The sequence below is a fragment of the Azolla caroliniana genome, unplaced genomic scaffold, assembly GCF_043228905.1.
Source record: "Azolla caroliniana isolate FFs.n. ecotype wild unplaced genomic scaffold, voAzoCaro1.0.p SCAF_3, whole genome shotgun sequence".
Lineage (NCBI taxonomy): Eukaryota > Viridiplantae > Streptophyta > Polypodiopsida > Salviniales > Salviniaceae > Azolla > Azolla caroliniana.
The window spans coordinates 4516053-4588141 of NW_028230438.1; the positions used below are offsets into that span (position 1 = coordinate 4516053).

Below are 72089 nucleotides of genomic sequence, written 5' to 3' on the forward strand. Positions count from 1 at the left end.
AGATGGTGGTGGGGTCGAAGTTGAATAGCATGAGTGGGTGGGGAAATTTTTGTACTGAGTTCTATTGATTATGCAGGATTTTAGTGGACTTTGGCAAGATGCTGCAACATGCTAATCACCGAGATGGCTGAAGTTGACAGGAATTGCACGCTCCCTATACGCAACGCTCGGCCACAACCGAGCTTAGAATCATACACAGAAAACGGGAAATAATGAACGACACGAAGAAGAGACGAGTACGCAGGATGTTTACGTGGAAAACTCAAACTAAGGGAAAAACCACAGCAGCTCACAGGCTGCAAACTATCACTATGCTAGAATGTACAACAGTGAGTTCACGGAGGCAACGACCTCGCGCTCACAATCCTCGCCACAGGCGGCGGTTACAACAGAGGCAACGGCCTCTCTCTCTCTCTCTCTCTCTCTGTACACAGTTCCACGCTGTCTCTCTCCTTGCACCAACAAGAATAATCATAACTAAAAGTTTGCCCTAAGTCATATTTATACTAATATGACTTTTCGGCTATTTACAAATATAGCCATGATGGACTCTCATAAACATATTTACGAATATGTCTCTTCATCCGGTCTCGACCGGGTCTGCACCATCCAGCTCTCTGTAGTCAGGTACTCCTCATCCGGTTCTCGACCGGGTCTGCACCATCCGGCTCTCCGTAGCCGGGTACTCCTCATCCGATTCTCACCGGGTCTGCACCATCCGGCTCTCCATAGCCGGGGACTCCTCATCCGGTTCTCACTGGGTCTGCACCATCCGGCTCTCCGTAGCCGGGGACTCCTCATCCGGTTCTCACCAGGTTTGCACCATCCGGCTCTCCGTAGCCGGGGACTCCTCATCTGGTTCTCACCGGGTCTGCACCATCCGGCTCTCCATAGCCGGGGCCTCCTCATACGATTTCGACCTCGGCCGAGTTTGTTCATCAACACTGTTCTTCTCCCTTCCCATCCGGAGGGACCTGTCTCCCAACAGAAGTGGATTATATGAAGCATTTTTCTTGTTATGAGGATGAGTGAAGATGGTGGTGCCGTCGAAGCATACTATAGAGAGTGGGTGAGGAAAACTTTAGATTAACTGCTTGTGTTAATACAGAATGTTTATGGACAGTGCCAACTTATCAAACAATTATGTGGGTTAAAAAAAGACAAAGGCTTCACACGCTTATAACACTGGACAATGGAAGTATGCAAGCCACAATCTTTAAACCAAGGGGACATATAGTTTGCATTCAGTATGGAGGCCTTGACAATCTTCTCGAGGCATCAAACAAAGAGAAAAACAGAGAGTATTGGGATCTTGAATGGAACATCCCTTGAGGACTCTTGATCACCCAGAACGGGTGAAAGAAGATGGCTATTTACAGCCTGCAACATGTTATGGAGATTGAAGGTTCTTGATTGCATAACAAAAGGGTATAGATTGCATTTTACCTCGTTTGGTAGACCTTTGTGGAAGCTTTTTATAGAACAATTTTCAGATTGATTGTTTACTTTACTCTATGTTGGAGTCAACTTTTCATCAAAACTTTTGTTTTTTCAACCAACATCTTATAAAGATGTTTTGGGGAAATTTTTGTATGTTGTTATGACTTTTCTAAATACTAATGGAAGTATACTTTCTTTTGAAAAAAGAAGAAGTTGAAGATCTATTTAGTGTTGAATCATTCCGGTTCAACACCAGTCTTATGCCACCATGTAATATTGGTTTACGGTAATACAAATTCTTTTCACCTTGTCTTATTATTGTCTTCTCATTTGTTATTATCTTCTTTTCTTGGACATCGACATCTTCTTCGAAGCTTGGGTCATGACAGTTTGAACCAAAATCTACTAAAACAAAACTCTGAGTATCTAGCCAAATCTTCTTGTCACAATGGAGACAGTTAGAAAACAAGAGTATATGCATATTCTATCCAAACTTGACCTCCTAACAACAAAATTTGTCACATTAGAACACGAGAATCAAAAACTTCTTGGTGACATACAACATGTGAGTGTTGAAAAGGCACAACAACATGAGGAACTCTCAAAACGTGTCCAACAACTTGAAGTCGTTATGTTATCTCTTTGACAACAAACATATGTCGACATGCCTTAGATCAAAGCAAACATATGTTGCAACATTAGCCTCACCAGCTTTAGAACCAATGCAAGTTCCCAATCCTAATTCTTTTAATGGACCTACTCCAATGGAGATTGATGCGGCACATCGTCGAGGTCCTTTGTCTGAAGTCGAGAAACAACGACGTCGAGCAAATCAACTTTGCCTATATTGTGATGGTCCAAGACATATAGCAATACATTGTCCACATCAACCAAAGAGACAATTAAACCAAGTTAAGTGTTGTCGAGAATTTTGATTCATGTTCCCTAGTCAAAGTAAATAAACCAAGAACTCCTATCAATGGCCCTCAGTCCAACAGTTTTGATGTTCTAAGCCAATTGGATGGCTTGTTAAATGAGTAAGTCTAACCAAAATCGGAGCCATTTGGTTGGACCAACCAAAGCATATAGAACTTGTTCCTAGCTTAGGTTCCATTGCATCGAACTGAGTTAGTGAAGTTTTAACGCCATAAGTTCAACTCAGCCCATCAAGATGTCATGAAGTTCTTGCATCTGCGCTCTTGGATTCAGGAGCCAACTCATGTTTCATGGATCGGGATTTTGCCATAACACAATAAATTATACTATATTAGCTTCCTTGTCCAGCATCTGTAGTAGTAATCGATGGACGTTCTATTGCATCATGAGATATTACTGAAGAATCAGAGCCTATTTGTGTAGTTCTTGGTAATTTAGCTTGTGTAATATCTTTCAATATCATAAGTAGTCCTGAATGTCCAATTGTTCTTCGGTTGTCTTGGTTCGAACTTCATAATCCTAGGATTGATTGGAAGAAGCATGAAATCATAGATTCATGAGACAACAACAATTCAAAGCTCCTCACCACGTCAACCATTGCTATGGATGAAGGTTCTAGATTGGAAGACACCAAGCTCAGTTCATGATTTTCAATGTTTCTTGGGATTTGCAAATTTCTACCACAAGTTCATCAGGAGTTACTCAAAAGTTGTTTTGCCCCTCACAGAACTAACACAAAAAAACCAACCATTTGTATGGACATCAAGCATAGCAAATGCATCTGATTTTGCACTAGGAAGTGTTCTATCGCAAAATGCACATGATGAGAAATTGCATCCAGTTGCATTTCATTCAAGAAATTTTGAACCTACAGAAATCAATTATGAAATCCATGACAAAAAATTGTTGGCAATTTTTTTATTCTTTCGAACAATGGCGTCCCTTCTCAGAAGGCTCTCCCCACCAAATTGTTGTTTACAATGATCATAAAAACCTCACATACTTTCAAAATGCTCGGGTCCTAAATTGACCACAAGCTCGGTGGGCACAATTTCTGACATGGTTCAACTTTGTGATAACATATCGACCAGGAATACAACAAGGTAAAGTTTATGCCTTATCAAGACGCTCTTATTTTGCACCAAAATCGGGGGACCTAACTTATGACCATCAAGAACAAGTCCTTTTAAGTCCTAGTCGTCTACAATTAATGGTGACAAATGTTGCTGAGACAACTTTGGATTCAAAATTTCTTGATTTTATTCGCTCGAGCATTGCCTCAAATGATTTTGCAGAAGATATTTTAGATCACATTGTCCTAGATCGTGCTTCTTGTTCACGCTCCAAGTTTTCTCGCATGGATTATGGGAACTTCAGTTGGCATGATGGGTTGCTTTTTCAAAACAACCATACTTATACTCCCAATGGACCTTCTCGACTTGAAGTCTTGCATCACTACCATGATTCACCATTAGTTGGACATATCGGAGCTAGTTACCCAAAACTATTGGTGGCCTCAAGTTCGTCAATTTGTGATAGACTATGTTTCTACTTGTGATGTATGTTGTCGATCAAAGATGCCTCGACATCGGCCATATGGTTTGTTGCACCCATTGCCCATTCCAGATGGTCCATGGAAATCCATTTCTATCGATTTCATCACAAATCTCCCATCTTCCCAAGGCTATGATGCTATTCTTATAGTGGTGGATCCCTTTACAAAAATGACACATTTTCTTCCATGTAGAAAGACTTTTACTAGTCAAGAAATGACAAATCTTATTCTGCGAGAAATTTTCAAGCATCGTGGCCTTCCAGATGAAATCATTAGTGCTCGTGGACCAGAATTTATTGCAAAGTTTTGGACACACTTACTTGAGATCCTTAGAATTTCTCGTAAACTATCTTCAAGCTACCATCCTCAAACCGATGGTCAAACGGAATGCACAAATCAAACATTAGAACAATATCTCCATTGCTTTATCAACTATCCACAAGATGATTGGATAGATTTCTTACATATGGCAGAATTTGCTTACAATAATTCAATCCATTCTTCTACGGGATTCACTCCATTCTTTGCAAACACAAGATATCATCCTCGATGGATGATGCATTTCGTCTAGACCTGCCTTCACATATGCGTCTTCATCTAGTATTTCAAGTTTCATTGTTAGAACCATGGACATCAAGCTCTATCCCAAATCGGGTTATTCCACCACCACCTCCGGTTCAACTTGCTAAAGGACCCGAATATGAAGTAGAAGCTATTTTGGACTCCAAGATTGTCTGCAATAAGTTATATTATCTGATAGATTGGCTTGGATACACACCTGCCTATCGAACATGGGAACCTGCAACAAATGTCACTAATGCCTCTAAACTTATACAAGAGTTTCATCTTCGTTATCCCCATAAACCAAAACCTAGTTCATGCATTGCGACTCATGGAACTCGTCGTGAAAGGAGGGGATGATGTCACAAAATGTCAATATGAAGATATGAACTTGTGACCTTAAACAAGGATCTTACACTCTAACCATTACACCAACTTATTTTAATTAATAAGTATATTTTCATATTATTATTATTAAAGAATTATGGACCACTAGACATAGTAGATGACCTCCAAATGGCATGTATGCATGTATGCCACGTGGCACATAACATGTATGTCAAATGGCGATCATGTACAATCCGATGTATAGTATATAAGTCGAAGATCTGGTTAGTGTTGAACCATTCCGGTTCAACACCAGTCTTAAACCACCTTGTAATCTTGGTTTACGGTAATACAAATTCTTGTCATCTTGTCTTGTTATTGTCTTCTCGTTTGCTATTATCTTCTTTTCATGGACACTGACATCTTCTTTGAAACTTGGGTCGCGACACCCTTGCGCGATGATCTGGCCTTCTTCTTCAATGATGCATCCGAGGTGTGTGAACCGAACCTGCATCCCTTGATTGACAATCTGTCCAACTGATACCAAGTTCTTCATGATTGTCGGGACATGTAGAACGTTCATTAGTCTCCCCTTCTGTCCAACATGGCTTAGGAGGACACCCACCAACATGTTTGATGGGATGTGAGGTGTCGTCTCCGGTTTCGACAACCCCCGATTGTTCCTGTTTCTCCAAATATGAACCACTCTTCGTGGCTCGTCATGTGGTTTGACGCTCCGGAATCGACATACCACACCTCGTTCGGTTTCTAGGTGCTTGTCTTCATTGAATTTTCCTTGTGTTTCATCACAAAGGTTGGGCCCTTTCCGGTTCCTTCCGATCCTCCGGCATAGTGTGATCGTTGCCGATTTCCCTATTTGGGTTTGCCCAATCCGGATTTGTCCAAATCAGCCTTCTTTTTCTAGCACTCACGTTCCTTGTGGCCTTTCCGACCACAATACCAACATTCCGTGCCGGCTTTCCCTTGCCGGTTTTCGGCACTACCTTGACTCCCCTTGCTTGTGGAGGGTCCGGAATTGTTGTCGGCATGCCAATTATGCCTTTGATTCTACCCTTGTCGGCTGCCACCATTGCGTTCCGATCCACCTCGTCCTCCATGACCACGGGGTCGATCTGCCTCCATGTACAACATCTGGTTGTTAGATTGCATGCTCCTTGACGTTGTCGTGTGAATCTTCTCACACTATTTAAATAATAATAATAATAAAATAAGTACTTTATATTAGATTAATGGCATGTTATAGAAGATGGATGTTGAGAAGATAGGGAAAATAGAACTATTATTTATCCCACATAGATAGGAAACATAAGGCCCTGGCTATATAAGCACCTTGAGACCCTCATTTTCATTTGTGCTAAGAGCACTTTGGCCACTTTGTCTTCATGGATGATGCTAGCCAAGTTCCCAAAAACTGGAAACCGGCCGGTAAGCAATCCGGAACCGACCGATAAGCAAAACCAAAAACCGGTCGGGAAGCAAACCAAAACTGGCCGAGAATCAAACTAGGTCGGTAAGCAAAATCGGAAACCGGTCGGTAATTAAACCGAAACCAGCCGGTAAGCAAAATCGGAAATCGACTAGTAAGCAAACCGGAACCGGCGGCGATAATCGACGGCTGAACAGAACCGGCGACCGGACGAGGCTGCATGCAAACTGAACGGATAAAAGGATCATGTGGCTAATTAAAGTGAAGTGAAGAAAACTAAAGTAAAGGTCATGTGGACGGTCGCATGCAACTAAAAGAAAAAGCCATGCAACTAAAAATAGATGCAACTAAAAGAAAAAGCTAAGCAACTAAAAGTAGAGGCCATGCAACAAAAAGTGGACATGCATATGATCAATTGGGAACTCCATATAAAATTCCATCTTTTTTTTACACTCATTCTCTCTCCATACTATTTTTCTTTTCTTTCTTAACTCCCTTATCTTATCAAAGCCAAAAACCCTAATTTCCCTACGGAACCCATACGACTCATAAACCCTAATTTCCCTATGGAAGCCATAAGACTCAAAAAGCCTAATTTTCCCTACGGAAGATCTATCACTCATAATTCCAAATTTTTCCATACGGAAGCTATTCAACTCATAAACCATAATCTCTTATCAAAGCCAAAAAACCCTAATTTTCCATTGAATCCATATCTCAAATTCTTCTAATCTACTACTCTAGCAATCTCCATTAACTAAACTTTTTGTAATCCCAATCTTGGGATTGATTGTAATCTTTCTTTCTATTTATTAATGAAATTTGTCAATCTTTCTTATTTCCATTAATTGTTTAATATAAACATACGAATCTGATATCCTCTGGTCGGAGGCCCCGGGGTCCTGCCTCAAGTTCACATGTCCTCATCGTATTTTCACGTGTTGTGTAAATCTTCACACACTATGTAAAAAAATATTGAAATAAGTATTTTAGATTAGATTAGTAGCTTGTTATAGAAAAATGGATGTTTGAGAAGAAAGGGAAATTAGAACTATGATTTATCCCACATAGATAGGAAGTTTGACAACAATGGGAAAACTAGGACTATGATTTATTCCACATAGATAAGAAACTTAAGGCTCTGGCTATATAAGCACCTTGAGATCCCTCATTTTTCATTTGTGTTAAGAGCACTTTGTCCACTTTGTCTAGAAGGATGAATGTGGCTAAGTTCCCAAAACCGGCTGGCAATAAAATGGAATTGGCCAGTAATGGGAACCAAACCAAAACCGATTAGCAAGCAAACTGAAACCGAAACTGGCGGCAAGCTTATCGGACCCGGCCGGCAAGCAAATCCGGAAACCGGCCGGTAAGTAAACCAAAATCGACGGCGAAGCCGGCAAGGCAATGACAATCGGCGACCGAACGGAACCGACGACCGGACGAGGCTGGACGCAAACCAAACGGATAAAAGGATCATGTGGCTAATTAAAGTAAAGTGAAGAGAACTAAAGTAAAGGCCATGTGGACGCAAGCAACTAAAGTTGGAGTGCATGCAAAAAGTAAAGGTGATGTGGAAGGTGTGCAACAGAAAGGTGGAGATCATGCAACAAGCTAGAGTCAAGTGAAGAAAACTAAAGTAAACGCCATGTGGGACGCATGCAAGGGAAGGAGAGAAAAAAAAGGAAGAATCCATCAATCAAGAAGGGGGCTATCACTCATAATTCCTATTTTCCATACGGGGGAATGAAGATAACTCTCATAAACCCTAAATTCCCTACGGAAGCAATAACACTCAAAAACCCTAAAATTCCCTATGGAAGCCATAACACTCATAAATCATAATTTTCCATACAGGAGAAGGAAGTTATCTCTCAAGTAAACCCTAATTTCTTAATCAAAGCCATACAACTCAAAAACCCTAATTTTCCCTATGGAAGATCTATCACTCATAATTCCAAATTTTTCCATACGGAAGCCATTCAACTCATAAACCATAATCTCTTATCAAAGCCAAAAAACCCTAATTTTCTATCGAATCCATATCTCAAATTATTCTAATCTATTACTCTAGCCATCTCCATTAGCAAACTTTTTGTAATCCCAATCTTGGGATTAATTGTAGTCTTTCTTTCTACTTGTTAATGAAATTTGTTAATCTTTCTCATTTCGATTAATTCTTAGTACATAAATACACGAATTTGATATCCTCTAGTCAAAGGCCCTAGGGTCTTGCCTCAACGTTCACATATCCTTTTCGTATTTTCATGACAACACACCCAGGTGATTTTCTTCGACCAAGAGCATTGATTGCAGGTCGAAGAATGACAATGGCTTCTCTCCCTTGTGCAAATGGTCGTTCAAATCGGCCTGTACCTTTGAGCTAGAACACCAAGGCAGATCTGTATCATCTCGTCCTCATCCACCGTCACATTGATGGATCCCAAGCCATCATAGATCTCCTTGATTTTGGTGGTGTAGTCGGTCACCGTCATATCCTTTCATCAGATATTGTTGCGGTCTTGCCGGAGCTACAAGTTCGGGGCCATGGTACTCGCGGCAAAAATCTTTTTCAGATTTTCCCAGGCCTCCGTCGGCGTCTTCGCATCTCGAATGTAGCCCATCATCTGATCGTGCACATTGGACACAAAGCAATAGAGAACTCTACTCGTCGCCTATTCCCAAGCCGAAAAATCCTTGTGTGCTGAATCCAGTGCTACTTCGTTTACTCCTTCACATAGCTCTAGTAATCGTGCCCAAGCAGGTACTAGTGCATCTTGTAGGACCAAGATGTGTAGTTGCTCCGATCAGAGCTTTTCTATGGGAAGTGAGCTTCCCATTCCTCTGTCCATTTCCTCCTTGTCTGTTCTTACCATGGTTTAGGGTTTGTTTGTGTTGCAACTCCTGTCGGCATCAAAGGATTCTCAACCCTGACGCTCTAACACCATATAAAGATTAGCGTGCAAAAACTAAAAACAAATACAATTGGCTCAACCGGACAACAACAAAAACAACACAGAGAAAACAATGGAGAGAGAACACATAGTATGGGGGAGAAGATAGAGAGAGCAAAAGACTAAAACTCAATTCAAAATAATAACGCTCTGTACATACAAATAGCATTGGGCCCGGTTCGGTTCGGTTTCTTGGCCTTGAAACCAAACCAAACCATTTATTAATAATAAAAACCGAACCAAACTGTTTTAAAATTTATGAAGCCATTTAAACCGAACCATTAAACCAATTCGTTTAAAGAATAGGAGAAACCAAACCGTTTACGAAAAATTTAAAACCAAACCAAACCGGTTTATCATAAATCAAAACCAAACCATTTTTTATTGATATTAATCATCATACTTATTATAAATTTGTGTGAGAAAATCATCATAAATTTATTCATCATACTCATCATAAATTTTGTCATCATACTTATTATAATTGATCATCATAAATGAAAAGAAGACTCTACATATAATACATATAAAATTTAATAAATTAAAACAAGAGTTTAAAATTAAAAGTTGAAAGTTAGAGCCAATAGAGAATATTTTTGAGTATTTTTTAACCTATAAACCTTTAAACCGAACCACATAAACAGAAACTGATAAACCAGTAAATTCAAAACCAAACCGAAACCAATTAGTAACATTTGAAACCAAACCAAACCGTTTATTTATCTTTGAACCTATAAACCCTTAAGCCACGATTTTTCGGTTCGGTTCGGTTTGAGCCGAAACCGGGCCCATTACTACATACAAACATGCTCAGAGAGCACTTTTATACAAGTCCTTGAAAGGAGTGATAGAAGTACTAACACGTACTTCAATGCTCATAATTGAGCTACTAACACAAACTCCCAAAAATATGTCTATCTACTAGACTAGGATCGTAGGCCTCTAACGGTCTACCGGCTCACGCGGATCCGGCTCTCTGATCCGATCCGATCCGATCCGGGCCTACCCGATCGGTCTTCATCCTATCCCGCACTCGGCTTATTCAGTCGATCCTGCCCAAGTTGAGCTTGCTTGCTCAACAGTTAGGAAATGATCTATTTTTTGACACTTGCGGTATCTAATGGGAATGGGTGTTACAAATGGTCAATTGACTAAATGGATGTCTAGTAAGTTAAGGGATAAATTCATGTATTGGAAGTCACAATCTTGGTCATCTCATGTATGCTTGAAGGACGTACAATATATTATGGAACCCATGATATTATATTACTTGGCATTGTTGCCATGGACAAAGAAGGCTTTGCATTTTGTTTTGCAACCTCTTTGCTATTTGTTGTGAAGGAAGAGGGATAAGATGGGAATCACATGGGTTGCATGGATTGATCTAACAACCCCTAAGCGCTTTGGGGGAGTTGGAATATTGGACTTATCTATGCATATGATGGCTCTTAGATTTTCGTTATTACAAGACATGTGTTCAAACTCACGACCATGGATATATATTATTCAATATTTGATTGAGAAAAGGGTCTAACACATGGGAGGACAACGATTAAAGTTTCATGACAGATGTATCACACTTAAGATTCTTCGTTGTTCATGTGTTCAACACTTGGTTATCAAGAAGCACCCTTGTTATGTGTATGGAAACCATCATTTAGTAAAGAGCATTATAATTCATTGCAAAAAGAGTTATTTGTGTCTTTTCGGTTATTATTTTGGCCTAGAAAGGAGAGATTGAGCGTTCAATTTAATTGTTTGGGGGTCAAAGAGATGGGAGATACAGTTGAGGCTCCATCGTTACCATCAAATACAAAATCATTGCCCATAATATGGTGGGTGACCATACTCTATTGTGACGCCCATTGTAAGTAGTGTTTTTCACACACATTTATTAATATAATTGTGTGTCTTCACCGAGAGAGAGAGATTAATATCCAATAGGATCAAAATGAAACAATTTTATGCAAAGGTTGAAAGTGAGGAAGAAGACAATAATGATCACTCTGGAAAACCAAATTACTAGTACTTACCTATATGCAAGAAAATATAGATATTTGAAGCCTCGTTGGAAAACAGACCATGGGATTAGTGGATGATCATGAAAACAAATTTTGAAAATTTCAATTTGGTTATTGAAGGACTCAAAGGAAATTCTTACTTACGAAGACACAAAATGATTTCATATCCATGATAAAAAAAGATCAATCAAGGAGATGAATAGGCACAATTATAACTAGGAACATCAACTAGTAAATAGGTTGACACCAAACAAAATGTTCAAACATTCTATGTTACTTCGTTATTTCATTGGTAGTGTAAGAAAAATAAATAAAAAATTATTGAAGGAAAAAGGGTGGAATATGGTGCTTTGTTTAATGAAATGGTGGAAAATGTAAATATTGCATAAAAGAGACTTGAAACAACCAAAGGAAAAAAGTTGCGTTTTTTTAACATGAGATGTAAACATTCTTATTCAAATCATTCTTGGAAGATAATTAACAATAAAGAAAGTTTAAGCTTTCATTAATATATATTCTAATATAACTATATATTGCCTATTTTATCTTCATGATCAAACCTAGTTGTTATTGATGAATAACATGACAACAATGTATGAATATAACCAAGTTTGCGGTTTGGCACGAAGTTGATAGGTAGAATAGAAAGATTTGTGCTATCCAATGAAGAAAGAAGTGGATACCAATGAGGAGTGTCGTGTCAATAGCCATAGGAGCTAAAATGGACTTAATTGGCTTCTTTCCTTGATCAAGAACATCAAGTAAAAAAGTCTTTGAAATTAACAACTTGTTAGTGTTGTGAAGAAAATGAAGCTACTCCTATGTAATCATAATTCAATTACAATACTCTATTGTGGAAGTGTTGAATTAGAATATATTTAGGTTATCAAAACCTATGTTTTGATGGGTTCATTTGTTTCATGGAAGTTGTCTTTCAAGCATGCCAAAGTGGCATTGTAGCCCTATAATGTAAGAAAAATGTAGAGGCAAAAAACTATAGGTGCCTAAAGAAAACTTAGGAAATGTGAAAGAGCGTGAGGAGAATGTATGAATAAACCATACGAGTTCCTAAGATTTGCCTAAGAGGCCTATAAAAGAACAACCATCGCACCAACCCCGCCAACAATGACAAGAAAATGAACAACAATACAACTTTAACAAGTCAAAATCATTGCAGATCATAGTCCTAAAATCAAAACAATTATTATATAGTCCAAATAGGAGCTAAGAGCTACCTTATGAATGTCTACCAAATCAACCATCAACTGCACATGAAGTACAACCATGTACAAATTGATAGAATAGATGTTTCAACTATGTGGAATAAAGACATGAAAAACATTAAATGTCATCACTATTAGAATATACAAAAATGTATTTGAAGGGTATGTACTTAGGCCTTATGTTGTGTTGTGAACTTAAAGGGTAGCAATTACTCAATAGAAGGAATGAGTATTGATGACCATTTGTTGATTTTGATGCTGAGCTTTGCCTTTCTTTTCTTTCTGTATATTTGAGTGAGTTTGTTGCTTAATTCCCATGACCTCCAAATGAAGCTCCAAACCGTTTAAAAATGGTTTAAGTGCTCAATTTAGGCTTGAGCCATTGCCGGCTCCTTTTGGCAAACACTCTCTACCATACCTACTTACAAGCCAAACTGATAAGATGGTAACGTAAACGGCGAGCTTGAATTAGATAATGTAAACGACAAACCATGCTCAAACCGGTTAAGGAAGCTCAAGCCCAAACAATGTTGAACAGAACCTCCAAACCGTTTAGTTTAAGTGCTTGGTATAGGCTTGAGCCATTGCCGGCTCCTTTTGGCTAACAGTCTCTACCATACCTAATTATGAGCCAACTCGATAAGACAGTGACGTAAATGGCATCGTGATAAATGGAACAGGACGAAGGAATGTCGTGACAAGCAACGAAGAGGATCAAGGGGATTCCGAGCAGATCGATGAAGCCAGGGTTGGGTTCGGCATGCTCTTGGTCAATGGCTGTAATACAACAACATCAACAACACCACACAACCACGACCACCAATGACAATGCCACCATCAACAATATGAGTCCTTGCTTCTTTGAAACATCATCTTCAAGGATTTGTTGTGTCAAGTACTATAGTAAATGAAAATGGTTCATTCAATTCTATAACTATAACAATAACAATATCAAACACCATCGCCATCACCAACAACAAGAATAGAAGAAGAAGAAGAAGAGGAGGAGGAGAAGACGTGAGTGAGGGGTATTATTGTAGAATTTCGAAAACAGAGGGGTATTTTGATAATTTCCATCTCGGTCTGTATGTCTCTCTGTGTGTGTGTGTGTGTCTCTCTCTCTCTCTCTCTCTCTCTCTCACTCTGTTTCTCTGTGTCCATCTCTGTCTCTCTGTGTAGGCGCGTACATATTTCTTGCGTTCTCTTGTCTTCATCCTGTCGTTCTCCGGCCGATCGGATCCGGCCCATCGCCATGAGTGAAGTCTTTGACAACTACGAGCGGCAGTATTGCGAGCTATCCGCAAGTTTTACGGCAAAATGCCCCTCTCTCCCCCTTCTCCATGGAGGTATGAATCTCATTTATAAAAGCTTACAAATTTTATTCTGTTTATTGTTTCTCTATCTCTATATGCCTACACACATATATGATATTTATGTGTATATTTGTTTGTTTCCTTTTATTGCCTGGATCCTTCCACCTCTTATAGATTTAGATTTAGATCCAATCTTCTTGCTGATCATGTTAGATATGTTGAGAGTTCTTAGTCTATTCTAGTTATGATTGATAACTATGTTTACATCTTTTGCATGTTCCATTGTTTGTGAGGAGAAACAAAACTCGCTAAATTTATATTTATTTAATCATAAAAAATACTTGTTTGTTTTCTTTCTATTACATGAATACAATTTCCCTATAAACTTTGCAGTATCTTCTCATAATTCCTATTATTTCGTTGATATAAAGCAAACTTGTAAATAAACAATTCCCCAACATTGTTCTGAACTAAGTGTAATTTCTGAGGGATGCCCATGAAAGTGACTTGGTGATGTAATCATGTTTCGATAATTTTCCATTGATGTTCTCTCTCTCTCTCTCTCCGTGTCTGTTTGTGTAGCGCATTGGCCGGCAGATCTGTGTATATTTATATGCACTATATAAATATAGTGCATTGGCTTGTAGATCTGTTTCTGAAAACCTAGTGTTTTGAAAATTAATATGCAAAGCTTTAAAACTAAGAGAAAAGATAAAGAACAGGAGTAAAAAGACATTAATTCACATAGTAAACCCTCCTATTCTAATAAATTCTGTTTATATGAGATTGCATTATATGAACAACATCTTCTCACTCAAAGAAACAGACATCGGAATACGTCCCTGTTGACTGGTGCTGCTGTGATTATTCATCGTTTGGTTTTCTCTTATTAATTATGTGATTTTAGTGTGATACACTATAGGGAGGGTTTGTTCTTTTTATTTATACAAGTGATATAATGTGATTCTTTTCCCTGGTTTTGTGTTTTAAAGATTTGTGTTGTCTTGGCTGAAAGTCACATTTTTTCGTAACTTTCTGGTCTTGGTTGTAATCATATTAAGAAATACGTGCAGTGGACATTTGTACACTTTCAATTGCTTGGAATTCCCCTTGGGGAAAAAATGTTTAAAAATGATTGGGCAAGTAGGTAAAATAAATGTCCTGTTGTTTGGAGTTTTCCATGTTAGCATTTGAGCACAAATGTGCTCGTTTTTTTTAATGGATGGAGAATTCAAGTGAAGGTGAGCTAAGCTATGTTTTAGAAAATTATCAGTTTGAACATTCAAAAGATATTTATCATTTTGATAATGATCACCAAAATTTTTAGCCATGAAACATGGAGTTGAGGTTGATATGCTGCCCATGTATCTAAGAGCTCATTTTTCCTTTAGAGAATTCCCAACACATGGGATTTTTGTGTGTTGGAAACTCTTTCCGGTTGGCTCACATTTGTTTCAGAAATCAGAGTTCCAACAGCATAAATGTATTCCTGGGTATTCGTTAGTGTTGATGTCTGTAAAACTTGTGTAATATTTTTCTGGAGTTCCCAACTCTTGCTCTTGAAGATATGCCTTCCTATCCAGATTGAAGATGTATGTAGATTGAAGGTAGTGAGATCAAATAAATAAGGAGAATGAAGCATGGTTTCAAACTCTTCTAACAAATGCTTTACATGCATTATCTGAGTCACCAAGTGTGAAGATTTAAAGGAATCAAGGATGCAAAAAGAAAGGAAATGCTATCTGATGTAAGGAATACTAATTCTATGTAATTATCCCACCAATTTAACATGGTGCAGCATGGGATGCAGTTCATGCAGCGTATGCTAAATATGTATGGAAACTTATTTGGGCAGGCTTAAGCTCCCCACTTTTGTGAATTATGAGGTGTCATATGACCACAAATTACATTATATATAATATATATGACTCCAAAAAGGCAAATTGATATGATATTAATTTGGATCACTCTATTCTTCTCCACTGAGGTCAAGGCCATATAAGAGTTGTCTGTTTTCAATCTATACATTTGATACTTGTATTTGTCAAAACTCCCTTTTCCCATAACTTTTTATATTCCAAGCGATCGAAAGAGCTAATGGTGTCTGTGGAGAGAAACAATAGTGATATGATCTAGTAGTGCATCTATTCTATATACCCAAGCTGGGTGAGGGAGGAACTATTCATACATTTGAGGCATGAACATACTCATTGTGAGTTTCTCTTGTCATGCCAACAACTTTGATGAGATAATTTCTAAACATGGGTATTTTTTTGTTTGGAGGTCCTAAGTCTTCTAAGATTGGAAATATTGCCACCACTGGTCTTCCTAATATGTGTTGTGTTATAAACTTTTATAAAAAGCCACAGTGAGAGTTCCTACAACCATCATCTAATATACGATTGCAAGAGATGAATCATGAAAATGAGTGCATTATTACACAAGTGTTTTTAATTAAAATGATAGAGACACTTGCCGTGGCATCTAGGGCATGCTGTTCATGAGATGGTTGACAAAGTCTTTGATATTTGTGGTTGTAGTTAGACTCCTTACCCTGTAGTAAGATAAGAAATCAGTGTCAATACACATGTATTTTTATTTAGTTTTTTTATTAGTTTTGAATATTTGTTTCACATATGCATAGCCTAGATTATGAAGATATGTATGTATGCTCATGTATGTATCTGTACGCAGACAACTTACCATCTATTATTATGTACCTTAATTTTTTCTTGTCAGTAGCATTTTATGTAGAGGAGATGAGTGCTAATTTTTAACATATTCTTTTGTATAGAACAAAAGAAGGAAAAGCTGTCTGAGCTTAAGATTGGATTAGATGAAGCAGAGTCATTGGTTGGTTACCTATCTTTCTTTTTGAATCTTAGTATGTTTACAAGCATTTTGAAATTCAGACTGATATTTTTCTTCATTGCTGAAGATTAGAAAGATGGACCTTGAAGCCCGGAGCTTGCAACCCACACAGAAGGCTATTTTGCTAGCAAAATTGAGAGAATACAAGGCTGACCTAAATAACCTGAAAAAGGAGTTAAAAAAGGCCTCCTCTGAAACAGAAATGGCTAGGGAAGAACTTTTGGAAGGAGGGCACTTGGACCCTTTGAGGGTATGTAACTATTTTGCTTCTATAAATTGTGCCAAAAACATGGTGACTATCATATTTTTCACTGAAAAGGAACTTTCATACAAAAGACCTAGTCATGCACAGAAGAAAATTTAATGGCATATGCTTTTCCTGAATTACTTTTATATGAGGATTCTAGTTCTGTGCTCATTTGCCATTTTTATAACTTCAGGCGTCAAGTGCTCAAAGGGACAAACTCTTAATGTCAACAGAGAGGCTTAATCAATCTAGTGAAAAAATTAGAGAAAGCAAGAGGACTATTCTAGAAACCGAGGAGCTTGGTGTTTCCATATTGCAAGATCTCCATCAACAGAGACAAACACTCCTTCATGCACAAGATACGGTATGCCGATATATAGTTTTTCTGCTTTGCTACTCACTAAATGGAGATATTGTTGCTGGTTGATTTGTTCATGATTACATTTCAAGGTATTTAGTTTCAGAGAAGCTAGATTAGAAATACATTTTCATGCAGTAAGATCATTTTTATGGATGTCAAGGAAAAAAAATGTTTTACTTTCAGTATGCATAGCTTGAAGCAACTCATATTTGTAAACATGATTTGTGTCAGGGTCTCTGGTGTTAATGTATCTTACATTTATCTGTGACCCAGTTGACATTAATATATTGTTTTCTCTTTCTCTTTGATTGGTCTTGATTACTCATTATACCATATACTCAACCTGGTTATTGTCTGAAAGCTAGATTTAATCAGCTTTTTCTTTTCATATGAGCTTTGATGAGTTAACATGAACCTTAGTAACTTTTGTTATGCAACTCATATTTGTAGACGTGATTTGTGTCATGGTCTCTGATAGATGTTAATGTATCTTTCATTTACCTCTGACCCAGTTGACGTTAATATATTGTTTTTTCTTTTTCTCTTATTGATATCGATTATTCATTATAACATATAGCCAACCTGGTTATTGTTTGGAAGGTAGATGTAAATACCTTTTGTTAACATGAAACTTAGTAACGTGTGTTATGACTCATTGTGATCTTTAAGACCAAAATATCTTTCTTTTCATTTCTCTCGTTTCTGTTCATTTTGTAGCTGGACCATGGTGGTAAACAATATTTTGTATCAGAGTTTAAATCTCACAAATTCTACCAATTGACCAGATGACATTGTGGAATGTAGAGGAAACTTTGAGCATTCTCCATCCCTACACATTCACATGTCTAGATACATGGGTTATTCTGCATCTACTCTTTTGAAGTATATCAGATCAACCTGTCATGGTATCTCTATATCAATCATACCCTTATACCTTCAAGGCACCTGGCTACTGTAAGCAGTAATGCATCTACCCTTTGTGCTGTCCTGGATCTTCGGAAATGTATGATTATATGCCTTGTTTCTTCATATATAGACAATATAGAAATATAGTATTTGGATTCTCTTACCTACATGTGTATTGGGATAGTATTGATAAAATCTATCTTCTCCATTGCCGGAGGATATGGAAACCACATTAACTAGAGAGGATAATTGAAGAGATGTGTTGTTCACACCTACAATTCCAAGTGCCACTTGCAAGTTTTTGCTATATTGAAGTTCCTAAGACACTATATGTATAAAACCAAGGATGTAAGGAATTCTTTGAAGGATAGCTGTTATAGAAGCTAACAAAAAACAGCAATATATTTAATCAGTAGTCAATGTAGAAGATAGTGCTGGTGAATCACATGGGATCATCACAACTTTGGTTGAGGTGTCATCGATGCAATATAGTTGAAGTCTTAACCTCAGCCATTTCATCCGTTTGATGAAACTTTTCAGATGATTGAAGGAGATGCTAGCTACATTATGTTACTATTGACTTTAAAATTAAGAATTTGTTCTCGTAATATTTTGATTCTTTCTGATATATCTATATGATAATTTTTTGAGGATGTTGCTTTTGATATTGTAGCTTGGTGATGTGGATGACAACATTGGCAAGAGTAAGAAGATTTTAATATCCATGACACGGAGAATGAGTCGCAACAAATGGATTATGGGTGGACTTATTGGTGCGCTTGTTGTTGCAATTTTCATTGTTGCATATGAGAAACTTTCCTCGTAAGAAAATTGTTCTTATTTAAAGTTTTATGTATCATTATAATGGCCAATTGATATAACTTGTTAAGGTGTTTGTGTATCTAATTTTGAGTATAAGACAGAAGGGGATTTCTACTTATAATCATAAACCCATGGATGTATGTCTTCTAAGAAAACCTTAAATCTCCTTGTACAAATGATTGGTGTTCTTCATTATTTTTATGACATTGATGTCTGAAAGCTGTGGATGATCCATGATGTATAGGAAGGGAAATGATTCCTGCAACCATAGAATACGATGATTGTGTTTCATGGATTCCTAGGGTAGGTTTATCAATTATATTTCTATAGAGATTCCAAGTTTGAAACTGAAGTATCAAAGCCTTTCCATGTACTATTGGAAAAAAGAATTTGACATTTGTGCGGATATGTGATCACTTACCCAAGAGTGAACCAAGTTAAAATTGATGGATTGTTGAGCGCATATAATTCTCCAAATGTTTGGCAAGCTATGCTCATGTAAAATTTGGAGTAAATAATATCATGGGTTTTGTATTAAAACTAGTTAATGCATGTTTTACCAGGTTGCAAGAGTATATAACTCCTATTATCACATGCCCTATATCATTAAACTTACAAATGGCTACTGGTATGGAAACAACTAGATGGACGATGAAAATATTTTAAAATACCTTAAAAAGACTATTTCTGGACCATGCAGAAGTGAACAATGACATTTTTAGCATTCATTGGGACAATGATACACCTTTCTATAATAGGTCATCATTTGGAGAAAATGTGAATTGCATCATTTCAGAAGGACATTGTAAACAAATAGTGCGCTTGGAAGCATGATGTGGAAAGCTTCAAGTCTATGGATCAAGCAATATCCCCATGAATTTGGTTGAAATGCAATGGGTATAAATCCATGAGCTTACATTGCTAAAATTCTTGATAATATAAAATCATGGTAATTCCCACCTTGCAGATGTGGGATCACTTGGTCGATGTCATGGACACTTTGAAAAGAAGAGTTAAAAGTAGTAGTTTATACATGTGCTTTTTTCTATCTTTCAAAGTGTTGAAAAGTGGTCCAAACATCTTTTGTACACATGTCAAATGTTAGATTTGTTTATGCTGATGTTAATACCACTGTTTAGATATATCTTCTTAATGTTATATTATACATAACATAAACACAAGCAATTAGTGTTATCATGTGAACTATTTTACACCATGTTACGTCATGCCAAATGTGTTTTGAGTATGTTGTGTTAGTATTTCAATGTAATTTATCCTCCTATGTAAATGCACTTTTTATGCATACAATATTTGTTAAGGGCTTGGAATGATGACAAATAGTCGTATTACATAAAAAGTAGTATGTATCAATATATAGTATTTTATCGTAGGACTTATCTAACTCCCAAAATGTCAAAATTTTAACCATCCCTTGTGCATATTTCCTTTTTCCCATTTATCAAATTTGTTGGTGTTTTATTGGGGTATCTTGCTATCATCTTTAATCTCCAACCTTTGTGTCTTCGCAAAAATCAAACTATAAGACCCAAATTCAACCAAATTCTTATCATAAAAATGATAGCTATTCTATTAATAACCATTTCATGTGGTCAAAAGTCTATTGAACAAATAGTCATAATATTTGAGTAAGATTAATAAAGTGAGGAGTTTGCTCCCACTTTAATGCATGTTTAATCGTGGTCTACAGTGCACGTGGGCTTCCTCCTCCCACAATTGTCTTGTGGGGTTGAATTTGATTTCTCATAGCATCATTTTTATCATAGCTTCCTTGAATTATATTCAAACTTATGATTTGACGCCTCTATTGTCATGGACACACCAACCGTAGCCTCAGATAAAGCACAAATGATTGGGCTACGAGCGTGGAACTTAAGAAGCTAGAAACGACACAAGAGCATGAAGAAAGAGATGAAGAAGGAGACAAGATGGAATGGAACAAGAACACTAGATTGATGTGTCAATGCTTGGAGTTGAATCCCTTGAAAGGGACCAATGAGGTTACAAGTATTTATACAAGTTTTGAGATTGAATATCTCTAGAATATGCTCGAGAAATATCTCTAGAATATACTCATATAAAATATACCATAGAATATTTCTAGAATAGTTATACTAGATGAAGACTAGAATATATGCTAAATTATACAATAATAAAACATATTCAAGCTACAAGGTCTAACACAACACTATATACTAGGTGTGTTACAGGTTAGAGGATTGAGTCTAGAATGTGACATTATCTCCCCTCTTATGTCACCTTCTTAAACTGGTCATCGGTTTGTGGGGATATCGGTGATGAAAATAGTGGACATTTTGTAAATTCTGCTCTGGTTCCCACGTGGCGTTAGACAGGGGGTAACCCTTCCACAGGACAATGTATTGAAGGTGTGGAAATAGGAACACGAACACCAACGGGCATGAGCGACCATGTGCGGCCCTCACTGGGAACACGAATGGTGTGAGCGAATTGGAACATGAACAAGCGTGAGCAACCATGCACGGTCCTAACCAGGAATTGGAACAGGAACGGGTGTGAGCGATTATGTGCGGTCCTCACTGGGAACTAGAACAACAATGGGTGAAAGAGTGCAGGTGAAGTGGTCGACTCAACTTCTTCTATCATGAGAGGGTAAATAGTTGAGGTTGACCCAAAACATGGCACAAACGGTAGCACTAGTGAGAAACCGACCGCCGAAGTCTCTAGAATAGGTGTGGGAAAAGTCTCGTTACCATCACTCGCCGATGTCATGTTTGTAGCCACATTCGTTTGGACGTCGTGGTCTGTGGCTATCTCATCCCCGGTTACGCAAGCCTCGGTTATGCTTGCTACTTCCTCATCCTCGTCCTCGTCTCTGTTGCCTGCCTTGCCGCCGCCACCGCCACCGCCCGTCGCTCAAGGTCTCATGCCAGCACTCGGGTCAACTGCCGGAGCCTCTAGGATCGGTGTGGGTAAGGACCTGGCACCACCGCTCGTTGTGTCCATAGCCGCCTCCATCTGGACGTCGTTGTCCGCGGCTACCCCGCCTCCGATCGCGCAAGCCTCGATTACGCTTGTTGCCGTCTCTTCCATGTCGTCGTCTCGGTTGCCCGCCTTGCCGTCGCCATCGCTCGTCGCTCTAGGACTCACGTCGGCACTCGGGCCGACCGCCGGAGCCTCTAAGAGCGATGTGTGTAAGGTCGCGACATTGCCGCTCGTTATGTCCGTAGCCACCTCTATCCGGACGTCGTTGTGCGTGGCTACCCCGTCTCCGATCGCGAAAGCCTCGATTACGCTTGCCGCCTCCTCTTCTCGATCTCCTTGCCGTCATCTTGGTTGCCCGCCTTGCCACCGCCACCGTTCATCACTCTAGGTCTCACACCGGCTCTCGGGCCGGATGCCAGAGTCTCTAGAATCGGTGTGGGTAAGGACCCGGCACCGCCGCTTGTCTCCTCCCCACTCGATGTTTCCTACGCTTAGGGAGGCTTCTTCCTCCGCATCCTCCGATCGCCTCCGGCCCGACTCCATAATAAGCCCTTCTTCGGCTTCGATTTTCCCCTTCACAAGCTCGCATGCCTCTCGTATTAGCGCTTCTAGGTCGAGCTCCTCCAAACCGTTTTGTGTTGAGCTCTCTTTCGGCGGTAGCGCGTACTCACTTGCCGCTCTCTCTTCTCTGCCGCTCGCGGGCCACGTTGTTGCCGACCTCTCCCCATCGGGTTGCTGGCATACCCACTCTGGTTTCACGTATCCGTACGCTTCCAATAGGGCTCCCTCCAAGGACACCCACGACTCGTGAGCTTCTCCTAGCTCCTTGACCTCCTTGTGCACCAATGCGGCCGCCACTCGAGGAAAATACTCTAGCCGCATCGCCTCGTCCACGCCCCCTTTCGCCATCTCGGCCTTGTAAGCTCCCAAAAATTTTGGGACCTCATTCCCATTGAATAGGCCGACTCGATCGACCACCCTTTCGACGGCTTGTTGAGCCGCATCTCGCTTCGCCATCTTCCGTCCGGCTTCCATCACGATCTTTGCCATCATCTCATCGAAGTCGAAGTCTTCTTCCATCTCCATGCTCCCTTGCCGCCCTTCACGTCGAGTTCACCAAATATGTCGCGTTATTACGCGCGTGCGTGTAGAAGGGGCGGGACCACAGGGGTCTTGGACTAGGGAGTGGAGGAGAAAGAATAAGACACAAAATGGAAGCTTAGCTCAAGAGGAGGTGAGAAAGAATAAGAAAGAAAGAAGAAAGAAAGAAAGATATATTAACGTCTTCTAAGGCCAAATTTGGCCCATGAGACAATTGGTTTACAACAAAAGAGTATTTATCTAGTCATCATAACTAAAATAAAATTAAGTAAAAAATAGAACTTAAACTAAAAGAGTTCTAGTAGTGTACAATATGTAGTATACTCGAAAGTGACTATACACTAAGCCTAATTTTATTTCCACCCAAGCCTCTCGAAAAGAAGTGGGGGGTCAAAGGGTCTTGATGTGGGTTCCAATGTAGAGAGTGCCCTAGCCATGGCTTCTAGGCGGTGTAGCTCACGTTCCCTTATTTTCAATATTGCTTCCACATCACGTCGAGTTGCTTTGAAACCCGGCACCCGAGGACGTCTGGTTCTTCTCTGGTTTTCTGCCTCATCAATGGAAAGGCCGAGTGGTGCAAGTGTGTCGGCATTCGTTGTCTCCTCGTGTTCCTGAAAAACTTCATTTGTTACATGTTCGTGATCATTAGCAACATTATTGTCAACATTTTGTAACTTATTCTCTGTGTGTTGTTTTAGCTCTAGAATGTATTTGCCTAATTTCTTTATATCTAGAGTATCTAATAGTTTGGGGAGGGTGGGAGACGAACCAAGTATGTCTTGGTATTTTGCCCTTATCTCGGCATAGGTTGGACACTTGCATGTAAAGTGGTACTCATCCTCTATCTCTATGTGACATAACCTACATATCCTTTCCTACCTAGGGACTCCACTAGTACAACCATTCTCAATCTCAAGTTGGTGAGATGATATTCTAAGTTGTCCAATGGCAACCCTTAGTGCATGTGGTAAGAATACATCTAGATATTTTGGCTGCGTGATAAAACCTAACTCAGAGAGGTGCATGAAGTGTTTCTTATAGTACAACATTTTAGATGGGAGTGGCTCTAGTGGGGTGATCCATTTACACCGAGTGTAAATTTGCCATATTTCTTGGCGTATTACTTTATTGCGGTCCTCATGAGAGATTAAAGTGTTATCACTCGTGTGGTTGTACCTAAGGGGAGGTAGGTTATTAATGTCTAGACCATTCGTAAGAAGCCAACTAACCATCATGCCATACCATGAGCTAGTATAACCGGACTCATACAATGATCGAGAGGCCTTAAAGGCTTGATGAGATATTCTATCATGTGGTTGGCTATGTATCCTGTGAATGAAGACTACAAGTTGAAAAAGTGCCTCTACTAACATTGGGGGTAACGTGAACTCAACCCTAATAATGTCATGTGGTATAGTCAATTTGCTTCGGAGTTGGCGTGATAGCATCATCACCAATGGTCTCTCTAATTATGTCCACATGAAAGATGGTAATCCTAGAGCCCAAACCGCTGATGCATACATGAGGGAGGGGGTCACTAATGAGTCAAAGAGCCACCCTTTAGTCCGTGGCTCTTGAAAGTGTGCTTGGTGGCATTGTCTCTCTAGGAGTGAGAGGGATGCATGTCCTCTCGTGAGTCTATCCTTCGCTTCTTGTGTCATCGAAAATTTACCTGAGCGGGCACTAAAAGTGACTCCGAGATAGACGTATGATCCAACCACCTCGACTGGGCTATGGGAGATAGTTAGGTGACACTTAGCTCTAACTTGGGCCGATGTGTGGAAGATAAGGACTTTCGTTTTCCCTAGATTCACTACCAATCCTCGTTGTACACAAAAGTCATCTAAGGCATTAAGGTGCCTTTGTAGGTCGTGTTCGGATTCAGAGAGCAAAACTATGTCATCCGCATAGAGCAAGATACGAACCTGCGTATTCCCAAGGACCACTACGGTGCCTCCCTCACGAGCAATAAAATCTTTGATCTCATCAATGTAGATCCCAAAAAGCGTCGGTGATAGGGGGCAACCTTGTTTTACACCAATAGTGCTAGTGAAACGATTAGATAGGCCACCTGGGCATCGGACACACCCCGACACTTGTTCATATAGTGCGTAGATGGCCCATACCATATCATCTGGTATCCTCAAGCTTTTAAGTCTATCAAACAACCGCTCTCTAGGGACTGTGTCAAAGGCTTTGCGGAAGTCCACAAAACAACAGTATAATTTCTTCTTGCGAGCCTTAGTTTGGTCAATTAGGCATCTAAGTGTGAAGATATGATCAATAGTGAAGAAGGCTCGTCTAAAGCCAGCTTGTTCAGGTGCACGAAGGTTTAGGGTTTCCATATAGTCGCTAAACTCTGCTTCCATTACTGCACCATATAACTTAGCAAGGGTATGGCCTATCATAATGGTCCTATATGTATTTGGGTCCATGGGGTCCCCCCCTTTATGTATGGGGGCCACTGTATTCATAGTCCACTGTGGTGGAAAACCCTCCGCAAGGGCACGATTGAAGATTAGAGTTAGCAAGGGAGCTAGGCACTCTCTCACATATATAATGTGTTCTGCTCGCAATCCTGTGTGGTCCATGGACTTCCTATGTTGTAATTTCTTTATGACCTTCACGACCCTAGAGGTCGTGAAAAGTGTCCCCGTGGTAGGCCGGGGTGTGGAAGGCATTGGAATGGGTGGTTGGTTTGGGATTTGGTAAAGTCTCTCTGTATATGTGTGCCAAGTTTCGGGATCTTCAATGAGTGTTTGTGGTCTTGGCTCCCGTAGTCTCTTCCATGTCGTGGCGCAATCGCTACTCATGAGTATATGGTAGAGTTCCCAGTATTGGGATGCCTCCCACGCTTGTCTCTTACAACGTGTCATCTTACGCATTTCTTTGCGGGCTTGTATGGAGGTAATACTACCATTGAGTTGCGATACTGTAAGTTGTCTATGTAAGTCCCTACAATCCTCGTCATACCATTTATTTTGTGGCATTGATCCTGATCTACCTTGATTTGAGTGTTTTGTATATGGGAAACTGCTAGCTGCTGCGGAGTGAAGGATGTGTGTGAGTTTTGTACTAAGGCTTTCTAACGGTAGGGAGGGATCAAGGGAGGGGAGATGGGCCTGAACATGTTGAGAGTATATGTCAGAGAGCTCATGTGTGAAATGTATTGTGGTGTGATGGCATGGTTGACTAGACTTGGTGACCTTAGAGATATCACATTTTAGCTCGAAGTATAAGAAACTATGGTCTGCGCCAATAGGGCATGGGGCCACTCGGAAGGAGTTAATCATGTGGGTAGCTTCAGGGCGCCCTATTAGATAGTCAACTGTGCTTTCCCCTCCTCCATGTGGGAAACATGTGAGCTCTTCCGAGCCCGGCCACTTAGCTAAACCATTATATATGACCATCCGGTGCCGACTGCCAAGTTCGAGCAGATGATGGCCAAAGCTCGTGGCGTCCGCACCTTGATCCTTTGATCTACGTGTGGTGCCTATGTCTAAAGGATCAACATTTACCATTTCTAGGTTTCTATTCATCTGAAATACTGTGCATTGTCGGGATTGGGTTCTCGCATTGAAGTCTCCTACAAGAAATACTTCTCCTTGGGAAGAATATTGGATTATGTCATCCGATGGGGGTTCGTATGGAGAAGGCCCATGTGGCATTCCTTCATCAACTAATCTCGTCAAGCCACCAATATTATAACGGGATCCTTTTGGGGGAAAGTAACAAATGGCGAAAAATACTGCCTGATCTTTGCTTGTGGAGACTTTCACCCACATAAAACGAGCTTCTGGGTCTATCTTCATTATTTCTATCCTATTATGTAGCTCTCTATGAAACAGTATCGCGACACCTCTAGATCCCCTAGTAGTTTGTCGACGTGAGGTTTGTCTAAAAGCGGACTCCCAACGGAATCCTTCGACCCGTGGGAGTCCTCTATTTGGGCTCTGATGTGTTTCTACCAAGAAAAGTATATCAGATACCTTTAGTATCTCCTCTAGGCGGCCGGGGTGTTCCCAGAGTACGCCATTACAATTCCATAGGGTAATCCTAAGTGCATTTTCTGTCACATGGGCCACACACCGTCAATTAGTAGTGCGATCATTTATGATCACTTGCCTGTCTCGGTAAAAGGCACGATGGCCTTCTTTACGAGCTTGCATAACTCGTGGCATACAACTCTTGCGATGCTCAATTTGCATCTTAGTGAGGTCTTCATCGAGATAGATGGGGTCCCCATCCATTCCTCGAAGGATTGGTCTCTTCTTAAAGAAAGTGATTCTAGAGTCTAAGTCTTTAAATTGAAGGACTAAGGCTCTCTTCCTAGTTGTGTCACGCCCGACCCTCCATGCTTTGGTGATAGGTAGGGCCTCTGTGTACCCTAACATTTTCCCAAGTGTTTGTGCGTCCTCATTTGGGGATGCACCTTCCTTGAGCCCAGTGACACGTACATTTAACCGTCGGGCCTGACGCATTTTCTCTTCTTCAAGGGTGGTATTAACAATATTTTCATCTTTTATTTCTTTTTTAATGTTTCTTTTAACCACATCTACCCAACCCGTTTTAGCTAACTCTATGTTATTATTAACTTCCTCTTTAACTTTTTTAATTTCATCCTTTATATCCTCTATAGAGGATATTTCACCGTCTTCTCGAGATACCTCGATGTCCTTAAGTTGTTTTTTAAGGTCGGTGTTTTCTACTTTAAGTTGTTCTATTTCGGCCTTGAGGGCGTCTTTTTCCTCTCTATCTTTTTTCTTGTGGGTTTCGGTGTCTTTCACCCATTTTTTCATATCCATCTCTATTTTTGTTAAACGATTAAACATATCTAAAAAGTCCTCCTTACTTATAGCCTCGTCTTGTATTATCCTTATGTTCCTTAGTTCGTTTAGACGTCATTGTGGTGTCAATAAGAAAAAAAGGTAAAGTAAATGGGTACGAGACTTAGCCTAGTTTGTGTGTATGTCACAATCACATCGGCATTTTGTAGCACGTGACGAGCACACCAAAAGAACCCACCCACGAACTCGTCAAGAAAATGGCAATTCACAACGTCAAGAGAAAAACGGAGAAGAAACACCCCGTGACAGCGACGGTGACGATGGCGGTCGTCAAACGACGACAGCAGACAGCGGTAGTCGTCGAACGACGGCGACGGCGACGACACTAACCGGTGACAACAATGGCAGAGAGAGCCGTTACACAGAGGCGAGGAAGCGAGAGAGAGAGAGAGAGCAGACGGCGACGACTGTAGCGGCGGCAGACAATGGCTGCAGACGACGACGACGGCGACGACGACGACAACGACAGCAACGACAGAGAGAGCCGTTACACAGTGACAGCAATGGTACAATAATGTAGAATAGACGGGCAAGATGCTCAACAAGTTAGCTTAAGGAAACACAAACGCTTTACAATGGTGGCCGCCATGGCCGCACCAAACGACTATATGAAAAACCCTAAAGGAAAACCCAAGAAGAAAACCCTAACCGAAACCCTAAAACTGAATAGGAAACCCTCGACCTAAGTGGTATGCCTCTCTCCCTCAAAATAGGCAACCCCTCATAAGTGACCCCTCCCTTCCTTTTATAGCCCAAGGAGGGAGGAACCTTACAATGTGGGATAGAATTTCCCCTCTTATTTCTATACACCATTTCCTAGTATGCATGTGCACATGGTGCACACCACCGATTTGCCTATTCCACCCCGGTTTCCGCCTATGGATGAAAATCTTCATGACAATGTAAAGTAGAATGTACTCAGACAGAGTACGAAAAACAGAAATAGCACAAGAGACAGAAACACACGATCTTAACGTGGAAACCCGTAATGGGAAAAACCACGGGGGTCCACAAACCCATAGAAACATAATCACTATGCTAAGAGGAGAAGTACAACTAGAAACTCCGAGGCAACGACCTCGAGATTCTACTTCGTCAACAGACGGCTACACAGTTACACACTCTCTCACTCTCACTCACTTCTTGTTACACAATTACAGAGGCAAGGACCTTTTAGGTAACTTTTAACAATGACTCATCATGATCATCATGATTGCCCTAAGTACTTATACTAGTACACCTTTTGGGTTATTTACAAGTGTAGCCCATAGGGGCATATTTAGACTATTTACAAGTATAGTTTTCCGAGTTGGCTGTCTACACGATTTCGGTTTTGGCCTCGGCCTATCCACCTCGGCTGAGTATCTCATCAACTCGGCTCTTCTCTTCCCATCCAGAGGAACCCATTTCCTAACAGAAAGACCATGCAAAGTAGTGTTGATGATGATGAAGGTTGGGCGAAGTAGCATTTGATGAAGACAACACAAGGTATTGAAAATGATAATGTCGAAAACAAGGCAACAAAGACGATGATGATGAGGAAGCATCTCCGAAAACAATGACTGTGGATGGTGTCTCTAGAAGCAACGCCGACTATGACGAATATATCTTTAAAACCAAGGATGTTTATGATGGTAACCTTGGAAGCAAGTACGGTGACAATGGTGTCTCTTGAAGAAAAGGTGGAGGCTATGAAGAAGATGGGTGATGCTACCAGTTGGAAGGATTCAAACTGTTCCTCACACGAGTTCGTGTTCCAGTTCCCGGAGAGGGTTGCACATGGTCACTCGTGCCCAGTTGGTGTTGCAAATCCCGGTGAGGGCCACACATGGTCACTCACGCCCATTTGTGTTCCAGTTCCCGGTGAGGGCCGCCCATGGTCACTCTTGCCCATTGGTGTTCCAGTTCCCCGTGACGACCGCACATGGTCATTCACGCTTGTTGGTGTTCCAGTTCCTAGTGAGGACCACACATGGTTGCTCATGTCTGTTCGTGTTCTAGTTCTCGGTGAGGGCCACACATGGTCGCTCACGCTCGTTGGTGTTTGTGGAGTCATTGACACATCAATCTCGTCTTCTTGTTCCATTCCATCTTGTCTCCTTCTTCATCTCTTTCTTTATCCTCTTGTGTCGTTCCTAGCTTCTTAAGTTCCACGCTTGTAGCCCCATTATCCGTGCTTCATCCGAGTCTATAGTTGGTGTGTCCATGAAACTTTGAATCCCTTGAAAGGGACCAAGGAGGTTACAAGTATCTATACAAGTTCTGAGATTGAATATCTCTAGAATATACCCATCTAGAATTATATACCATAGAATATTTCTAGAATATACTAAAGACTAGAATATATGCTAAACTATACAATATTAAACCATATTCAAGTTCATAAGAGTTTCCATATGGTCTAACATAACACTATGTACTAGGTATGTGTTGGTCACCTCGGACGACCAAATGGGAAAGGACGAAGCGGGAAAGACAAGCGGACGGTTATGGCTGAGTAAAGAAGATGGATGGGGCTGAAAAGAAGTAAAGAAGAAGAAAAAATAAAACGGCTAGGACATTCATGAAGGATAACGGTTCGGGCTTTGTGTGTAACCGCCCATGACCCAATAAAGGGCATGGAAAACCTGTAAACCGCCTATTTTCTGTGTCTCTATTCTGTGATGACCTTTGTTTGTGTCAAGTCCACCTACTCTGTGTGCTTGTGCGTAATGTGGCGGTTGTGGCCATCTGCGTAAACTTCCACAATCTCCACGGTAGACATCCCCATCGCGATTCTGGAAAAACAACCCGAGCTACGACTACGCTCTTCCGCAGTCATTCCTTAACTACAATACCCCTTGAGCCGAACCCCAAACGACCGAGGATTTGACACCGTGTTATCCTAAGCCGATAACAATTTTGGCACATATGGTGGATCTCTAAGTACACAAAAGAACATCGGGGAATGGATGTCGTCTAGTCAAAGAGGCAACAAAGAGACAACATGGTGAGGTAAACCTCAGACCCGAGCGGAATCCCGACAAGCAGTAGAGCTCGCCTTGGAAAAGTTACGTCACGACACCCGCTTGCTAGATCTTGAAGAAAGCATGGTCGAGTCCATGCTCACCGAGCACAGTGCCTTTGGACATGAGGTCCTCGCCCCAATTCACCTGGTCATTAGAAGCACCACCGGGAGTAATTTTGTGGTCAAACACAACGATAACTACACATCATTGCTGGCGGATCACGCCCACGACAACATCGAACTTTACACGTTCGACACCATGACATTCCCACCCACGTTACAATGGTGAACTTGATGCTGAGGCCCATGCGAGGTCCTTTCTCATTGGCTAGTTTTATTCGACTAGGTAGTTTAGTCAGGAGTCCATCGCCGATTTCGTCATTTGATTCCAAAACCTCAACAACCAACTAATGCAAGCATCCACTAAGAAGGAGGACAAGGACACCTTTTTAGCCGCCTTATGCAGACCCATGCGAAGGACGCTGGGCATGCTCGATTTCACGAGCCAAATGGCGGAGACAGTATTCGACTGGGTTCTTCGATTGGAGATGGAAGATACAGAAGGAAGCATGTCCATGATCTCCCGACGACAAGCGGTACCACAAGATGACTACTACTGGTTCCGACAAGTGATTGAGTGCACCATCTACCTCAATCTGGGACATTTGGCAGTCAAGTATATTATGCGGGCACGCTACCCAATTTGCCACTCTAGGGTACATACGGTCGATCAATGCGAGTATAACCTCTTGAATCAACCCACGACACCGGTTTGGAGAATCAAACCATAACGCAATGGCAGGCAATCGAAAGAGCGGTTTTGCCAAGACGAACTCTATCGAAATGCAGAGCGCCCTCATAATGTGCTCGCCGAGACGACAACCACTATTGGGACGATGAAGATAGAAACGAAGATGACTACTGTCGAAATGACTGATACGACAATAGAAACGGGCAATGTTACGAAAATAGGCGCCCCACGAATAATAGAGGTGGGCAGGCCGAACCATGGGCGTACAGAGGAGATCGACAACCTCGTAACCAATGCCCACATGACGACAATTCCGGGGAGGACTGACGCCGACCTCCCAATAATAATTGACGTGACTACCGCAGGAAACCTCGCAACATGCTCCACTACGAGTAGCCGCAACCTTGCAATGAGCCTGAGCTAGTGGCTCCACCAACAACCGAAAGAGGCGAGTCTAGTGTGCATTGCTTTATCCTCCAACAACCAGGGCGCTACGCGACCTAGTGCCCACGATGTGAAAAGGGGAAGGGACCTGTGGTCAATACGATCATTGTGGAGGTCCAACAAGTAGCAACCTGGGGCCAAGCGAAGCCATCCGATTGGGAAGTCCTGGATGACATTCACAAAGCCGCGAAAGCATGGGTCAAAAAAGCCAATGAGGTGAACGTCGAACAGATGCGCCAAGAGAGCACAATCGAAATGTCGACGTCACGAACGAAGGACAACCCGATATGGAAAGCCCTCGCCAACTACCAAATCACAATGATGATGGAAAAATTATTGAACTTAGTCCCTAGATTTTGGCAAACAATGGAAGCACAAATGCGAAAAACGAACTCGATAATTATTCTTGCGACTTTCACGGAATCAACAACAGGCCGACAATGGTCAACCACCATAACCCAGTCATTAATGTAATCCTACACGGGGAAGAAATTCAGGGATGCATCGTTGATGGTGGTTCTGAGGTGAATGTCATCAACAAAACTACCTGCAACTGCTTGGGCATCACAAATTGGGAGGCGTGCCCATTCTGGCTACGCATGGCGAATACCAGATCTGTCCAACCATTAGGGCTATTGCGCAAATTGGTGATCGTGATCGGCGGACATATGCTCGAAATATCGGTGGTGGTCTTGGTTCTTGACGCTTCGGGAGCATACCCTTTACTGCTAGGACCACCATGGTTGCGCTCTGTGAACATCAAGCACCATTGGCAATACAACAACATCAGCTTTCGACGAGGAAGTGCGAAAATTCGGGTGCTGATGTAGGAAAGTGCACCACCAACAAAGGCAATGACTCCGCTTTACACAGAGGAGCTCAACATGCTCGAGGGCATAGACGAGGATTTAGAGAATTATTTGGCGGAAAACCCTCAAATCGTCCCTTTGTTCGACATCAACGTCATCGAAACAACAGGCGCCCATCTATCCAGAGCTGGTCACATCCCCAAACTCTCCTTCTTTGACCACCAATTCTGTGAGCATTGCGAATATGGCAAGCAAGCCGTGACTTGACACTCGACGCCATCACTGGGTGAATCGAGCCCGATCGATTTGGTCCATTTGAATATATGTGGCATTGGTGTCTTATATTTTGTTAGCTTGATCAACGACTGGACTCGCAAGGTGTGGGCATACTCGGCCAAAACCAAAGATCGGGTTTTCTCGATCTTCCAGGAATGGCTCACCATGGTAGAGAACGAGTCCCGTTGAAAGCTGAAATGCCGTCAAACCGACAAAGGGGGAGAGTTTAGATTTGAAGAATTCTTTAGATTTTGTCAACAACATGACATTCGACGTGAATACACGACACCTCATAGTCTGGAGCATAATGGAATTGCCAAATGGATGAATTAGAAAATTCAAGAATGAAGTGTCCATGCTCCAACACTCCGGATTGTCGAATGGCTTCTGCCTAGAGGCCATACTTATGGCAGTACACATAATCAATATGTCACCGAGTAGGCCTCTAGGACTTCAAATACCTCAGGAATTATGGACCGATAGTAAGCCGAATTATGAGAAATTGAGGATCTTCGGATGTAAGGCATATGCCTTCATACCGAAAGATGATCGCCAAAAACTTGCACCGAGGTCTAGGTAATGTATTTTCCTTGGCTATGGACTATATGACGAAATCGGATACGGACTCTGGGTGTCAGGGATAGTACTAGAGGCAAGGAGAATTAACACTAAAGATAGAGGAGAAGAATGAGGATTAGTACTAAGAAGGGAAAGAGTGTGAGAACCACGTGAGAGGAGAGAGAGAGAGAGAGAGAGAGAGAGAGTAGAGAGAGATAATGATGACAACAAGAAGTATATTATATTATATGAAGAAAGATACAAGAACAACTAGGAGGCTTAAGACTGGTGTTGAACCGAATTGGTTCAGAATAGTGTTGTGAAGATTACCCTTGAAGTTTTTGAGTAATCTAGAATATACATGAATTTACTATAGAAATAATAAATGAAACTAATATTTTTTGTATTACAATTCATGGTTTAATGGCAATTGTTCAGCCCATGTAACACAAAGTCATGGGTTCGAATCCCTTCGAAGCCATACCATGCCATATCATGACACTACCCCCCCCTTTAAGAAGACGAGTGTGACGAGTCGTCTTAGATGGAGGACCCGGTTTGTCGGGATATTGTCGATGGAAGTCCTGAATAAGAGCTCGAGCATTTGTGACCGTTCTCGACTGGTTCTCAAGTACGCTCACTTGGACTATAGCCTAGCCAATCGACCAAATAGTAGAGCTTGTTGCGAACAATCTTGGAATCGAGGATGGCAGCAACTTCATACTCCGGTCCAGCTTAAAGCTCGATCAGAGGTGGAGGTGGTTCCGTAATACGATTTAGAATAGTCTTATCTTGATAGGGTTCGAGAAGAGAACTATGAAAAACCGGATGTAACCGTAGTTGCGGAGGTAGATCAAGATGAAAAATGACATCATTAAATTTTCCGATAATACGGAAATGACCTAATCGTCAATAATCCAATTTTTATTGATAAATTATCGCATGGTCGAGTAGTCTTGATGTGTCGTCGTAATAGCCATACCCAATTTCAATTGTCAAAACAGGACGGAAGTTGATGACGATCCGCATAAGTCTTATGTGTTTGTTGAGCTTGATGTAAATGGGTAGATATGTCTGCCTATATCTTGCGTAGCCCCTCCAAATGCTCCTCTGCATGAGGATTTGTGGGTAACTCCGGAGGTTCGAACACACCATTGAGAATGATAGCTTGTATAAGCATAAAATGATGTAACACTAGTCGATCAGTGGATAGAATTATTATAAGCAAATTCAGCAAAGTGGAGAATATCCGTCCAATCATCTTGTTCATAGCTTAGAAAACACCAAAGATATTGTTCCAGTGTTTGATTTGTTCATTTTTCTTGGCCATTTGTTTGAGGGTGATAGCCAGAGGAGAGGTTACAAGTGACCTTAAGCATTTTGAAGAGATGCTTCCAGAATTTCGAGACGAATTGAGGTCCGTGGCTGCTGATGATACTATCCGGGATGCCATGATGCCAAAATACCTCACGAATGACAATTTCAGCGGTTTCTTCACTAGTGATAGCCTTAGTATAAGGTAGAAAATGTGCCATCTTAGTATATCGATCCACTTTTGTTAAGATTGCATAGGATCCCTTTGAAATTGGAAGATCTATGATAAAATCTAGAAAAATGGACTACCACGGCTTGCTTGGAATTGGTAATGGTTCCAATAAACCATATGGATGATGTCTTGGCATCTTTGTTCTACAACATGTATCACGTGTCCGAACATAGTCTTTGACAAATCGTCGCATATGAGGCCATCAAAATGATCGTTGTACTAAATCGAACGTTTTAGTACTACCAAAATGTCCAGTTATATATGTGTCATGACAATTTTGGACTACTCGAAGGCGACAAGAAGCAGTGGTAACATACAAGAGTTTCTTAAAGAATAGTAATCCATCATGACATTTGAATTGTCGATAGTCCGTACCTCGTTGTTGTGACTGTGAACAGGTTTCCGGCGAGGGATCAATTTGCGCTAGAATGGCTTGAGCGAAAGCGGGTGTCGTCAAGTCTTCATGTATGGTCTTGATAATGCGGGAATCCAATGCAATGTCAAAAACCCACGTTGCTTGTAGTCATGCTAGTCTCAGGATTACTTGCTTTTGATTATCGAATGCTGGATCATAGGGACGAGGTGCTAGATACAAGCACCACGATAATGCATCTGCCTTCACTTGCTGCTTCCCAGGACAATATATAATTTCTAAGTCGAAATGAGTGAGGAATTGGGCCAACCGAGCTTGTCGTCGATTTACTACACTAGCATTCTGGAAATAGGCAAGGTTCTTGTGATGATTGAATACGTTGACTTGATGAGAAGATCCCTCTAAAAAATGCCTCCATTGTGCAAAAGAAAGAATCCAATATTGCTAATAGCTCCTTGTCATGTATCTTGCAGTTTATTTCGCCAACATCAAACTTGCGCGAGTGGAAAGACAAAGGATCATTGTTGTAAAATACTTAGTGATAGGGTGTTTAAGACAAAGGGTAATCTTACACTATATGAGGGCTTGACCAAACCGGTTAGATGGAGTTGTGACTCATAATATATTATATAGATCAAGCGAGACTCAAGAAATTAAGAAAAAAAGATAGAGAAGATGAGAAAGAGATGAGTTTGTTATGATATTCCAACATCAAGACAATACAAAGGAGATAAACTCCACATTCAACTAAGAAACCAAAGACCTTCTTACTACCAATCACTCAAAAACCACAATTAAGACTCTTCCCTTTCACTAAGATATCTCTTCCTAAGACTCCCTCCCTCTCCTCTATTAGGATCCTCTCCTTCCACTCTTAGGATCCCCTCTCTATTAGGACCTTTCCCTATTAGTCCCTCCCTATTAGTCCTTCCCCTATTAGTCCCTCCTCCTATTAGTCCTTCCACTTCTTGTTTTATAATTTTCTTCTTCTTCCTCGTTCACGCTATGTTTAGAAGCTTTTTATCTCCTATTTTTAGCTAAGACCCAACAACCTCCTAATCATCATATCTCCTTCATCAGAGCTCCAAATTTAGTGATTTAAAAATCTATAGATAGATCTGTTTACAAGATTTCTAACCCATATTTAAACATAATATTTGGGTAACACACGAAGGAGTTATGACCATTCTTTTTTTACTGTTTTTTATGGTCCGCTTTTTCTCTTGGTCTCGTACTTTTACTTTTGATTTCTTCCTAAGGTCTTGGTTCGTGTTCTTAGCCTCCAAATGTGAATTATCTATACTTTATAGTCTTGTAATGTTTAATGGCTTAGATTCTAAAAACACTTTCACATTTAGTCCTCCCCCTTGCTAGAGGCTAAGCCATTTATGGTGAAGCACTTAATGGTAGTACTTAACAAACGAAAGCTCTATCGCCAATCTCTTGGCTATAGACAATGAGAGAGATATAATAAAAAAGAAAATAAAAAGATGTTCACAATTCTAAACACACACACACGCACATTGACAATTGCCATCACCATCTTTCTCCTTGTCAACACAAAGAAAGAGGTTACTACAATTATTATGTATTTGTCAAATCTCCATACACAAGAAGGGTCATGGGATACATAACTCTTGATAGAAGTAAGCATGTCAACATATGAATGAATCTTTCGAGTGAGCGAACCTTTTGCACAAATACCTTCAAAGCATCGAGAGTTATTGGAATGATCATCTTTTGAGTTATGTTGTTCTTTGAATCATTCACATCTTCTTGGCACAACACATTGTCCACACTACCTTGTTTTGTATAAATGACCATTTGATCTAAAACCTCATCTCGAAAAGGAAGTGAAATTTGATCTTGTTTGGTCGATTCATTCAAGGGTTCAAAATTGATCTCATTCTTCTTTGGAACCATAACTATAGGTGACACAGAGTTCAAATCTTCCATCTTATAATTGGAACTTTCTTGTAACCATGCGTTGAACTCTTGCATAAATTCTTCCTTTTGTTGAACACTCAATTGCCGAAGCTTTGGGGAAATTGATACACTTTCCTTCAAGTTGATGTGGTATTTGTTGTGAGCTTCTCCTCTTATCCCAAAACACTTTATGAACACATCCTCCACTATGCTTGTGCAATGCACCACTTCACTATCCACTACAACCACCATTGCTGAAGATGACCTACTAATAGGAATTCCCACTTTGTTTACTACAAATTCAGAAAATCAAGCTTACCCTAGCACCACTATCAACCAAGGCATCTTTGATGTGAAACCCTTTGATGGTAACCGGGATGGTTGGACGCATGTCGTTTCGATCTTCTACTCGCACGATCCCCACATAATGCACGGTCTTCCTACTTTGGCGGATACTTGCAAGCTTTCCCCACTCCTTTTGTAATGTGGGAGATAATTGGAGAAGTTGTGGCCATGTTATCCTTGGTCCACTCGATATCAATTCATGCTTCGGATTGAAAGCTTCTACACCTTCTCCCATAGGAATATCCTCCATCTTTATCTTCCATTTGGAGTGTCTCCTTCTCAATTTCTCCTCTTCCTCATTCTCCTTACACTTCTTCTTTTCTCTAGAGGCACTAGATTCTCCATGAACTTCTTTCTCCTCTTGCCAGAATCGTGTCCTTTTCACAGGAGCTACTTCACAAGCACTATCACTATCATCAATAAAATTAAGAAGATTCACATTATGAGGAATTGTAGGAACCCGAGTCATAGGAAGTGTGATGGATTCGCCTCCTTCGACTTCATTGTTGTTAGGTCGTCGTCCATTCCTTTGCAGTTGATACATGCCTCTTCCCATGCCTCTTTGTTGTCGATGAGAACATCTTGTTCAGATGTGTCCCTCCTCTTGACAAGAATAACAAATTACACATTGATGCCCTCTAGAGCCATCACCATCGGGAATAGTGTTGTGAATTTCTTGGGATTGTCGCAAGTGGGTCATCACTTCATCAAAGCGCAAGTGGAACTCATCATCTTCACTTGTCGATCATAACCTTGACAAACTTGGAGAAGAGCTTGAAAAGTTGTTGGATCCTTCAAGCTTGCCTTCAAACGGAAATGCATGTCAAGGCCCATCTTGAATCGTTCCATCTTAAACCACTTATCTTCAATGCCACCATGAAGACGAATCCACATCGTCCACAAATCCTTGAAATTTCTTTCATACTATATGAAACCAAAAGATGATTCCATCTGTAGTCGAAAAGCTCCTCTCTTACTTTCGTTTCACTTTGCCGTGGAATGTATCCAGAACGAAATTGGTGTACCAACAATTGATATTCTACTTGTTCATTTGGTGGAAGAAAAGCATACCAATCTCGAGCTCGACCATAGAATGTAGCTACCAACAAGGGAAACTTTTCACTGTCGGTGACGCGTCTAATAGAGATGGCATGATGCGAAAAGGATGCGAAAAAGGCACCAGCACCTTGTGTTCATTCACTCGAAAACACAAATTGCATAGCTAAGTTAATGTAGTATAGTAACACAAAGTAAGGATAAGTTCTCCCTCCTATACAGAAAGGATCGGCCCTCCCTGGAGCGCCAAAAATGATAGGGTGTTTAAGACAAAGGGTAATCTTACACTATATGAGGGCTTAACCAAACCGGTTAGATGAAGTTGTGACTCATAATATATTATATAGATCAAGAGAGACTCAAGAAATTAAGAAAAAAAGATAGAGAAGATGAGAAAGAGATAAGATTGTTATGATATTCCAACATCAAGACAATACAAAGGAGATAAACTCCACATTCAACTAAGAAACCAACGACCTTCTTACTACCAATCACTCAAAAACCACAATTAAGACCCTTCCCCTTTCACTAAGATATCTCTTCCTAAGACTCCCTCTCCTCTGTTAGGATCCTCTCCTTCCACTCTTAGGATCCCCTCTCTATTAGGACCTTTCCCTATTAGTCCTTCCACTTCTTTTATAATTTTCTTCTTCTTCCTCGTTCACGCTAGTTTTAGAAGCTTTTTATCTCCTATTTTTAGCTAAGACCCCATGACCTTCTAATCGTCATGTCTCCCTCATCAGAGCTCCAAATTTAGTGATTTAAAAATCTATAGATAGCTCTTTTTACAAGCTTTCTAACCCATATTTAAACATAATATTTGGATGACACACGAAGGAGTTATGACCATTCCTTTTTTACTATTTTTAATAGTCCGCTTCTTCCTAAGGTCTTGGTTCATGTTCTTAGCCTCCAAATGTGAATTATCCATAGTTTATAGTCTTCTAATGTTCAATGGCTTAGATTCTAAAAACACTTTCACACTTAGCATAAAATACGTGTACAATACGTATTCTATGTATTTTACAAGTATTCTAATTGTTTTTTTAAAGGAATGGGCTATTTGCCCCCCCCCCCCCCCCCAAAAAAAAAAAAAAAAAACCTTTTTGGCCGCCTAACAAAAAAAATCTCTGATAATTCTTCCCTCATTTTGCCCCCCAAATTTCCCAAATTTCTAGTAGTTCTCAACATTTTGGCTATTTTGCCCCTCAATTTTCTGGTCGTCCTCAACAATTTGGCTATTTTGCCCCCAAATTTCTGGTAGTCCTCAACATTTTGGTTATTTTGCCCCCCAAATTTCTGGTACTTCTCAATATTTTGGCTATTTTGCCCCACAAATTTCTGGTAGTTTTGCTAATCCCCCATTTTGGCTTCACAACATGTCTCCCCAACAAAAACATTCTGGCCTATGCAACGACGAAGTTTGCAAGCACTGACGACACAAATGCCTATATGGACGACTGGAACCAGCTTCTATACTCTTCCAGCGAGCTAGATTTTGAGGCTAATTGGGCCACGTTTCAAATGAAATGGCGACCAAGTCACGATGCGTTGGTGCAGTATGTATACGAGACTTGGTTGATTCACAAAGACAAGATTGTACGTTATTGGACTGGTCGCTTCCCTCACTTTGGAATGACCAGCACCTCTCGCATTGAAGGCAACCATTATGTTGTCAAGAGGGTTTTAGGCATTGTTAATAACGATCTGCTCACTGTATTCAAGAAAATCCGTTTACTACTGGACACACAACTGACAGAATTGAACACCAAAATGGAGTATGACAAGTCTACACAGGCACATCGACATGCACTCGAGTTCATGAGGCCGCTAGTAAAGAAGATATCCAAACACGCATTAGACAAGTTATTGGAGCAGTACAAGAAAGTTATTGACAACAATTATGGTGATGAATGTACAGGGTTGTTTCGATCAAGTTTTGGTGTCCCATGTTGTCATGACATTTTGAGATGCATCCAAAGAAATGAAAGATTCCATCTTGAAGATATTCACTGTCAATGGCACTTGATTGCGTGTTCAATGGTTCAACACGCCTCTATAGCTAAGCCATGTTTGTCTCCCAGAAAGCGTTTGATGAGGAAAATCGAGCAAAGATTGTATGAAACTGACGATGACCAGGTTGTTGTTCTCATGACACGATTGGATGAAGCAAGTCAAGCACCACTGCAGTCTCTCTCCAATCCAGTGGTGGTAACTAGGAAGCGAGGTCGCCCTGCAGGGTCGAAGAACAAAAAGGCCAACCAAAGGGAGAAGTCACTATTTGAGTACTCTACCGGTCGCAAATGTTCCAAATGTGATCAAGCTGGTCACAATGCACGCACTTGCGATATGCATTTGCCCCCCCATTTTGGCTATTTGCCCCTACAATACTAAGAATGTTATTGACGACGATTCCTTTTTATGTAATAGTTGATAAACCTTTTTATGAGGTTGTAAAGTGTAATAGTTGATATATATCACAAAAACATTTTGGTTGAGGTAAGAACTATCAAATTTTTATTTTTATTTTTGTAATACCAAGAAGGTTGTGTTTGACTTCCATTAATATAACTCATTTTAGCTATTTGGTACTTCACAACAACAACCAAATCACTTGACAAGCATATTTGTTCCAACAAGGTATTGTTGTAAGTGTTATTGGGAAAGAAGTGTTGTAAGTTTAGCCAAAATAGGGGGGCTAAAAAGTTTTTTTTTAGGAGGCCAAAAAGGTTTTTTTTTTTTTTTTTGGGGGGGCAAATAGCCAAAATAGGGGGCTAAAAAGTTTTTTTTTAGGGGGCCAAAAAGAGGTTTATTTATTTATTTATTTATTTTTTTGGGGGGGGGGGGCAAATAGCCCATTCCTTTTTTAAATACTTAGAATACGTATTTTATAGATAAAGTACGTTAAATGCGTTAAATACTTAGAATACGTGTAGAATACTTGCAAAATATGTTAAATACTTCTTAAAATTTAAAGTTTTTTTTTTTTTTCAAACCCTAAACCCTAATACCCGGAATTTGTACCATCCCATCTTTTCGGCCCCCTCCAAATTAATCCGTTGTTCAAGAAGAACTTCCGGACTTGTCGTTTCTTCATTTGGATCTCGGCTCTCTTTTCTTTATTGTCTGATGATTCCTCGATTTCTTGTAGCACTTTCTTGATCAGTAAGCTTTCTTCCTCGTATTCGTCTTGCCGGAACTTCTGAATCATGTTTACCCGACATATGTGCTCCGAAGTAAAGTAGTCTTCGGAAACTTCTTCATTATCCGATTCGACTACGTCATCTTCGAACCGGGCTCTTCATAACATACCCGCTACCGTGTTGTCTTTTCCCGAGATGTGTCGAACCTTCGAATTAAGTGAATTTACATATGCAATCCATCTTAGCATAGCAACATCCGGTACCGTGCAACATCGCATCATCCCAAATATTAGAAGACAATCCGTTTCAATCACTAGTTTAGCTTTGATCAAATAATCTCGATTTTATTTGATTGCTGACACGACTCCCCATAATTCTCTTTTAACTTGTGCATATCCGCGTTTCCTTTCGTTGAGAACCTTTGCTCCAAATCGAATCAGGTATTGTGAACCATCCGAGTCGACTTGGTTGATGACCCATCGGATCATGGTTGGACTTGTATCAATGGGCACTATGATCGGTTGGTCATAGTTTGGCTTCTTAAGTGCTTATGCCTTCCGTAGTGTTTTGTTGAGCTTCTTCATGGCTTTGGTATGTTCCGGTCTCCATTCGAACTTCTTACCCTTCCGCAACAAGTGATGGAGTGGGTCCGCAATGTGTGCATAGTGCGGAATCCATATGTGATAAAATGCACACGCACCAAGAAATCTGCGGACTTCGGATTGTGACTCGCATATTTCTTTCATAGCTTGAATCACATCGATCTTGACTGGTGACGGTCTTCGGTTGTAGGGCCCACATAGATGTCCAACTACCAATATCTCTTCTTGTCCAAATGTTGATTTCTCTCCGGATAGTGTTAAGTGCTCATCTTCCAACTTCTGTAGCACTTTCTCACAGTCGCGAATATGGTTGATTACAAACTTACGACATCCTCAATCATCCATATTCTCATCCTTTACTTCCACCACACATCCTTTCATCGGAATGTCATCTAGGAACGACATTGTTATCTTCGGGATGCAGTCTCGGAGCGCCTTGTTCATCATATTCATCATATGTGCGACCGAGTTCGCGCTCCTTGTGGTAGCATACACACTAATCCTATCGGTGTCCGCATTGTAGTGATATCTCGGCTCTCCACGGCTAGTTGGAATTGGTCACACCCGGAGTATAGGTCTCCGATGGAGTATATTGCGTGTCTGGCAAACGCTTCACAAATTCATCCACTATCGGACCGACTCCGGAGTTCCGGATAGTAACCTCGTTCACCGGTTGAAAATCTTGAATGAACCAGAGTGACCCATTCTTCCTTAGAACCGTAAACCATCGATTTGAGTACGGAGCGTTTGATGGCTCTAGAATCCCCATCGCCACCTTCTCTTTGAGCAAGTCAATGATTTTCGGAATATGAGCCCGTGGCACCTGAATCGGCTTCAGGTTCCACGACACATGCTCAATCATGAAGATCACCATCGGCTCCACTTTCTTCGGATCAACGCACCCTATTTGTGAACATAAATGCTTTTCCATGCATCTCCAACATCTCACGGAATTGTTCTTCTTCATTTGGTAAGAGGAACCCATCTCCACTCATCCGGAGTTTCTTTCGGGTCTCATTCATGAAGGTATGTTCGATATCCATGAACTTTCGAAGTGTTGGACCCTATTTGTGAACGTAAATGCTTTTCCATGCTTCTCCAACATCTCACGGAATTGTTCTTCTTCATTCGGTAAGAGGAACCCATCTCCACTGATCCGGAGTTTCTTTCGGGTCTCATTCATGAAGGTATGTTCGATATCCACGAACTTTCGAAGTGTTGGACCCTATTTGTGAACGTAAATGCTTTTCCATGCTTCTCCAACATCTCACGGAATTGTTCTTCTTCATTCGGTAAGAGGAACCCATCTCCACCGATCCGGAGTTTCTTTCGGGTCTCATTCATGAAGGTATCCCTCAGACTTCTTTACTCTTTTGTTCACTATTGGTGGGTAATGGTCCCGTAGATGGTTTTACCTTCTTTTCTACGGTCTTGTATTTTGTACATACTAGTGCTTCTTCTTTACAGAGCACATCCGACCCCATTTCCGCAATGATCTCGTAAATAACGATCGATTCCACTAGAACTACCTGATCTTCTTGGCTATTCTCTTTTGCAAGCTCTTCAAGTCGGTGTAGTGTGCTCCCATAGAACACTTCTTCGACTACTCCCATGATTTCTTTGTCCTCTTTTATGATTGATGATGACCGTAGATCATCCTGTATCTTTCAGAGTTCTTTCTTCATTTCTCCGATCACGGCCATGTACGTAGATGCCCCATCTGGACTGATTCACACTTGTTTCACTCCGAGAGTTTTCTTCCTGTGTGGGGTATCAAGGCTTCTCGGACTATCACTTCCCCACTTCGCAACAATCCGCTTTAAAAATCTATTTTTGTTTGGGACGAGCTCTCTCTTGTTCCTTTCGTGATTCGATTGCACAGTTAGGAACTGGATGGTTTTCCCTCCGCTTTGGCTCTGAATCTGTGCAAAAGCCGCTCCACTATCAAGAACCTTTGTTTCCATCTATGAAGCCATGATAAAGGGTTGCCCGAGGATCAAGGAATGTGAGACCTCATCTTGCACGAAGAAATTTTGGTCAATCTCCATTACTTTATTGGCTACCCGAATCTTCCATCCATGATTGGTGTTAATAGGACACTTTGAGTTTGAAAGTCCATTGAATGGATCTAATTTCCCTCATAGTAGATGAGATCCCGTCATAGAGCCTCCTTGTGCTAATGTCAATCTTTCCGATCATCTTGGGTGCTATCGCACCATATGCACTGACGATCCATATACTTGGAACTCGTGGGACAGTCTTCCGATTTCTTCACCATGTCAATCTTGAGATTTTCCATCTCCTTCAGCAGTTGCTCCATCGTACTCTCCCAAGGTTGCGGTTGGTGATCTTCCAATCTGGCCCTTGGTCTCGGAATTGGTTCCGAAACCCTCTTTTCTTCATTAACAAGCCATTGCCCCCTCTTTGTGTATCGTACGACGATGTCTCGCATATTTTCCCACGTATTGGTGAGGCCACTCTCAGTAGTCGTATCCTCTAGAAGCACTCCAAGATCTTTCTGGTCCTCGGCTCGTAAGAACATGATCACTTTGTCCGGGGCAAGGATAGCTTGATCTCTCACAGACAACCGCCCGAATCGACTTTCGAATGCCGAAAACACATTGAGGACCTTCAGCCCCTTGTCCGGTGTTTCCACCCAATCTTCAAATCCTCTCCGCGTTGCCTTGGAGGAGTCCTCCATAGTGAACATGGTCTTCGGCGCTTCTTCAAATACCACCCACATCGGATTTTGTTGTCGTATCCGGTGGATACTCCCTTGAAGCCCATCAGTAGCCACTCGATTGAAGGATATCACTTGCAATCCTTCTGGTATTCCGCACCATAGCATCTCTACCTTGTAGTCCCGCAAAGAATGTGACATATCCTTCCCGTTGAATTGCCCGTTCCGTTGCACGAGCCGCTCCACTGCCGCCACAATCTGCCATCACACGTTGTTCTTGTAGCATCCGCTCGAACATCATCATCATGTTGCTAGCCTCTTGTTGATTTTCCGTTGGGTTCACCAAATGTGTCGTGCCTTTCGACGCCGGATTGTTGCGTGAGTTGGGTGGGAACCGCTGGGGTTTTGGACTAGGAGGAAGAATTTGAGATGAATCTAGTTAAGAATATATTGTAAGAGAGATATAGGAAACTTGTGAATCCCACAAGAATAGTTTTTAGTTTTATTAATATTTAAACCCAAATTGTACTTTGGAATAGATTAGAATCGATAGGAATAGATTGGAAAAGAGAAATTGAAAACCTCGTGAATCCAACGAGTATTATATTAATCAATATTTAGACCCTCAAATCAACAACCCTTTACAATTTGCTTCCCCATCCTTATATAGTGATGGGGAGTCTAAGTTTACCACATGCAAGCATCATGCCTTTTCTAACGCTAGTGTACATGCACTCCACATGTCCATGATTAACTTTTCCCATCATGCTTTTCCTTTAACTCAAGTGTTCATGCACACTACATGTGCATGATTAGCTTTTCTATCATACTTTTTCATTTAACTCGAGTGTGTATGCATGAATAACTTTTATGCTTATCTAGAATATTTACATGTGATAAAGTTTAGTATAACTTTAATATTCATAACGTGCTAGTACAATGGTAAGGCTTGAAATCATTAACATGGAGGTACAGGGTTCAAATTCTGCTTTATGCGTGTAACGTAATTATTTTAGTATTTTCTCCTATTTCTTTATACTTAGTCAATCGGGTTCTCCACACATATTTTACCAAGTGTACAAAGTACACTACGACAACGTTCCATTGAATTTCATTGGAAGGCCAATCTTGGGCTCTTTAGGAATCCCTTGAGTACTTGATCCTTGTTATTGCAATGCTACAATCGTTGCTTCAAGTTGTTGCACGCGTAACGCTAACTCCCCATGTTGTTGTTGCGCTTGTTGTTTTTTATTTTCTTGTTCCAATGCGACAGACCTTTCTTTCAAGCAGTACAGCTCTTAGAAAACAGATTGGTATTCTTGAGCGCCAACAATTGCCATAGTATTGGAGGAAGGAAGGATAAGAAGATTAGTATGACGGGAAGGAGGGATACAAAGCTGAAGAGAATTCAGTTCAAACTGTCAGGGATAGTATTAGAGGCAAGGAGAATTAGTACTAAAGATAGAGGAGAAGAATGAGGATTAGTACTAAAAAGGGAAAGAGTGTGTGAGAACCACGGGAGAGGAGAAAGAGAGAGAGAGAGAGAGAGAGAGAGAGAGAGAGAGAGAGAGAGAGAGAGAGAGAGAAAGAAAGAAAGAAAAGAAAGAAAGATATATTAACGTCTTCTAAGGCCAAATTTGGCCCATGAGACAAATAGGTTACAACAAAAATGAGTGTTTATCCAATCATCAAAACTAAAAATAAAAGAAAATAGCTTAAGCTAAGAAAGTTCTAGTAGTGTACAAAGCTTTGCACTAAGCCTAATCTCATTTCCACCCAAGTCTCTCAAAAAGAAGTGGGAGGTCAAAAGTTTTTGGTGTGGGTGTGACCCATGGTACCGATGCATAGAGTGCCCTAGCCATGGCTTCTAGGCGGTGTAGTTCACGTTCCCTTATTTTCTTTATTGCTTCTACATCTCGCCGAGTTGCTTTGAAACCCGGCATCCGAGGGTGTTTGGTTCTTCTTTGATTTTCTGCTTCATCAAGGAGAAGTCCGAGTGGTGCAGGTGTGTCGACATTCATTGTCTCCCCCTGTTCCTGAAAAACTTCATTTGTTATATGTTGGTAAACATTAGCAACATTATTATCAACGTTTTGTAATTTGTTCTCTCTGTGTTGTTTCAATTCTAAGATGTATCTACCTAATTTCTTTATATCTAGTGTATCTAATAGTTTAGGGAGGGTGGGAGAGGAACCAAGTATGTATTGGTATTTTGCCCTTATCTCGGCATAGGTGGGGCATTTGCATGTAAAATGGTACTCATCCTCTATCTCTATGTGGCATAACCTACATATCCTTTCCTCCCTAGGGACTCCATTAGTACGTCCATTCTCAATCTCAAGTTGGTGAGATGATATTCTAAGTTGACCAATGGCAACCCTTAGTGCATGTGGTAAGAATACATCTAGATATTTTGGGCGCGTGATAAAACCTAACTCAGAGAAGTGCATAAAGTGTTCCTTATAGTACGACATTTTAGATGGGAGTGGCTCTAGTGGGGTGATCCATTTATACCGAGTATAAATTTGCCATATTTCTTGGTGTATTACTTTATTACGGTCCTCATGAGAGAGTAAAGTGTTATCATTCGTGTGGTCGTACTTAAGGGGGGGGAGGTTAGTAATGTGTAGACCGTTGGCAAGAAGCCAACTCACCATCATGCCATACCATGAGCTAGTATAGCCGGACTCATACAGTGCTCGAGAAGCCTTAAAGGCTTGGTGGGATATTCTATCAAGTGGTTGGTTATGTATCCTGTGTATAAAGACTACCAGTTGAAAAAGTGCTTCTACTAACATAGGGGGTAGAGTGAACTCAGCCCTAATAATGTCATGTGGGACCGACGATTTGCTTCGGAGTTGGCGTGATAACATCATCACCAATGGTCTCTCTAATTGCGTCCACATGAAAGATGGTAGTCCTGGGGCCCAAACCGCTGATGCATACATGAGAGAGGGAGTCACTAATGAGTCAAAGAGCCACCCTTTAGTTCGTGGCTCTTGGAAGTATGCTTGGTGGCATTGTCTCTCGAGGAGTGAGAGGGATGCATGTCCTCTTGTAAGTCTATCCTTCGCTGCTTGTGTCATCGAAAATTTACCTGAGCGGGCACTGAAAGTGACTCCGAGATAGACATATGATCCAACCACCTCAACTGGGCTATGGGAGATAGTTAGGTGACACTTAGCTCTAACTTGGGCCGACGTGTGGAAGATAAGGACTTTCGTTTTCCCTAGATTCACTACCAATCCTCATTGTGTGCAAAAGTCATCTAAGGCATTAAGGTGCCTTTGTAGGTCGTGTTCAGATTCAGAGAGCAAAACTATGTCATCTGCATAGAGCAAGATACGCACCTGCATATCCCCAACGACTACTCCCTTGCCTCCCTTACGAGGAATAAAATCTGTGATCTCATCAATGTAGATCCCAAAAAGAGTCGGAGATAAGGGGCAACCTTGTTTTACACCAATAGTGCTAGTGAAACTATCGGATATGCTGCCTGGGTATCGAACACACCCGGACACTTGTTCATATAGTGCGTAGATGGCCCAAACCATGTCATCTAGTATCCTCAAGCTCTTAAGCCTATCAAACAACCGCTCTCTAGGGACCGTGTCAAAGGCTTTGCGGAAGTCCACAAAACAACAATATAGTTTCTTCTTGCGAGCCTTAGTCTGGTCAATTAAGCATCTAAGTGTGAAGATATGGTCAATAGTGGAGAAGGCTCGTCTAAAGCCAGCCTGTTCAGGTGCACGAAGATTTAAGGTCTCCATATACTCGTTAAGCTCTGCCTCCATTACTGCACCATATAGTTTAGCAAGGGTATGACCTATCATAATGGTCCTATAAGTATTTGGGTCCATGGGGTCCCCCCCCTTATGTATGGGGGCCACTGTGTTCATGGTCCATTGTGATGGAAAACCCTCTGCAAGGGCACGATTGAAGATTAGAGTTAGCAAGGGAGCTAGGCACTCTCTCGCGTATATGATGTGTTTTGCTCGCAATCTTGTGTGGTCCATGGACTTCCTATGTTGTAATTTCTTTATGACCTTCGTGACCCTAGAGGTCGGGAAGAGTGTCCCCACAGTAGGTCGGGGTGTGGAAGGCATTGGAATGGGTGGTTGGTTTGAGATGTGGTAAAGTCTCTCTGTATAAGTGTGCCAAGTTTCGGGATCTTCGATGGGTGTTTGTGGTCTTGGTTCCCGTAATCTCTTCCATGCAGTGGCACAATCGCTACTCATGAGCATGTGGTAGAGTTCCCAATATTGGGATGCCTCCCATGCTCGTCTCTTACGACGTGTCATCTTGCGCATTTCTTTACGAGCTTGTACTGAGGTAATATTACCACTGAGTTGCGATATTGTAAGTTGTCGATGTAAGCACCTACAATCCTCATCATACCATCTATTTTGTGGCATAGATCCTACTTTACCTTGATTGGAGTGTTTCGTGTATGGGAAGTTGCTAACCGCTGCAGAATGAAGGATGTGTGTGAGTTTCGTACTAAGGCTCTCTAAAGGTAGGGAGGGATCAAGGGAGGAGAGATGGGCTTGAACATGTCGAGCATATATGTCAGAGAGCTCATGTGTGAAATGTATTGTGATGTCATGGCGTGGTTGACTAGAGTTGGTGACGTTAGAGATATCGCATTTTATCTCGAAGTATAAGAAACTATGGTCCGCGCCAATAGGACATGGGGCCACTCGGAAGGAGTTAATCATGTGGGTAGCTTCAGGGCGTCCTATTAGATAATCGACTGTGCTTTCCCCTCCTCCATGTGGGAAACATGTGAGCTCTTCCGAACCTGGCCACTTGGCTAAACCATTATATATGACCATCTGGTGCGGACTACCGAGTTCGAGCAAATGATGGCCAAAGCTCGTGGTGTCTGCACCTTGATCCTTTGATCTACGTGTGGTGTCTATGTCTGAAGGATCGACATTTACCATTTCTAGGTTTCTATTCATTTGAAATATTGTGCATTGTCGGGATTGGGTTCTCGCATTAAAGTCTCCTACAAGGAATACTTCGCCTTGGGAAGAATATCGGATTATGTCATCCGATAGAGGTTCATATGGGGAAGGCCCATGTGGCACTCCGTCATCAACTAATCTCCCCTCACCAGCCAGATTATAACGAGAGCCTTTCGGGGGGAAGTAACAAATGGCGAAAATTACTGCCTTGTCCTTGCTTGTGGAGACTTTCACCCACATAAAACGAGCTTCTGGGTCTGTGCTCAGTATTTCTATCCTATTATGTAGCTCCCTCCGAAACAATATTGCGACACCTCCAGATCCCCTAGTAGTGCATCGACGTGAGGTTTGTCTAAAAGCCGACTCCCAACGAAATCCTTCGACTCGTGGGAGTCCCCTATTTGGGCTTTGGTGTGTTTCTACTAGGCAAACTATATCTGATTCCTTTAATATCCCCTCTAGGCGGCCGGGGTGTGTCCAGAGTGCGCCGTTACAATTCCATAAGGTCATCCTAAGTGTGTTTTTTGTCACATGGGCCACACGCCGTCAATTAGTAGTGCGATCATTTACGATCACTCGCCCATCTCGATAAAAGGCGCGATGCCCGTCTTTGCGAGCTTGCATAACCTTTGGCATACAACTCTTGCGATGCTCAATTTGCATCTTGGTGAGGTCTTCATCGAGATAGATATGGTCCCCACCCAATCCTCGAAGAATTGGTCTCTTCTTAAAGAAAGTGATTCTAGAGTCTAAGTCTTTAAATTGAAGAACTAAGGCTCTCTTCCTAGTTGTGTCGCGTCCGGCCCTCCAAGCTTTGGTGATAGGTAGGGTCGTTGTGTACCCTAACATTTTCCCGAGTGTTTGTGCATCCTCATCCGTGGATGCACCTTCCTTGAGCCCAATGACACGCACATTTAGGCGTCGGGCCTGACGCATTTTCTCCTCTTCGAGGATGGTATTAACAATATTTTCATCCTTTATTTCTTTTTTAATGTTTCTTTTAACCACATCTACCCAACCCGTTTTTGCTAACTCTATGTTATTTTTAACCTCCTCTTTAACTTTTTTGATCTCATCTTTTATATCCTCTATGGAGGATATTTCACCATCCTCTCAGGATACCTTGATGTCATTAAGTTGTTGTTTGAGGTTTGTGTTTTCCTCTTTAAGTTTTTCTATTTCGGCCTTGAGGGTGTCTTTTTCCTCTCTATCTTTTTTCTTGTGGGTTTCGGCATCTTTCACCCATTTTTTCATATCCGTTTCTTTTTTTTAAACGGTTAAACATATCCAAAAAGTCCTCCTTACTTATAGCCTCGTCTTGTGTATCCTTGTGTTCCTTTCGTTTAGACATTGTAGTGTCAATAAGAAAAGAAAAAAAGGATAAAATAAATGGGTTCGAGACTTAGCCGAGTTTGTGTTATGTCGTAGTCACATCGGCATTTCGCACACGACGAGCACGCTAAAAGAACAAGGATGCGCCGCCAAGAGAAGAAACGCGACACTCGGCAACCTCAAGAAACAAGGAGGAGAAAAGCACGGCAACGGCAATGGCGACTACAACGGATGATGACGAACTGCAGCAGGTCGTCCAACACGCCGACGGTAGCAGACGGCAGCAGACGGCGACGGACGTCAGCAGACGGCAACAGACGGCGACGGACGTCAGAGGCGGCAGCGCGGCAACAGACGACAGCAGCACGATGGGGGGGGACTGCAGCTCGGTAGCAGGCGGCGACAGACGTCGCAGACGGCAGCGACGACAGCGTAGCGCACGATCGTTGCAAAGAGAGAGAGAGAGAGAGAGAGAGAGTAGAGAGAGATAATGATGACAACAAGAAGTATATTATATTATATGAAGAAAGATACAAGAACAACTAGGAGGCTTAAGATTGGCGTTGAACCAAATTGGTTTGGAATAATGTCTTATGCCTCTATTTATAGTGTTTTCAAGATTACTCTTGAAGTTTCTAGAATGTTCTAGAGTAATGTAGAATATTTATGAATTTCCTATAAGAATAATAAATGAAACTAATATCTTTTGTATTACAACTCATGGTTTAATAGCGAGGGTTCAACCCATGTAACACAAGGTCATGGGTTCGAATCCTTGCGGAGCCATACAGTGCCATATCATGACACTAGGACCCCGAGCACATACAAATCTTTCAAAGTTCGGACATATTGTTCAACGAATCAGCTATGCATAAGACGGTCGAAAGGCCTATTGAAGTGGGAAGGGTACACTTTTTCTAAAGTGTCATCCCTTCATGACAACCCAATCCATAACACGAGTTTAGATTCACAGGTAACTGAATCCTCTCGCACCGAATCAACTCCAACTGAATATTTTGGCGCTCGACCATCCGACTCATACACCCAATCAGGCTAACCCTGTCATACCTAGAAGATCTGAAAGACTATCACAACCTTTATGGTATCTAGCCAGGAACATCTAGTTTGCCAACTCAAGAAGAGTCTATACAACCTGAAACAGGCACCCAAACAATGGCACAAGAAGTTTGACGATTTCATCCAATCGGTCGGCTTCTCCAAGAGCGATGAGCACCACTACCTCTTGACCAAAACAAATCGAGATGGATCACCCATTTTTCTCATCACCTACATGGACAACATGCTACTCTCCGACCGACATGTCGGAGAGCTCACCAAACTCACTCAACAACTGCGGTTGAAGTTCTCTATGGAGGACCTTGGTGCGGCAAGACACATTCTAGGGATGCATAAAAGTCAGCTTCGAAATCGAAGATAGTTGTTCTTGACTCAAGCTGACTATATTGGACGTTTCTTGGAATGCTTCAACATGCAATTGGCCAAATCTTCTTTGACCCTACTCCCCATTAGCCATTGGTTGTCTCAGCAAGATTGCCCGACATCCGGTCTAGAAGGGGAAGATATGAAGTCGGTACCATATGCACCGGCACTTGACTCCTTCATGTACGCCATGGTCGTAACACGACCTAACATTGCTCATGTTGTAGGAGTTGTTAGTCAATTTATGCACAATCCTATCCGATCACATCGAAATGCAGTAAAGCATGTGTTCAGATACCTCGTGGGCACAAAAGAGGCACAAAAGACTATGGCATCCTATTTGGCCCAAACAATACTTCAAGCGTAGTCAGTTATGCCAACTCGAACCTTGCTGGTTGTGTGGATAGTCGAAAATCGACAACCGGATACTACTTTAAATTCAACAATGTAGCAATCTCATGGAATTCGAAACTTTAGGAGTGCATTACTATGTCAATGACCAAGGCCAAATATGCAACTACATCCAACGCGGTGAACGAGGCCCTATGGCTCAGTCGGTTGGCTTGCATGTTTCGCCAAATCGACTCAGACTTGGCTCGAGTTGTCTATATCGATAGTCAGGGTGTTGTCACTCGATCGAAAATTCCGGTTCAACATTGCTATGTCAATGACCAAGGCCAAATATGCAGCTACATCTAACGCGGTGAATGAGGCCCTATGGCTTAGTCGGTTGGCTTGCACGTTTCGACAAATCGACTCAGACTTGGCTCGAGTTGTCTATATCAATAGTTAGGGTGTTGTCACTCGGTCGAAAATTCCGGTTCAACACAATGCCTTAAAGCACATCGATGTGAGATATCACTTTGTTCGGGACTGCATCATTTTAGGAAAAATCGTCCTGGAGAAAATATATACAGTCAATAATGTCACAGATGGGATGACCAACTATCTTCCAGCGGATCGATTCCAATCCCTTTGGCATTAGATGGGCATAACGAAGAAACAATCTGATTGAGTCAGACATTCAGGATGGTTTCGGACAATCATCATCGACAATTCGAGATTCGGCTTCAGCTCTTTTGGCCTAGGCCTTTTGTTCTTGGATTTTCCTGACTTGGAGAAAGCTGACTTATCCGAAAACCTTGTATAAATCTGTAACTTTGTCTAGTCTAGATTTTTGTGTTATACGCCCATTACGGGGGAGTGTTGAATACAGATATATAATGGTCATATTCACGGTGTCCCATTGGACACACTAGGTTTAAGTTATTTAGGTAAATAGTGGAAAGGGCAGTTGCCCTAAGTCAATTAGTATTTAAACTGACTTTGTAACCTAGTTTTGTGGTTGTTCATATTGTATATCAATGTGGTGTTGTAACTTTGAGAATAATATTGTTACATACTCTTGTGCCTACCTTGTTGTCTCTCTTCCCCTTTATTCCCTTGTTGATCTTGACTTATGATTCAACTGTCTTGTGTTATCAATCTAGTTCTTTGTATTCATTGAAGATCTTCATCTCAAAGAGTGTTAAGTTTGTTCTGCATCCTCACGACCACTTTCAACAGAGAGTGTTCTAGGTTTGTCTCACTTGCAAAGGTGGAGTGAAAGAGTAAAGAAAGCAAACTCACTTTATCAGACAAGGAAGGAGGCTAAAAGTGGCACTACGACACTATCTTAACAACGAATGTGATGTAACCGTTAATGGTAGGCTTCGTCAAAGACCACATAACTTGAATCCTTGCAACTAACTTAGCATGTCTTTTTCTCTTGTAATCATTCATTGTAACAACTTCTCTTAATCAACTATTTTGTAAACCCTTCTTTAAAAAGAGTTTTCTTGTATAAATTAGTATTTAGGTCTGACTCTAAGGTCATTTTGGTCTTAATCTTTAGAATGGTCTCCTCCTTCGAGAGTTCGCCTCCTTGTAACGTTCGTCTCCTTCGAGCGTTTGCCTCCTAAGTTTGTTTGTCTTGTTCAAGCAATCATCTCCTTGAAGCGTTTTCCTACTAGAAATGTTCGTCTCCTTCGAGGATTTGTCTAGTTGAGAGTGTTTGTCTACTTAGAGAGTTGAACGAAGCAAACAAATTTCCTCGTCGCCGTGAAGCCTGTCAATTGAGACATGTAAATGTCTTCTTCTATATCTCCATGTAGAAATGTCGTCTTTACGTCCATCTATTCAAGCTCTAGGTCTTTTGTTGCCACAAATCCTAGTAGGAGTTGGAGGGTGATCATCTTGACTACTGGTGAGAATATGTCCTTGTAGTTGACTCCATGTTCCTGTTTGAATCCCTTCACGACAAGCCGAGATTTGTACTTGGGTTTCTCAGGATCAGATACATATTTGTGTCCGAATACCCATTTGCAAGGTAATAGCTTTCTTCCAGCTGGTAGTTCGACCAACTCCCATGTTTGATTATAGCGAATTGATTCCATCTCAGATTGCATGTCTTGTAACTATGTATCGGCGTCTGGTGCGGCTATAGCTTCTTCATTAGTACTTTGTTTGCCTGCATCCGTGTAGTTGACGTAGTCGAGGCTCGGTTGATAAAACTCTGTAGGACTTCTGACTTGTCCAGATCTCCTGAGTGTCGAGCTCAATTGTTTGTCGAATATGTGATTTGGTTCTTCTACAACAGTTCTGTCCTCCTCAAAGGAGACCTTTTCACCAACTATTTTCTACTGGTTCCACTGAGAGAAGATAGAAACTTGATTAAAGACTACGTCACTGCTCCGGATCAATTTCCGGTTCTTTGGGTCCCATCCTATAGCAGAAGTCCCCGTCGGTTCCATAACCGAGAAATATGCACTTTGTCGCATGGGGTGCCAACTTGGTCCTTTTCTCCCTAAGGATGAACGCGATCCGTATATACAGAGCCTATCGTAGGTCGATTGTTTGCCTGACCATAGTGCCTGTGGCACTTCGAGCCTTATTGCTTTCGACGGTGGTAGATTTACTAGGTATACCGCCATCTGCAATGCCTCAGCCCAGAACTCTAGTTTTAGTTCAGCTTGCTGGAGCATTGTCGTCACTCTCTCCTGGATCGTTCGATTGATCCGTTCTGCTACTCCATTCAGCATGGGTGTGTAAGGAACAGTCTTTTCATGGCGGATCCCTTTGTCAGATAGGTAGTGTTTGAAGGCTCTGGAGGAATATTCTCCTCCATTGTCCGATCGGAGTGTCTTCACTTTGTGTCCCGACCGGTTCTCCACTTCAGAGATCTACCGAGTGAAGACCTCGAGCGCTTCGTCTTTGGACCTTATCGAGTAGGCCCAGACCTTCCATGTACAGTCATCTACAAATGTGATGAAGTACCGGGAGCCCGCTACTGATCGCTCTGGCATGGGCCCACATATATCCGTGATCACAAACTCTAGGGGATGTTGTACCATCTCGTAGTGGAGAGAGTGCTGACTCCGAGTCTGTTTCCCGTATCGACAATGTTCATAGAAGTTCGTTTTTGCTTGGACTTTCAGAATGTAGCCGACCACCATCAGTCGATCGAGTTCAGCTTGAGACATATGGCCAAGTCGTCCATGCCATGTTTGGGTCGGTCTTCTCGACTAGGTTGATTGCCCCTTCTGGATTGATCGCCATCAATGGGTACAGGTTGTTGTACTTATGCCCACTCCCAATTCTGAGTTTTCACTGGCTGATCATCCATACCTACTCACTTAGAGCCATTCGATACCCGTCTTCGGCTAGCATGCCGATGGAAACCAAACTCCTTTTCAAATCGGGTACGTGCTGAACTTGGTGCAGGATTATTGTGTTGTCGTTTGTATTGGAACTTCTCCAACTCTTGTTATTCTGCAATCCTGCCCATTCCCTAGTCCAGTAGCCACGTGTGTGCACCATGTGCACTGTAGAGGACTTATTCGATCATTGAATCCTCTAAGGAGAGATTTTCTCGAGATCGGGTGGCAACATTGATTTGATTGCCGACTGGAGAGTGGTTCGAGTCGGGTCGTCCTCGATTTTGCTCGGATCACCAACCACTCTCTTTCCTCTTGATCGACCACTAGTCGGAAACATTGTGACTAGCGTTTCTACAATGTGTGTAGAATTCGCATGATCGGCATGTTCTCCAGTTCGACCGTTGTCGGTCTCCCCTCGTTTTCGATCGACTATGGTATTGACCAGCTCTGTCGGCTTCTTCTCTTGATCGACTCAAACCGTCAACCGACTCGGTCGAATGGTGGGCTTCTGCTAATTCGTTGATGGTGAGTCCCATCGATTTTCGCTGAATGTCCTCGGTGCGGACTTGGCCGATCGTCTCATCCAGATTTAGGATTGGTCGGTTATTGGCGTACGTCGTGCAGAATACCTCCCAACTCACCGGCAAGCTCGATAGGAGGGCAAGAGCTTTGACTTCTTCTTCGAAGTTGATCCCTTGTGAGGAGAGTTCTGACAATACCCGACTGAAGGTGTTGATGTGGGAGGTAGCCGAATCGGTTTCTCTCATCTTCATGTTGAATAGTTGTTTGATCAAAATCAGTTTTGAAGATCAGGACTTTTTCTCGTACACGACTTATAGCTTCTCCCACAATGAGAACATTATCATCTCTTTTGCCATGCTGAAGTAAACGTTTTCGGCTAGATGCATTCGAATGGTGGAGCGTGTGATTACATTTGTAGATCTCCACTCTCCGGTTATCATCCAGTCAGGCTTTTCAGTGTCGAATGACTTCGACTTGTCTTCTGATGATCAACACGTCCTACATCATCTCCTTCCATAGGGCAAAGTTTTTGCCATCGAATTGTTTGATTTCAACACCTGTTCTGAATGTTGAAGCCATGTTCTTCTTTGAAAGTGAGATTTTACTGGCCTGGTCTTTTTCCTTTCAATTTTTTATGTTGTTTGTTGCCGCCAAGCCGCACATCACTCGGATACCAGCTGAAGATCGAATATGTGCGGAAACGTATGTATGAAGATCTGTCATAGTGTTCAGCAAACAACACAGAAGGAAGGCAAGAGAATAAACAAAGAATGGACACGTTCTAAGCTTGAATGGAAGCTTTGATATATTATGTTCTCTCTCTCTCTCTCTCTCTCTCTCTCTCTCTCTCTCTCTCTCTCTCTCTCTCTCTCTCTCTCTCTCTCTTAGAGTTCGTTATACAAGATGATCAAGAAGTTCTCTTTTTCTCACCGTTAGGTTATTGCTTATATACTAAGCCCTAACTCTTTGGATGAGTTCACACTAGGATACAAATCAGAAGGAGTCAGTCTTTTATGCCAACAGTACGCATTATCGGCTTCACGATTGGCCTATGCCCTCGTTTGACCTTTCTGTTTGCCTCTGGATTGTATGCCGTTGTGAGGGAAACCTTGACCCCTAGTCAGTCGAATTGCTCCTCAGCTTCTTGTGCATCTAGCTCCCCTCAGTCGGCCACGATCTTCCCTATACACCCATATTAGCAAATCACATCCTTGATCAAGAACCGGCATACGGTCATGGTCGTCTTGTTCGTTAATGCTCGACCCTCCACCTAATTCGTCAGGTCCTCTCTCGCGAGCACTAGGTACCACATATGCCTCACTTCTTTCAACATCGTAACTAAGTTGACCATTCACTTGAAACGAATGGTCGGCGAGTAAGTCAGGTGAAGCTCGTCGTTGTGATCGTCAAATGCACTTCGCAACTCTCGCATGTTGACATGAAATGATGCACGTCCTTGTACATTCCTGGCCACCTATACGTCTCCTTCAGCTTCTCAAATGTGGCCCACATTCCTCGATGTCCGGACCAAGGATTCTCATGAAATTTCATTAGCAACATCGACTTGTCCTCCTCCTTCATTACCACCTAGAGTGGTGTACCGTTCTGTTTCTTTGGGTGTCGCCATATTTCCCCGTCCCTCAGGAAGAACCGGTATGCCTTCTTCTAGATTCTACTTACTTTTTCCTTCGTCTCTAACGCCTCTGTCATCATCAAGCTCAGGAACCGTCCGATCCGAAGCCACTCCCCATCATAGTCATCCTCCTTGAACTCGTGCAAGGTCAGAGTGCTTTGCCCATTCACCAACAATTGAGCCAACTCGAAGAAGTCCACGCCGACTTCTTCGTCTTCCGATATCATGTTGTCCTCGTTGTTGTACCGCGACCTCAATAGCATGTCGGCCATGGCATTATCTTTCATGGAGATGTGTCATATCTCCGGATTAAGGGACTTAATGTACATGATTCACTTGAGCATTTCCATGTCCAGAGTCGCGCATCCGGAGACTTCCACCCCAAATAAGTAATCCTTGCCGGCCTCTACTGCCGAAATGATACCCTACAACTCCCGCTTGACTTGGCAGTATCCTTGCTATCGCTCACTCAGTACTTTTGCCCCGAATCAGATCGCGAACCGCGTGCCGCCGTCATCATCCTGATTGATAACCCACCTAATTCCGGTCGGACTCATGTGTTGAGAACTAAGACCGTCAATGTGGAAACATCAACAACACTTTGCGGTGAAGATCACCGAGAGCACAAGATGAGGCAAGATCAGAGAACAACATGAGAGAAAGAGAGAGGCACATAAGAAGAACTATATTATTCAAACTCTCAATAGCACAATATACAAGATGAACAACCCCACAAACTAGGTTATAAATCCCATTATATACTAATTGGGCCAGGGCAATTGCCCTTTGACATATTTATAGAAATGTGCCAAATCTAGTTTGTCCCGAATACAATGTGAATACATGACCATTATAGACCAGTATTTGACACTCCCCCGTAATGGGTGTATACATCAGAAATCTGTAATAAGGAAAGCAAATGTACAATACAGATTTGTACAACGTTGTTGAACAAATCAGATTAATTTTCTATTCCAGTCAATAATCTCTCAAAAACAAAAGGCCGAATCAGTTAGAGTCGGAGGGATTGAAGTTGAACTTCGAACTGTCAATGATGTTTGTTCGAAACCATCCTACGTGTCCAACTCAATCGGACTGATTCTTCATTACGCCCATCTGGTGCCGAATGGATCAAAATCGATTCGTCGAAAGACACTTGGTCATCTCGTCTACAACATTATTGACTGTAGGTATCTTCTCGAGCCCGATTTTCCCTAACACGATGGAGTCCCAAACAAAATGATATCGAACGTCGATATGTTTGGAGGCTTTGTGATGAACCGGATTTTTCGATAGAGCAAGAACACCCTGATTATCATTGTAGACAACTAGAGCCGAGCTGGATTCGGCTTGTCGAAACGTGTAAGCTAGCCGACCGAGCCATAAGGCCTCTTTCGTCACATCGGATGCGGCTAAGTATTCAGCCTCGGTCGTTGATGTGGCAGTGTACTCCTGAATTTTGAATTTCCACGAAATCGCTCCATTGCCAAATTTAAAACAGTATCCGGTTGTCGATTTTCAACTGTCCACACAACCAGCAATGTCCAAGTCAGTATAGCCGACTACGCCTAAGGTATCGTTTGGGCCGAACAGGATGCCATAGTCTTTTGTGCCCACCAGGTATCTCAACACATGCTTAACTATATTCCAATGCAATTGGCCAGGATTGCGCATGAATCTGTTGGCGACTCCAACTGCGTGAGCAATGTCAGGTCATTTCACAACCATCATGTACATCAAGAGCCAATTGTCGGTGCATATGGTACTGACTTCATAACTTCCCCCTCCAAACTAGATGTCGGGCATAGCGATGGGCCCGGTTCAGTTTCGGTTTGGTTTGGTTTCTTTGCCTTGAAACCAAATCGAACTAATCCAAACCATTTATATAAAACAAAAACCAAACCAAACCGTTGAACTTTCAAGCCATTAAACCAAACTATTTAAACCAAAACCGTTTAGGGAAAAGTTGAAAACAAACCGAGCCATTTAATAAAAAATTTAAACCTAACCACATTTAAACCAAACTAATTAAAAAATTAAATACATAAGAATACACTAAATTAAATAAGCATTCATGTTAAATTAAATAAATAAATAAATAAGTATTAATTAAGCCATTAGATTAAATAAACATTTAAGTTAAGTGAATTAAATCAATAAAAACCATTAAATTACATAAACATTTAAGGGATAAAAAAAGTTAGCCCAAAAACCTATAAACCTATAAACTAAACCATTTAACCCTATAAACTGATAAACCCTAGTTTTAGAACCAAACCGAACTAAAAGAGAACTAAAAGAAAACTATTTATTAATAATTAAAACCAAACCAAACCATTTAATTATTTTGGAATTTATAAACCTTTAAACCATGGCTTAATGGTTCAGTTCAGTTTGAGCCCAAACTGGGCCCATTGCTAGTCGGGCAATCGCGCTGAGACAATCGAGTGCTAATGGGGAGTGGGGTTGAAGCAGATTTTGCCGATTGCATGTTGAAGCGTACTAAGACATGTTCAATGCAATCGGATTGAGACAAAAACAACCGTCTTCAATTTTGATTCCGACTTATCTTCATTCCGAGAATGTGTCTTGCCGAACCGAGGTCCTTCATGGAAAACTTCAACCGCAGTTGCCGAACAAGTTCGGCGAGCTCTTCAGCATGCCGACCGGAGAGTAGCATGTCGTCCACGTAGATGATGAGGAAGATGGGTGACCCATCTCGAGTTGTTTTCGTGAAGAGGCAATAGTTCTCATCGCTCTTGGAGAAGCCGACTGATAGGATGAAGTCATTGAACTTCTTATACCACTGTCTCAATGCTTGTTTTAGGCCATAAAGACTCTTCTTGAGTCAGCAGACTAGATGTTCTTGACCAAATGCCACAAAGCCTTTCGGCTGCTCCATATAAATTTCCTCCTCTAAGTCACCATGGAGGAAGGCCGTTTTAACATCTAATTGAGTCAACTCCAAGACTGTGGCTGCCACTACACAGAGCATAAAGTGGAGGGTTGTCATTTTCACCATTGGTGAAAAGATTTCGTCAAAATCGGCGCCATATTCTTGTTGAAATCCTTTCGCAACTAACCTAGACTTGAATTTTGGGGTGGTTCAAGCGAACGTCTCTTTTAGCCTGTAGACCCACTTGCATGGAAGAGCACATCGATTCTTCGGTAGTTCGATCAAGTCCCAAGTCTTGTTTGGCCGAATGGAGTTCATTTCCGACTCCATCACCAAATGTCAGGTGGCTGAATCGGTAGATGTCGATGCTTCTTCGTATGACGTAGGTTCACTAGCGTTTGTAAGAATATTTCAGGACAATACGACAATCTCTCGTATCTTCGAGGTATGACTGGACTTGTTGCATCAAGTGTCGGGGTCAGATGATACAAAGCCGAACCATTCAGCTATTCCAAGTCAAGCATTGTCGAATCGGGGCTTGAGGATTTAGCTACCTGTGAAGTCGATCTCATGTTATGGGTTGGGCCTTTGTGAAGGGTTGGCACTATGGAAAAAGATACCCTTTGAACTTCAATAGGCCTTTCGGCCATCTTATGCATAGCCAACTCATTGAACACTATGTCCGAACTTCGGACGATCTGTCTATGCTCGGGGTCCTAGAGTCAGTAGCCAATTTCGCCATCTAGTCCATAACCAACGAAGATACATTTCCTAGACCTTGGTGCAAGTTTGTGGCAATCGTCTTTCGGTATAAGGGCGTATGCCTCACACCCGAAATCCTCCATTTGTCATAATTCAGCTTATTGTTGGTTCATAATTCCTGAGTTATTCAAAGTCCTAGAGGCCTACTTAGCGACATATTGATTATGTGTACTTCTGTAAGTAGGGCCTCTATCCAGAAGCCATCCGACAATCTAGAGTGTTGGAGCATGGAAACTATCCTTTCTTGAATTGTCTGGTTCATCCACTCAGCAATTCCATTCTACTCCGGACTATGTGGTGTCGTATATTCAAGTCTTATGCCGCGTTGTCAACAACATTTGACAAATTCCTCAAACGTGTACTCCTCTCCATTATCCGTTCGAAGGCCTTTCAGCTTTCAACCGTTCTGGTTCTTGTCACAGATGAACAATTGGGGGTAAAGAGATGGGGAAGTTGATGAGATAGGGAGATCGAGAAGTTGATGACAATGAGTAAAAATATCTATTCCATGACTTGTGTTGATCTCCTTGATGTGAACAAGGGAGATCAACCATTTTTATACATGTAGTGATGCATGATAAGCATGCTCCTGCCAAGTCTTACATACTATAATATCAAGCATACTAATTCTTGCATGCCAAGTCTTACATACTCAGTCTTACATACTAAGTCTTACATATTGGGTCTTACATACTAAGTCTTACATACTAGGTCTTACATACTGAGTCTTACATTCTAGGTCTTACATACCACTCTTTATACAAAGGTTTGAAGTCTAAAGTTTGTCTAGGAGAAATATATATACAAGGGCCTAAGGTTCACATTTGAGTCGATGTTCATGACATTATCCTCCCCTTAAGTGCCGACTTCAAGAAGGTGCAGGTTTGTGAGGATATCGGAGATGAAAATCATGAACCACTTCTAGGGCATTTAGTAAATTTCTAGCGGGCTCCCATGTAGCCTCAGAGATGGGATATCCTTTCCACAATACCAAATATTGGAGCTTTCGTCGGCTCTTGCGCGAGTTCAAAATGGTCTCGACTTCATACTCATCCCTGGTTGCCAAAGCCACAGGGGGAGGTGGCTCGATGGTTCTTCCTGGAATTGAGGATGGATGATAGAGCTCAAGAAGTGATGCATGGAAGACATTGTGAATTCGGTAGTGTGATGGAAGAGCAAGACGGAAAGCCACAGTGTTGACTTTATCAATGATGCAGAATGGCCCAAACTTTTTGTAATCAAGTTTGTTGCATGGGCGAGTTGTCGGAATATGCCGACGTAATAGCCATACCATGTCACCGACTTTAAAATCAGGCGCAACACATCGATGTTGATCAGCCTTCTCTTTGTGTCGTTCTTGAGAAATTGAGAGTTCTAGGGATAGGTCATGATGCACTTCTTTCATCAGACGACTTCTTTCTTCAGCAGATGGATTCACAAAACCAACAGGGATAGCTATACTAAAGCGTGGGTGGAATCCATAATTTTCAAAGAAGGGTGTTACACTAGTTGATGTGTGGAGAGTATTGTTGTAGGCGAACTCAGCCATTGGAAGAAAATTGATCCAACCATCTTGTTGATAACTTATCATACATCGGAGATATTTCTCTAGGATCTTATTTACTCGTTCTGTTTGGCCGTCTGTCTCAGGATGGAAGGCTGTCGAAAATTTTGTGGAAGTTCCAAGAGTCTGGAAGAGACGCTTCCAGAAATGAGACATAAATTGGGGGTCACGATCAGAGATAATGTCATCCGGTAAACCATGAAGGCGCACAATATTTGTTAACAATAGATCTGTTGTTTCCAACCCTGAAATTGCTTTAGAACATGGAATAAAATGTGCCATCTTTGTGAATCTATCCACCACCACTAATACTGAATTGAATCCCTCAATGTCGGGAAGGTCGGTGATAAAATCCGTCGAGATGGAGGCCCATGGCCTACTTGGAATTGGCAAAGGTTGAAGTAGACCGTAGGGACGATGATGTACTGCTTTGGCACGGGCACATGTATCACATGTTTTCACAAATTGTTTAACAAGTTTCCAAGGTTGTGGCCACCAATAACTTCTAGAGATTAACTCCAAAGTTTTTGCAACACCAAAATGTCCAGCTAGGGCGTCATCATGGCATTCCTTCATAATACGAATACGACAGGACCATCTGGGACATACATTAAGTTGTTCCGAAAAAGAAAACCATCTCGAAACATAAATTGTTCTTGATTATTCCGTACCTCTTTTATGCTTGATTTGTTGACTCGATTATCCTTAATTTCTTTTGCAAATTTGTCGGTGGCAGTATCTGTGGCTATTGCATTGAGTAATGATTCATCTGCAAAGATTTTAATCTAATGTGGCTATAGGAGACAACGCGATTGTTGATTGTAGGTCTCATCTCCTGGTCGAATTTCAAATTCCGAACGCCGAGATAGGGCATTGGCTTTACCATGTTGGGCACCGAGACGAAAAACAATTTGAAAGTCATTGTCAGCCAGGAAGGTTGCAATAATGGCAGAGAGTTCTTTGTCATAAACTAGGTAGTTGATCTCGGGAGGTGTGAACTTCCGAGAATAAAAGGCAACAGGATGAAGAATCCCATTGTTATCTGATTGAGAGAGAATGGCACCGATGGCGAAGTCAGAGGCATCAATTTCGATCGTAAATGGTTTGGTCAGATTTGGGTGTAGAAGTATCAGAGCCGAGGTAAAAGCTTTTTTTAGTGTCTCTAATGCTAGTTGGGTTGTGGGAGTCCAACAAAAAGGGGAATCCTTCCGAGTGAGTGCTATAAGTGGTTGCGCCAATGTAGAGAATCCATGAATGAATCGATGATAGAAGTTGGCAAAACCCAAAAATGATTGCACATCCTTGACCCTGGTGGGGACTTCCCACTGTTGAACCGTTTCGACTTTCTTCTCATCCATAGTGATACCATCAGATGAAATGACATACCCGAGGAATTCAACTGAGCTTCGATCAAACTCACACTTTTCGGGTTTCGCATAAAGTCCATGTTCCCGAAGTTTGGTCAAGATAAATCAAACGTGCTTGGTGGTCTCTATGTAGTCCTGTGAGAAGATAAGTATGTCGTCGAGATAGATGACCACAAATTGGTCTAGATATTCTCGGAAAATCTCATTCATCATATGCTGAAAAACGGCAGGAGCATTTGTGAGACCAAATGGCATTACCATGTATTCAAAATGCCCATACCTAGTTCGAAATGTCATTTTCCACTCATCTCCAAGCTTGATACGCACCAAGTTGTAGGCGCCTCTAAGATCAATTTTGGAGAATATACGCCCAGTCCGAAGTCGGTCAAGGAGTTCGGTGATTAGAGGTAGTGGATAGCGGTTTCGAACTGTGACTCGATTGAGCCCGCGATAGTCGATACATAGGTGCAATGTTCAATCTTTCTTTTGGACAAATAGAATAGGAGAGCCAGCTAGAGATTTTGAGTGGAGAATGAATCCCTTTGCGAGATTCTCTTCAATGTATATTTTGAGGGTCTTGAGTTCAGGTTCAGATAACCCATAGATAGGGCCAAATGGAGGACAAGCACCATCTTTCAAGTCAATTGGACAATCGTATGGGCGATGTTCGGGCAAGCGATCAGCATTTTTCTTCTCAAATACATCAGAGAAATCATTGTATTTTGATGGAAAAGAGCTAGTACATAAGGTAGTATCTGGAGTGGACATTACCACCATGTCCTTAGAATTAGAAATGGATGCAATCAACATTGTATCGCTTACCTGAGCAAGAGTTGGAACTATTTCCGAGGCCGACACGGGACTAACTATCGATGTTGTTTCTATTGGAGCAACCGCTGACATGGTTCTCACTGAAGAGGAAATGGGAGCGACCGACAACCTGGTCCTCACTGGAGCAGAAATGGGAGTTTCCCTTTAAACATGGGTGGGAGCGACCGTTGACACGATCCTCATTGGAGCAGAAACTGGAATCGGAGCAACCATTGATGTGGTTCTCACTGGAGCAGAAACTGGAGTTGTCCCCAAAACATGAGTGGGAGCAACCATTGAGACGGTCCTCACCGGAGTAGGCGGCCAAACAAATGGCGGAGCATTGGCTCGAAGAAGGGTGGACGTAATACCTTGTGAGTGAAAATTCGAGATGAAATTGATGGAGCGAGATCGCCAATCCACGACTGGAATGTGAGTTTCAAGCCATGATAACCCCAAGATGATGTGATGTGATGTGATGTGATGTGATGTGATGTGATGAGGTTAAAAGTGATTTCTTCCTGGTGGGCTCCTATGTGGAGACCCAAGGGAATTGTTGTATTTGTGATGGCACTAGAAGAGAGCGTTCAACCATCGATCACTTCAACTAGAATCGGGACGGTTAATTTGTTGCTTGGAATGTTGTATTTCCGTGCAAACATGATGTCCATAAAGCACGACGTAACCGCAGAAACCAACAAAACTTTTGTCTTTAGAGTGGTAGAGCCAAACTGAAGAGTGATCGGAATTGTGAAACTTGTTGTTGAGGAAGTCGGTTGATTGGGCCCTTGACATAATTGTCAACTCTTGTGGTCCAGATGCACAACCCCTACTGCAACTGGACATTGGAGTTTTCCTGTTGGCCGAAAATGTCAACCCCATCCACACGATGTGGTGTTTGACGGGGTCCCATTTTTGGGCAAGAGCGGATCAAATGGTCAGGGACGCCACAATAAAGACATAAATTGTTGGCTCGTCAATGTTGTTGTTGCGCATTAGTCAATGGTCAATAGCGAATTCGATCGATCTCCATTGGCGAGCTAGAATCTGTGGCGGGAGTTGAAGATGAAATGGAGAATGACATGGGAGGCGGTGTCGTCAACCATGGTAGGTGACTTTGCGTAGCAGCTGGCCAAGGTGGATGGATCCGGTTAGGACATTCCTCTTGTCGGAACTCAAAGAGACGGTTATCGTAGCGCACAGCTTGGGAAATAGCCTCATTCAAAGATGTGGGCTCAGGAAAATTAAGTAAAAGATTTTTTATCTCACCTCGTAATCCTCGGGGGAATTGATCGAGGAGGGCTTGTCCGTCCCACTCGACATCGCACGCGAGCTGACGAAATTCGGATGCATAGACTGATGTTGCACGATCGCCTTGTTGTAACGCATGTAGTTTGTTGAGTGTGGCTCGTCATTTGTCGGTCTCCCCAAAAGTTGCCTCAAATTCGGTAAGAAATTCTTGGAATTCATTCAAGAGAGGTGAAGAGGTTTCCACTAGAGGGGAAAACCAAGCTTGTGCTTGTCTTGTCAACAACGTGCCGAAGAGCCCAACTTGTCGAAAGTCATCATAATAGTGTCGGGGCTGAAGACGAATAATAAGGCGGATTTGGTTGATGAAAACTCTTAGCTATGACTTTGTTTTATTGAATTTGTCTAGCAAGCTGACATTGGGTTCTACAGCTTAAGGGTCAACAATCAGGTGAGGTATAACCGGTGTGGCTGCCTGAAGTTCTTGAACATAGAGTTTCGCAAGTTCGCATTTTTATCTTGGAGTTGTTGCACGACCACTAAAATTTGCTCAAGATTACTAGATGATTCTGACATGATAGTGTATTGAGAAAGAAGGAAAGAAGGAGATCAATCTGTCACAGATGAACAATTGCGGGTAAAGAGATGGGGAAGTTGATGAGATAGGGAGATCGAGAAGTTGATGACAATGAGTAAAAATATCTATTCCATGACTGGTGTTGATCTCCTTGATGTTAACAAGGGAGATCAACCCTTTTTATACATGTAGTGATGCATGATAAGCATGTTCATGCCAAGTCTTACATACTATAATATCAAGTATACTAATTCTTGCATGCCAAGTCTTACATACTCGGTCTTACATACTAGGTGTTACATACCGAGTCTTACATACTAGGTCTTACATACCACTCTTTATACAAAGGTTTGAAGTCTAAAGTTTGTCTAGGAGAAATATATATACAAGGGCCTAAGGTTCACATTTGAGTCGATGTTCATGACAGTTCTCTACCATAGTGAGCCAATCGGAAACAATCGAGAACACTCAATCTTAGTTTTGATCAGATAAGCCCACACCTTCCGAGTCGAGTTGTCAATAAAGTTAATGCAATATAAAGCACCACCAAGAGATTGATGTGGCAAAGGACCACATGCATCCGAGTGGACCAAATTGAGTGGACTCGATTCTCTCGGTGCTGTTGTCAGGTGTGATGCGGCTATCTGTTTGCCATACTGGCAATGCTCGCAGAATTGATGATCGAAGAAGGAGAGTTTAAGGATGTATCTGGCTCTAGATAAATGCGTTATGTCGTCGTTGCTGAGGTGTTTGAGTCGTCCATTCCATACAATGGGTACAATGAATGTACTTTTGGTCCTCGACCAAGAAAGAGGTTCCCCCTGTGGAGTGTTCACCCTCCTTATGAGAAGCCAACATTCATGTCGTCTTCGTCCAATTGTCTGACTGACATCAAAGGTCTTGAGAGCTCAAGTACATGTCGGAAAATTATGTAGTACTAATGTAGAGCCACCTGGAAGGTTGAGCTCTAATGTTTCACGAATCCAAGTGAAGGACTGGCATTGGAGGACGTAAATAGTCTGGTGGTGACGATTATCTTCAAAGGTAAAGAAGTACATGGCACGATTATAGATGGAGGATCTGGCGTGAACGTAATTAGCCGAAAAACCTGCGATGAACTGGGGATCCGGGAATGGGAACCGTGCCCATTGTAGTTGCAAATGGCGAACACAAGCTCGGTCAGGCCGACCGAACTTATCCGAGATTTGGTGATAACCTGTAAAGAATCAAGAGATGGATTCTGTGAAGCGGAATAGATATGAGTTGTGTGTGTGTATGAGAGAGAGTGAGAGAGACAAGGAGTAAGACACAAAGAATACGCAAGGTAAAAGTATATTAACAAAGGAGAAAGACTCAACATAATACAAGGTGGGAGGAGGGTGCTATATATAGTCACCCTCTCTCGTCATTAACTACAAGACTCATGGAGCATGGGGAATGTGAAAGCTCATAAGTTATGTGTCATAGAATATGATTCTATGACTCATACTAAATGCTAGAATACAAAGTGGTGACATAATGGTGACTCTTGACCGTTGGAGTGTCTATTCACTCTCAAGGTGAGTTCACACACTAGACCAAGTTGAGCTTGATTCTCAACACACCCCCTCAAGCTCAAATCGGGTCGGTTTTAGACAGTATCCGAAATCCGCTTTGACTCGTGTTCCGAGTTGCGGAATCCGTGCTCCAGCTTGCGTTGTGCGTAGTTGTGAAGTCTGTGCTTCGGCTTGCATCTTTCTTCGCGGCTTTGCGCGGTAGATCGGCTCTTCGTGGCTTCGTTGCGCGGTTGCGGAATCCACGCGTTATTACGTAGTGTCTTCAGTACTCCCCCTCAAGCTTGGCGGGTCAGGGATCGTCAATCCGAGATCGGTGATGAATTGCCATAGCTTGTCGGCTCCTAAGGCTTTAGTGAAGATGTCGGTCGTTTGAAGACTGGTGCTAATGTGTTGTAGGTCGACATCGCCAACTAGAACGCACTCTCGGATGAAATGATAGTGCACTTCGATGTGCTTTGTCCGCGCGTGGAACACCGGGTTCCGAGCTAGATAGATACTGCTCATGTTGTCGTAGTAAAGGGAAGTCGGATCCTTGATGGGTATGCCCAGATCCTTGAGTATCCTTTTCAGCCATACGGTTTCACATGCGGCCACTGCCGCGCCCCTTGTATTCTGCCTCTGTGCTCGAAAGAGCGACGGTTGGTTGCTTTTTGCTGCTCCAGGATATTGCTCCGCTATCGAGGGAAAAAACAAATCCCGAGGTTGATCTTCTATCGACTTTGTAGCTGGCCCAATCGGCGTCTGTGTACCCCTCGAGTCCTATTGGCATCGCGGTCTTGTAGAGGATGCCGCAATCCATTGTGCCGCTCACGTATCGTAGAACTCGGTTAGCGCAATCCAAGTGAGTATCACGCGATGTTTGCATGAATTGACTAAGGAGACCGACCGGATAACTGAGATCGGGTTGAGTGATCATGAGGTAGATGAGACTCCCGATGAGTTGCCGATACTGAGTCACCTCACTCGCGTTGGTGCCGGAGTTCGTATCTAGTTTGAGATTGTGATCGAGCGAGGTTGCCGCGGATTTGCACTCAGCCATACCGAACTTGTACAACAAGTTGAGGATGTAGTGCCGTTGAGAGATCATGATTCCGACCGGAGTCCGAATTACCTCGATTCCGAGAAAGTAGTGGAGCTCCTTCATGTCCGTCATGTCAAACTTTTCGGAAATGAGGGATTTGACCTTATTGATTTCGACGAGATGCTCACCTCCAATGACTAGGTCATCCACATATAAGATGATGACGATCGGACTTGCGGAATCGCTTCGTATGTAGAGGGAGTTGTCTGATTTTGACATACGTAAGCCGATTTGATGAAGATATTGCATTATCTTCGAATGCCAAGCATGCGGTGCTTGCTTGAGGCCGTAGAGTGGCTTCTTGAGTCGGCATACAGCTTTCAAATGGATGCTCGAGTTGAAGCCGGGTGGTTGTATCATGTACACCTCCTCTTCTAATTCACCTTGTAGAAAGGCGTTCTTGACATCCATTTGACGGAGGTGCCACCCTTTCGCTACTGCAAGCACTATCACGGTTCGCACGGTTGTCATCTTTGCCACCGGGGCAAAGGTCTTTTCATAGTCGGCGCCTTGTGTTTGTGCGTAGCTCTTTGCTACGAGTCGAGCTTTGTAGCGGTTGACAGAACCATCAGCATTATACTTCACTTTGTAAATCCATCTGCATCCGATCGCCTTTTTGTGTGGTAAGGTGGGAACGAGATCCCGCGTCTCATTCTTGTGTAGTGCCTGCATCTCCTCATTCATGGCTTCGATCTATCACGGATCCTTGGCTGCTTCGGAAAATGTTTCCGGCTCGCGTACTGTCGCCACCTTCATCATAAATGCATAGTGATATGCCATGTAGTCGTTGTAGCCGAATCGGTCTAACCGGATTCTTTTCATGGGTGGAGCGGTGGAGCTTTTCATTTGCAGAGATGAGGGCTTTCTTAGCTCTGATTGGTACATCGAAGCCACCGAACTCACTGTCGATTGACTGAGTCGAGTCATTGTCGTCGAAGCGATCGTCTTCGTATTCCGACATTTCCGCCTTGCCTTTGTCCATCTTCGGGCTAGGCCGTGATGTGCTTTGATCGCTCGGGGGCTCTTGTGGCCCACTTAGCCTTGTGGTAATCGGGCTATCTTCGAACATGTCTTTGAGGCAATCTCCACCTTCTCGCTCTTGTTCGCCGGATTCCGGGTCGAGCGGAATCAGAGTCGAAGTTGTCTCAGGTGCATACCAGGATGCGGACTCGTCAAAAACGACATCTCGACTTACTCGAGATT

General features: G+C 42.0%; 2 protein-coding genes across 2 annotated transcripts; one reads left to right on the top strand and one right to left on the bottom strand.

The window, feature by feature from the left end:
* Positions 1-13589: 13589 nt before the first annotated feature.
* LOC147865967 (vesicle transport v-SNARE 11-like) lies at positions 13590-19188 on the top strand. The gene is made up of 5 exons (XM_087316306.1): positions 13590-13810; positions 16572-16630; positions 16716-16898; positions 17089-17259; positions 18836-19188. Exons 1-5 carry the CDS (start codon positions 13717-13719, stop codon positions 18986-18988), a joined length of 660 nt encoding a protein of 219 aa, XP_087172432.1. The 5' UTR covers positions 13590-13716; the 3' UTR covers positions 18989-19188.
* Positions 19189-20460: 1272 nt separating this feature from the next.
* Positions 20461-37856, bottom strand: LOC147865968 (uncharacterized). The gene is made up of 3 exons (XM_087316018.1): positions 37383-37856; positions 25440-27020; positions 20461-20571 (listed from the first exon to the last, which is right to left on the bottom strand). The coding sequence occupies exons 1-3, from the start codon at positions 37854-37856 to the stop codon at positions 20461-20463; spliced, it is 2166 nt and encodes a 721-aa protein (XP_087172144.1).
* Between the last annotated feature and the right edge of the window lie 34233 nt (positions 37857-72089).

Coding starts and splice junctions, on each gene's coding strand:
- LOC147865967 (XM_087316306.1), top strand. CDS start 13,717: ATGAGTGAAGTCTTTGACAACTACGAGCGGCAGTATTGCGAGCTATCC. Junction 13,811..16,571: donor TCTCCCCCTTCTCCATGGAG/GTATGAATCTCA, acceptor TCTTTTGTATAG/AACAAAAGAAGGAAAAGCTG. Junction 16,631..16,715: donor TAGATGAAGCAGAGTCATTG/GTTGGTTACCTA, acceptor TCATTGCTGAAG/ATTAGAAAGATGGACCTTGA.
- LOC147865968 (XM_087316018.1), bottom strand. CDS start 37,856: ATGGTGGTTGTAGTGGATAGTGAAGTGGTGCATTGCACAAGCATAGTG. Junction 27,021..37,382: donor TAACTCTCGATGCTTTGAAG/GTATTTGTGCAA, acceptor GAAACACATCAG/AGCCCAAATAGAGGACTCCC. Junction 20,572..25,439: donor TTGCTAAGTTATATGGTGCA/GTAATGGAAGCA, acceptor GGTTATTAATAG/AATAGCTATCATTTTTATGA.